Genomic DNA, 72,089 nt, shown 5'->3' with positions numbered 1-72,089 from the left:
CCAGAGCCACCTGGGTCCAGTGGCAAGATACAGGTCAGGATGACTGGAGATGGCCCTGAATATAATGGAGACAGTTGGAAGGGAAGACAAAAGAAGTTCACATGGACAGTATAGCCATAATATCTTGAATTCTTACTGTGGTTGGGGCCTGATTACTTCAGAGAAGAAGTAAAAGGTAGTGGCCATTGAAACCTAAGAAATTCCCAGCAGACCCAGAAGGCCCTGCATCCTCAGCACTTATTTATCACAGGAACCATGGATTGATAAATGACTGGAGAATCAAAGGGATTAAAGAGGATTTGATTATAAGTACTTCCTGAAGGAATAGGAAATTACTTCCATTTATGTGTGGAGCTTAAGAATTTCTACTTGATTCCCTTTCTGTTCTTTATGTTGCCTTTTCCATTTTATATGATTAGAAATAGAGATTGAATTGGATGAGGGCTCAATTCACAAGTTACAGAATTGGTTATCCAAACTCAGCCAGGGTTGGGGAGAGGTGAGAGTCACAGGAAGCTACTACATTGATGGGGAACGTAGAATTCTGAGGATTCAACCACAATGCCTGGATTTGCTTTCCACTCCTTTCTCATCATTTGCTTAATCTCTGGAGGTCCCACCTTTACATCCTCTCCACGCTCACAGCCCGGACCCTTGGACAAGCATTGTAGTTTAAACTTTTTAAGGGAATTCTATCAGAGGGATGTGCTCTCAATCAAAAACTGCATGGGAAATGGAGTCCTTAGAGCATGGCTTTATCTCAGTCTGAACAACTTCCATGTAATTGTTTGGGCTAAGGGAAACAGTTGTCTCTCTAGTTCCTTTAATTTGATCACCTCTTTATTTAGGAAGTTTTTCAAAACCCTAAGCATGAAGACAGGCAACCAATCTACAAAGAAGGTTCAGACTTTGGGAGCAGGAGGTGGAGCAGGATAGAATATCATTCTACTTTTTTAAACTAAGCAAAGAAAGAGACCCAAGACCTGCAGTCACCAACCTGAGAGCTGCAGCAGAAATCACAGTAAGATGTGTGTATATACTCATGGAGATATTAGCTATTTTATGAAATGATTCACTATAACAAATAACAAGTTTCTGTAAATTGAATAATATTTTGCACATGATACGTGTGACTGTGGCAAGTGAAATTTTCTCTTTCATCTGCCATATGACTGTTTTTCAAATGCATGCAAATGCTTTGGTTAGTAATCAAATATATTTAATAAATAGGTTAATAAAATAAATAATAGATTTAACTAAAAGTGTTGCTAAATCCAGACTGACTTTTTTCATCATATATTCCCTCAATCGATGGATACCAATGGCACATCTACCATCTTGTGTGAGTCTGGGAAAATATATTTGATTTTTAGAAGAGCTCTCTGACTTGGAAAGGGTTGGGAACTACTGTACTGATTATCAAGTTCATCCAGCTCAAAAGAAATTGAGTGATTCACTTAAGGCCTATCAGCTAATTAATTGCAGAGCAGGGGTAAGAACCCTAGACCCCCATTTTCTTGACTCTTATATCAGAGTACTTTCTATTCCATCACTTTTTCTATTTAAAATTCAGCAAACAAAACTATATACTACAATATGTTTGCTATCACTCCTTTTCCCCTCAGCAACCAATTTCTGAAGACGCAGAAAGGAGAAGAGATTAAGTGTTTACATAGCACAACTATATGCCAGGCACCATGTTAAGCACTTTTTATAAATATTATCTCATTTGATGCTCATAAAAACCCTGGGGGTTAGATGCTATTATTATCCCCATTTTATAATTGAGGAAATGGAGGCAGATTAAATGCTTGTCCAGGATTACACAGTTAGCAAATGTCTGAGGCTGGATTTGAGGTCAGGTCTTTCTGTCTAAAGAACCAAGGCTTTATACACTGTTCTACCAACTTGCCACCAAAGTCCTTTGCATTGTCAAATGATTCAAAATAAGAAAATTCAAAATAAGATGGGATTTTATCACTAGAAAGCATTACTGTCTGCTTTGTTCCTGTACCCTAAAGACCACAGAAGCTTTCCATCTGACTGGCAACTCAGATTTCTTTTATATTGTCATTTCACAAATACTATATAATCTTATTAACATTTATGAATTGGGAGATCCCTGGCAAGAAAATTGGCTCCTTCTCCATTTCCTCAACTATAAAATGGGAATAATAATAGCATCTAACCGCCAGGGTTTTTATATCAAAGGAAGTAATGTTTATAAAAAGTGCTTTGCCTGGTATATACTAGTTTAATCCAGTAAAGAAAAAATACCTGATTTGTACATGAGAGGTACAAAATGCTCCTTGAGATTCCGCAGGGGAAAGATTGTGTCTATTTGGAAGAAATCAAGAAAGTTTCCCAGAGGAAGTGCCATTTGAGTTGGGTCTGAAGAAAATGGGTACTATCTCCTAAAAAGTGGAGATAAAATGAGGACTTTTCAGATGTTAGGGGGATATGAGCCTTTTAAGGTCTGGGGGTGAGAAAACACCCTACATATAGGAGACCATGAGTAGTTGGATTAATTTATCTAAGATGGTATCTGGAGAAAAGTGGTATGAATTAGGCTGGAAAAATTGACTGGCATCAGATTTTGGAGGGCCTTGAAAGCAAGGTTAAAAAGCTTGGATTTTATTTAGTAAACATTATTGGCTTTTGAGGAGAGGGGAATCATGACCATATAAGTACATATAGACTCACCTATTTTCCCCTTCCAACCCCAAACTCATGGCTTATTACATTTTAATTGCTCCAAAATGTTTTCCCTACAAATCATTACAGGGCAGCTGGACAACACCAAAGTGCATAGAGAGTTCTGGGCCTGGAGTCAGAAAGAATCATCTTTTTAAATTCAAATCTAGACTCAGATACGTACTAGCTGTGTGACCCTGGACAAGTCATTTACCGCGGTCTGCCTCAGTTGACTCATCTGTAAAATTAGTTGGAAAAGGAAATGGCAGATCACTCCAGTATCTCTGTCAAGAAGAACTCAAATGAGGTCACAAAGAATTGGACACAACTGGAAAAAACCACCAAATGATGTAGTGGACGGCGCTGGACAAGAAAGCAGGAAGACCCTGAGGGTCCTGCCTCAGACATGCACTTAGCTCTGTGACAGTGGACAAATCATTCAATTTCTTATATCCCCAGACAACTAAAAGTATAAATTACAGACACAGTTGCACTGTGTGATTCCCTGTCTCTGACAGCAATGACAAAGTGAGTTTCCACCCATTAAAGTGCAGGTTTGGACTAAAAGAAGGTGTTTAATAAGGGTTCTTGTGAAGAGCAAACAAGATAGAACATGGAAAGTTGATTTGCCAGTTATTGTTATATTCTGTCTTCTCTTTTCTTCTCCTTTCTGGGGAACTTTGGAGAAAGGAAGAGTTGAGATTAGGGTTGGGTAAGGGAGGTAGAGACTTATTCCAGTGCTTTTTATTTCCCCCTGCTAAGCCTTAAATCGGGATTGACTTAATGGGGGAGGGAAGAGGAGTAGCTAAAGTTTCTCTCTCCCAGAAAGTTCAAACATCTTATACTCTAGTGATCATATCACATACAAACTTAAGTACAGGCCCCATTTTCAGAATTTCCAGCACAAGTAGTTAAGGGATATATATGTATTTGTTTTCTTTTTAAGTAATTTTCCTTTTATATTTTTTCCTCCCAAATTACTTCCCTTCCAATCTGAGATGTGTAAGTTCCCTTCCAACTGGCTGGAAAGAGTTGATGGTTAAATTTTTAGTGTGAGCATTTACACTTTGATAATTTGAAGATGCTATCAATGAGGGCATGATTTGTTGTTTTTGCTTATTATCTAGACTTAAAAATATGGAGAAAATATTAACAATGAAGATTCAACTTACAAGTGTATTAAACATGCATTCTTCCCACCCCAAGAACCAGTTGTTAAACATTTACCAGCATTATCATTTCTTCCAATTTTCTTTACGGTCTCTTTATTTAACAATCCTGTCCATAAATTCACTGTTTGCTCATCTTCTAGCTATATGACCCTGATCAGGTCACTTAATCTCATCTAAGCCTCAATTTTCTTATCTGTAAAATGGGGATAATAATATTAATAATAACAATACTACACGGGATGGGGGGTGAAGGATCAAATCCATGTATCAATCAAATAATCCACAAGCATTTATTCAACACCTACTAGGTGGCTAAGTGCCAAGATAAAAGCTAGAAATATAAAGAAAATGCCTTCAAGAAATTTATATAGGGGAGACAACATACAGATATTTAGGCATTTGCAGATTATAAAGTTAATATATAAATAATTTTGGACAGAAAGGCTGGGGTTCCAGAAAAGGCCCCAATCCTAAGGATGATGCTTCAGTTGAATCCTGAAGGAAAGTGAATTGGAGATGAAGAGAGAGCATTCCAGGAATAGGCAAAAGATAGGCAGATGGAAAGCGATGGAGCTCCGTTTGTGACAAACAAGAAACAGGCAATGAGATAGATTATAGGAGTCTGAAAAGGAATAATATGGAAGAAGACTTGACAGATAGAATCAGGCCAGGTCATGAAGGGCTTTAAATACTGAGTAGATGAGTTTGTGTTTGGTCTGAGAGGAGACAGGGAACCACTAGAATTTACTGACTGGGGATGGATGGGAATAGAAGGTGTAACCTCATCAGTCTATCACTCTGGCAGCTTTGTGGAGAATGCAGTTTAGAGAGGAAAGAGACAAGATGAGAACAAATGAGGTAAATGTGTATAAAATGCTTTGCATAATTTAATGGGAGCTGTTATTATCGTCATAAATCTTCCGATAGGAACTATATAAACATTTCTTCACAATTTGAGATCCCACAAGTCTGCAGCTAGGACTTCATGTATTTTAATAAGTACACATTTAGTCACTTGTGAAACTGGAACTGCCTTTTCTTGAGGATGAAAGCAAATTCCACAGGCCCTGTCGTACTTATGGAAATAAGATGGGATTCATGTCCCTGTTTATTTTGCTACTCACAGGGCATGGCCAGAACACAAATCCTTCAGGTGACCCTCTCTAAGGTCACCCATCCATCCCAGCAAACAGAGCAGTGGAAAAATAGAAAGAAGCAATTTCTTAGTAAACTCCTATTTTTCCCCAGGCAGAGGCTATAAATGTAATTTATCTGCAGAGTACCTAGTCTGCAATAAATTCTCCTCCTAAAACCTGAAGCTTTAATGAAATGTGTTAGCCCTGGACCCTGTGGGAATTTCAGAATAACAGAACACTGCTGTACAGCAAAACCTTTCATTCCTCTTTTTTTTTTCTATCTCATTCCCCCCGCCCCACTCCAGCAGCTGTTACAAACCTTCTTTTCTCTCCCCAAACCTGATCCTCCTCTCTTCCCTCACTAAGGGCACTTGTCTCTTGCTTTCCTGACAAGATTGAGGCCCTCAACCCTTCTTAACTTTCCAGTGGTTTACTCTTTCGAGCCTTCTTTCTTCCAGTCTCAGAGAGCTCCTCCTGCCTCCCCACCCCCCAACCAAACTAACCTCTACCCTCCTTACCCTAGAACCCTCCCCCTCTTTCCTTTGTGACCTTGCTCCATCAATCACGTCCTCTCTCTCAGTCATGCATGTTCAACATCCCTGGAGAAAAAAAAATACTGAATTTGTAGTCCAAAGATTTGCATTTGAATCTTGCTTCTGTGTGGCCTTGGATAAATCACTGAAACTCTGGACTTCCATAACCTTATTTTAAAAAATGACAAAGTGGGCCTAGATCAAGGATTTTAGTCTTTTTGTTTGTCATAAGTCCCCTTGAAGCCTTCAGAAGCCTGGCAAACCCTTCTGGGAACAATATTTTTAGATGCATTAAGCAAAATACATTGAATTACAATGAAAATTAATTATATTGAAAGATAGTTATTAATACAGATTTTTTAAAAAATCTGTTCATGTGTCCCAGGTTAAGAACCCTTGGCTTTCTCAGGATTCAGACATTAGATGTCTAAATAACTCTAATTTCTCATTCTCCTTCTCTTAAGCCTACAAACATACTTAATTCTTGTTTATATTAAGAGACAAGTGATCAAGCACCTTCCAGTTAGTGGTATGCTGGTAAATGTTTAACAACCAGCTTTGGTATGGAGAAAGAAATGTACACAGGATGACACACTTTTAAGCATCCTCTGCATTATTGACATTTTCATTATCACTTTCTTAAGCTCAGACAACCAATAAAACAATAAATCAAAGTCCTGATTTGTAGCCTTTGCTGATTTTCGAAGTGCAAATGCCCACACTGAAAACTGACCAGTCAGCTTTGCCAGCTGGTTTGAGCTGGCTCCAGCATAGCCCTATTTCAGGGATGATGTCACTCCTTCAAGCTGTGGTCCTTTCTCTTGTCTCCAAGGTGAAATATGTGGGTAGCTCTAATTAGAAATTTGGGTTACACATTACAGGCTTGTGTGTACAAAATAAATTAAGCGTCATTTGGCACTGTCCCCAACTAGCCAAGCAACCAAGAAAATACAGGGAGATATCTAGAGATCAATGTAAGGTGAAAAGAGTGGATAAATTTAATTAGAGAATTAGGGTTCTACTGGTGAATTAGACTCATTACTTCTGTGTGTCTTGCGGTTTCTTTGCTTGTATCCGATGTTTACTGACAGCTCAATAAATTAAGCCTTCTCCCCACTTTGGGGAGAGCCAGGGGAGTATGGTAAAGAAAATGAAGTCGGATAGATCTAATTACATAATGGGACTCTGCTTGTGGAATGGCTTGTTTTCTTCTGTCTGTATTAGGAATGCACTTACCTCTAAATAAAGGCAGCCGAGCATTGTGTCATGCTATTGTCCAAAGCATCACGAACATACTCTGAATAAATTAAGCCTTGATCAGGAGCCCCCAACAGCTGAGAATATAGCACAGAAAACAGGTGTGGTAAACAGGCAGTCTGTGGGAATCCAAGAGAACCACTACAAAGTCCAAAGATTACGGATCTTGTTTCAAGACTGGGGGTGGAGAGGAGAAGAGAAGGGGAGGATCGTAGATTTGCAGCTGGAAGTAACCCTAAAGGTCATCTTGTTTAACTCTCACTAAAGGCAAGGAAAAATTTGCAGTGACCTGCAGAGACTATGTTTATGCTTCTGTCAGTAATGTCTAAATATGCTTGAGTGCAAGATGCCCTAGAGAAGGAGCAAGACTGGAATGCATTTAGAGGAATGTGTCTATATTCTCGTAGACATGAAAGATAATAGTGGTTCTTAAATGAATGGGACAAAGGGGAAACAAAGAGGAAGAGGAAGGATGTGGAGGGATGGAAGGTAATTTTGTATGACATTAATAGGTTGGAAGGTAGAAAAATGTGACTATAGAAGAAAGAAAAGAAGGAACATTGAATATTTGAAGCTAAATTAGAAGATGGGGCTCTTCATGGAGTTGTTGTTCAGTCATTCCCAACTCTCTGTGGCCCGTTTTGGGGTTTTCTTGGCAAAGATATAGGATTGGTTCACTTTTTTTCCTTCTCCAGATCATTTGACAGATGAGAAACTGAGGCAAACAGGGGTAAGTGACTCGCACAGGATCACACAGCTGGTAGATGTCTAAGGCTGAATTTGACAAACACATGAAGATCAGTGCTTATGATTGCAAGCCCAGTACTTGCTCTATCCATGCACTGTCTGACTCTGTTATAGAGGAAGGAGTTACCTCCCCTTTGGAGAAGTGCCTTGTGCACCAAGGAATGATGGTGGATTCACAGATCATTTAATAATAATAATAACAATAATAATGTATATAATTATTTATTATATATGCCATAAATAATAAATGAATAAATAAAATAATGGCTAAAAAAAAAGAAGTAACAAGGAGTAATAATTGCTAGATTCCATGCTGAAGGATACCAAGCCAGCCATATATGGACTTGAAATAAATAAGACAAAGTTCTATCTTCCTGAAGTATATATCTGAGAAATGATGGAAAAGTTCTGATAATTACTACCCATTGTTTGTAATCTGTTTGTATATAAGGGATATTTGAAAAAAGAAATTAAAGAACATTGCTGGACAAAAATAAAATAACAAATAAAAATCCTGAAGACTTTAGGAGTACAGGTGGTGTTTTCACCATGACTGACAAATTGCAGTAGGGACTTAGAAGAGAAAGGCAGATTTGGGCGGACAGCTGGTTAAGTAAATGGAGGCTGAGAATAGTATTCAAGGTTCTGAACCCTAAGGCTTAAATTAGTCAAATGATGGTTTCTTAACAAGGATGGTGTGTACCTAATAAGAGCCTATGAAATAAATGTTTTCCTGAAGTCTTTATGCTGAAAAGGAAGGGAGAAATGGTTTACATGGGACTGCCAGAGAGAGCAACAAGTACGACATTGGAAAAATAGAAGACAGAATAAACTCCTAAAATATCACCTGGTGGTGTATTGGAGAGATTAGGCCCAGATATTCAAAGAGATCTATAACCTGATTGATTTTAATGTTTTAATGAGGGAGATTGAATTAATCCTGTATCATTTTCTTATTGATCCCATTTACACTGAATTGCTTTTGTTCTATAACTGCTTAAGGAACGGCTCTTTGTTTCTGAAGTGATTCATAATTCATCTGGTCTATAAGAGGTAAATTTTAGAAATCCAGATCTCCTGCTAATCATTCAACTACTCATGACTCAAGACATTTAACTGACCTTGGAGGGATGTGTGTGATCACAAAGGAATGGGTCCAGTGTCTTTACACCACCAAGCTATATTTCAAAGTCTGGTTTATTGTCCAAAAATTGTTTCTTGTCTGTTATCTCTAACCCTTGAAGCTGCACTCAGATAAGGAACACCTCTCAGTCTCTTGAGAGATGGTGTGGGGGAAGGGGTTGTTGCTAGTTCCTATTACCAAACTTCCAACCAATCATCTTTATAACAAATCATGTCCCCCATCCCACCTTCTTCTGCTCTTTGTTCCATACTCCTCTGAAGCTTACTGAGCCTTAGTCACTGATTGGGTGTTATCTCAAACAAACTTAGACCTGTTAAAAGGTCAAGGCTGGCTGCTGTATCTGGGGCCATCTCTAGTCATCCTGATCTACATCCGGCCACTGGACCCAGATGGGTCCGGAGGAGAACGTGAGGCTGGTGGTCTCGCACAGCCTCCCTTGTGTCAGGACAATTCATTTGTTTAACATGATTTCACCTCCCTGACATCATCATTCTCTTTGAGAACAAAGGATCAACAACAACTTTGCAAATCTATAAAAAAGGAACTGTCCTTTTGTTCAGGGTCGTTGTCATAAATGGAAGCAATCACTGACAGGCATCATGGTCCCTGTAAATAAACTTTATCTTCTTGAGAGGATTGCCTCAATTTACCTTTAAATTATTTGGTGATTATAATACTTCATGACTCAGAGTCATGCAAGATTAGAAGATTATGGATATTTAAAAAGATAGTTTTGTTTCTGGCCGAATTTGTGGATCACTTAAAGGAATTTTGCAACTCCCCAAAGGCAATTCAACCTGCTCTCCTTCTCCTATTTAATTGTGGGTCCAACCTTTTGTCCATTTGAGCAATTTGAAGAAGATAAAGAAATTGATGGACAAACTCTATAGATCACCCATCTAATTGCATGCACAATAGGGATAATGGATGTTCCTTCTCCACTTGGTTTTCCCTCTTTTGAATAGTTAGATTTCTTTCAGGAGGCCCAGCAGTGTTCTAGAGATTGAAGCGACTAACTCTACGGTGTCTATAGACAAGGTCAACTACAGTAGCTCAATAACAATAGAAAGTCCCTTTTCAAAGTGAACTTTGTCATAGTGACAAACATTTTTTGTGAGAGAACACAGAACACCAGAATCAGGAAGATCTGAATTCAAATCCAATCTCAGATACTTGGTAGTTATATGATCCTGGACAAGCCACTTAAAAATCTATTTGACTCAGTTTCCCCATCTGTAAAATGGAAATCATAATAGCACTAGGATTGTTGTGAAGAGCCACTGAGTTATTAATTGTAAAGTGCTTAGCACAGTGCCTAGCATCAAGTAAGTGCTATATAAATGTTAGCAACGGTTACTACTACTACTGCTACTACTAAATACGATTATTAAAATCACAATTCTGGATATGCTTATAAAGAATGTAGAAATGTCATGAAAGAGAACTAAATGCACAAAAATAGGTGAATTTTTATTTATTTATTATTTATTTTATTTATTTATTATTTATCTCTACGCTAAAGATGATACAGAGGTGAAAGTGATTCAGGGATTGATTCCCACATAAAGGGAAGGCAAAGCCAAAGACATGGGGGGAAATTCACAGACCTGATTAATATTTTAAAAGACTAGCCCATGGAGACTGAATGTAAATTAACAGATGCTATGTTTACTTTTTTCTTTTTCTTCTGTTTTTTTTTCTTTCATGTTTTTTCCCTTTTGTTCTGATTTTTCTCTCCCAACATGATTCATTAAAAATGTGTATTAAAAAATTAATGTATGTGTATAACCAGAAAAAATAAAATAATTAAAAATAATAGCCAAAAGAGAGCATCAATACCTACTGCCCAATGTGCCTATTTTTTCATTTACATAAAATTATGAGAATATTTAATATGTGCATCACAAACTACACTAAAAGCATCCTCGGTGAGTGTATTAGGAAGGAATCATTGGGAGTTCTCAAGCAATATGCCATAACACATCACATCTTTACCGCTGCAACTAACAATTGATACAGAGATCACAAGATCCCACTGTGTTTATTCTTTATTTATTATTTTTAAAGTATTTAATAGTAAAGCAAAATGTTATCAAGATGGCTTTCTTCCAGTGAGGGTGTCCCATCCATACTTCAAAATTGTTCAAGGTTTCTTGAAAGATATAATCATAGGGAATAATTTGTGATTTTAAATTCAGGTCTTCCTCTCTTTAGACCTGGAATTCTATTTACCGTGCCTTCTTGGTATCCATTATACAGTTCAAATATGATGGTTCTGCTATTCTTTATAGTTTAAAAAAGTTTGTTATAAAAATATTTACAGATCTTTTCCATTTTTCTTCTGATTGTTTTTCTCCTCCTATTTTCACCCATGAATTTTCCTGAGGATGAATTTTTTCAGTTAGGTCTCATCCATTTTTCTTTAAATTAATTTTATCCTCCAGTGCTTCTCTGTATTTTAATAATTATATTTTAAGTTTGTGTCCATAGACTCTATGTTTATTTGTGGGATAGTGTGCTCATAAATTTTGGGGGAATATTTTTGTACCTACTATTCTTACTATATTATCTCAGTAAAAACCCTTTCCTAAAAGCTTTTTGAGTACTGCCTGATAATCCATGGAGAGCGCATGGAATGGGTTCTTGATTGATGGTACTAGAAAAATGCAGCCCTTCAAGATCATGAGGGTGGCTTAAAGTCAGTTATCCTACAGGGACCCATCCAACAATGTGAAGAAATTAAGAAATTAGTCCAAAGTGTTGAATGGAATAGAGACCACTAGGAAAGAAGAAGGAATTCACAAAACAAATCATAAATCTGTCATGGGAGCACAATATTATAACGATGGAGGACTTCAACTCTCTAGACATTTGCTCTTTCTTTTCTGTTCTCTCACTCTCTTGTTTAATTTTTTCTATGTGTCTTGTTCTCTTTTTCAGTCTCTGAGTCTGTTTCTGTCTATCTATTTGTTGTCTGTCCGGATTTCTCTCTCTCTTTCTCTCTGTATCTGTCCATCTGTCTCTATGTCTTTGTCCCTTCTCCCCCATTTATAATATTTAATAAAGATGATCTGCCTTAATGACAATTTCATTCTTCAAAGATGAGAAATATCAGGGGTCACTTCTTTTATATCTACAAAAAGGAAATGGTTTCTAAAGCAGAAATAATGGGAATTGGGCCTTTTATATCAAGATGGTAGATGTTTTTGAAAAGAAAAGACAAATCTTAAGCTTCTTAAAAGCAATTTTTTAGATACCAACATAGGAAAATTGACTAAAAAGCCTTCCAACAAAACACAATTAACCAAAATAGAAAACAAGCAAGGGAAGACGAGCAAATACAATAAAAATTGATAATTAGAGTAACTAATTGATCAATAGCCACTTTTTAAGCACTTACTGTAAGTATTTGAGTTTACATTCTAAAAGGGAAGACAAGATGCAAATATTCAGGTATATCACAATGCACACAAAGCAGATTCCTTTGGGGAGAAAAGCCCTAGCAGCTGGGGGAATCAGGAATGGTTTCATGTGGGAGTTGATGCTTGAAGTGAATCTTGAAGGAACCTGGAGATTTCAAGAAGTGGACATGAAAAGGAAGAGCATCCCAGGTGAGGTGGGGGGGAGTGAGGCAGGCAGTACAAAGCATGGAAATAGGATAGTATGGGAGGAAATTCAAGGAAGCCATTATAACCAGGGCATAAATTGTGTGGAAAGGAGTAAATGTGTAAGAAGACTGGTAAGCTAGGATGTGGCCAAGTTGGGAAGAGATTAAAATGCCTAAGAGGTGTTTGTATTTGATTCTAGAGGTAATAGTGAGCCACTGGAATTTATTGGAAAGGGGAGATGACAATAGCAGATCCGCGTTGTGGGAAAATAACATTGCTAGCTATATGGGGGGCACTGGGATGAACCTAATAAGAAGACATTTCTAAAAATATAAATATTAAATCCTACATGGGTAAAGAAAACCTGACACAGAACTTCAAGCTGATTATCATGGCTCATGCTTATAACCTTGTTAACCAGGAGGATGACGCTGCTGGACTCCTTGAGTTGGGGAGTTTTGAGCATTAATATTGATAAAGCCAATTGAGTATCCAGATGAATTCCAACATGGGAATGGTCCCCACTAAGCTGCCTGAAGAGGAGGGAGGGGTCCAGGTTGGAAATTGAGCAGAACAAAGCTTCAATGTCAGTTAGTAATAGGATCAAGCTTTTAATGACCAGTATTTCCAGGTTGGGTGGGATGGGGAGATCCAATCTCAAAACAAACAAACAAACAAAAAAAAAAAACAAAAAAAAACTTCAAAAGTATAAGATGGAGTGTCTTGGGTAAGAACAGTTCCTCTTTAAAATATGAGGATTTTAGTGGGCAACAAGCTCAGTGGGAATCAATAGTGTAATATGGCAACCAGCAGCAGTAAGGAGGCATAGTGGCCAAAATGGGGAAGGTAATAGTTATGTTATACTCTGCCCTAGTCAGACCACAGCAGAGTACTACTTTCAGTTCTGGGTGTCAAGTTTTAGGAAGTATGTTGACAAGCTGGAACACATCTAGAAGCGGATGACCAGGATAATCAATAGTCTAGAAAACATGGCACGAAGATCAGTTTAAAAAACAAAAACTAGTGATGTTTTAATCGGGAAAAGACTTGGGGGTGGGGGAATGACAGCAAGTGTTCAAGTTTTGGAAGGGTCATCAGGCTTCATTTCTGTAAAAACTTCCTAACAATTTTGGAGTCCTCCCAAAGTGGAATGGACTGCTTCGGAAGGTAGTAAGTTCCTTGGTGTGAGGGGTCTTTAAGCAGTTGAATAAGAGAATACAGGGGATTCTTTTATAAGTGTGAATTGGATTAGGTAGCTTAGAATCATATAGTAAATAGCTAAGGAATGAGAAGGATCTTTAGAAATCAATAATCCCTTTTAAAAAAAAATCAGGAAATTGAGAATTCAAGATGTTAAATGATTTGCTCGGGATTACACTGTATTGAGTGTCTGAGGTAAATTTTAGGCCAGATCTATCTAACTTCAAGTCCAGTGTTTGGGCCACTATTTCACATTTTTTCTTTCAGATCTATTCTGGCTCAGAGTGTCTGTTGGAATCTCTTAATGCACCATGCTGATCACATCATTCCTCTATTCAAAAGTCATCAGTGGCTTCCCATTGCCATTCCTGTTTCTGTTTCTGGAAGATATCTATAATCTGATTCCAGTTTATCTTTTAAGCCTCATCTCATGCCCTCTCCCATTCCCCAAGACTCACAGTGTCAAGAGGAAAGGGAAAAAAATCCTTACACTCCATTTATGATTCCTGGCAGTTTCTCCACTACTCTATGTCAGACTTTTTTTTATTTTTGAGGTCTGGGAAAAGCAGTTGTACCGCTCATTCTCCATCAAGATAGTTGACTTCATATCATACCTCAGAAATTTATTGATAGTGACACCCCAAGGAAGTCACCAGACTTCATTCAATAATCTCATCTGTAAAATGGTGATAATAATAATATCCACTGAGCAAAAACTGTTGAAGGAATCAAATAAGATTAGGTTAGATTTTATATCACCCCACTCTATAAATGTTAACAATTAAGTGACGCAGTGGACAAAGTACTGGGCCTAGAGTAGGGAATTCCAGTGTTCAAATTCGGTCTTCTTACTGGCTGTGTGACCTTTATTTTCCTCATTTTCCTTAAGTGTAAAGTGGAGATAAGAATGCCTCTGCCTCCCAGGGCTGCTGTGAGAATCTAATGTCTGAAAAGCACCAGGGACATAGTAGGCACCAAATAAATGCTAGCTATTATTTGTAGAAGTCGTACTGTTATTGCTATTATTCACTGCTCTCATGTTCATTTTCCTAGCTTTTTCTTTGACTTGAGTTTCTGGATGGCTTCCTTCCTCTTCACCTAGACCCTGCTATAATACTTGGGGATGTCGACATTTATGTTGCCAGACTCTCTCATAATCCCATCCCACAATTCTTCAACCTCCTGAATTTCAAGGACCTTTTTCTTGACTCCACTTAAGTCACACTTAAGCTCTTGTTGTTGAGTCATTTCAATCATATCCAACTCTTTGCAACCCTGTATAGGGTTTTCTTGGTAGAGATATTGGAATTGTCTGCCTTTTATTTCTTCAATTTATTTTACAGATGAGGAAACTGAGACAAACAGGATCGAGTGACTTGTCCAAGGTCACACAGCTAGTAAGTGTTTGAGGCTGGGTTTGAACTCAGGAAGATGAGTCTTCCTTGGCTCCAGGGCCAGCACATTATCCATTATGGCACCACCTAGCTGACTCTTGAGTTGGATCATTGTTAAACTGAAGTTCTATTCTCAGACCACATTCTCCTATGCTCCTGCCTCTCACACTCATTCACTCATGATAAACCTACTTTATAGCCTTATCATGACTTTCTAATGATCTAGGGGTCCTCAAACTTTTTAAATAAGGGGCCAGTTCACTTCCCCTCAGACTGTTGGAGGGCCGGACTATAGTAAAAACAAAAACTGTTTTGTGGGCCTTTAAATAAAGAAACTTCATAGCCCTGGGTGAGGGGGATAATCATCTTCAGCTGCCGCATCTGGCCCGTGGGCCGTAGTTTGAGGACCCCTGTTAAATCTAATCCTTGACCAATCCTTGTTCTTACAGTTCATATTCCTCAGTCTGGGCTCCCTTGTTTCAATACCCAGTCTTAGCCCTATAAGTTATCTCCTCAGTGTTTAATCCTCTACCTTACCCTAGACCTTCTACCTTTCCTGGCTGAAGAATCCTTATTCCTAAACAACCCCCATCATTATTTCTCCAGTCCTGCTCCAATATTACCAAGAATTCCTGGAAGAAAATTCACAAAACCAGATGAATTTCACCGCTCCAATTTGATAACCATATATGAATGTCACACTACTTCAGCTGAGCCCTCAGGATTGCTGCTTTAATATTACTCTACCTTTATTGACTGGTCTCCCATTCAACAATATAATGGTTCTAAACTTTTTCTTCTCTTGCTCTTAACCCTGCCCTTAATCCTCTGCCCTTACAGCAGCGGACCTAGCCTTCAATGTCACTGAGAAGATTAAGGATATCCTGCCAGCGACTCATGAGTGACTTGAAATGTGAAGCATATAAATTTAGTGTAGTGGCCAGAGTTCTAGGTTTGGGTCCAAACTCTGGCTAACTATGGGGTGAGTCCTTCACTTTCTTTGAGCCTCAATTTTCTCATCTGTAAAATGAGGGAGAAGCACTAGAAGACCAATAAAGTGTTTTTTAAACTTTTATCTATGAAGTATAATCTCTCTCATCTAACATGAGCTTCCTGATCATCCTTCATTATCCCAAATTTTCTCAGATGCATCATCTTTTATCTCCTCCCTTTAAATTGCACTTCTATTTATAAAGGCTAATCTTTCCACCCACTCCTTCCAATGGTGTTCTCTCCTGACTCCAGTTCCCATTCTTCTTCTCTCATGCATCTTCAGTTTCTTCCTAAATGCTTTCAAATATGTTCAAGTGTCCTCCATCCAAAAAACGTTTCCCTGGACTTTTCTAGTCCCATTCAATTAACATTTTCCAATTCCTTTCTTCCCTTTCATTGTGAAATCTCTATTAAAAAGTTATCTTCTTAATTGTATAAATATGTATGCATTTATTGGATTTAACATATATTTTAACATGTTTAACATATGTTGGATTACTTGCCATCTAGAGGAAGGAGTGGGAGGAAAGAGGGGGAAATTTGGAACACAAGGTTTTACAGGGGTCAATGTTGAAAAATGATCCATGCATATACTTTGAAAATAAAAAGCTTTAACCAAAAAAAAAATTACCTACCCTTTCCCATGTCTTTACTTCATCCCTACTCATTCTCTCTGCAACTTCTTATAAGTGGATTCCTTTCTCTACAATGTTCTATCTAAAGTCACCAAAGGGACTTTTCACAAAATCCAGTGACCTTTTTTGCAAATCCCATCCTCCTTGACTTCTCAGCTTTTGGCAATGTAGAACACCGCATCTTACTGGATATTTTTTCCCCTTGGTTTCAAAGATAACATGCTCATCTGGTTTTTCTACTACCTCCCCAGGCATTCCTTCTCTGACTCCTTGCTGATTCTTCATCATCTTCCAAACCTCCAAAGGTGGATATTTTCAAAGGATCTTGTACCTAAGCTCTTTCCTGTAGTAATATCAGTTGTTCCCATGGCTTTAATTACCACCTCTCAGTGGATGACTCCTAAATACACATTTCCAGCCCTGCCATCTCCTCTGAGAGTCATCTGGCTAGCAGACATCAAGCATCAAGACATACCAGATAGGGATCTGCGTTTGGAGTCAGAAAGGCCTGGTAGGTTCAAATTCTACCTCATACCTTTGTCAGTTGTATGATCTTGGGCAAATGACTAAACTTTTTGTCCTCAGTTCTAAAAAATGAGAGAGTTGGACTTGAAGGTCCCTAAAATCCCTTCTAGCTCCCAGTCTATGATTTTATGGTCCACATTTTCTAAGGTTCAAAACCTTATTTGTGTTTTTTCCTCTACCACAGCCTTCCCCCTCCATTGCCGTATTTATCAATCAATGGCACTACCATCTATTGACCTTATTTTTTATGAGGTTTTCTTTGATTCTTTTCTCTTTCCTTTTAATTGAGGAAAATTAGTTAAGTCAAGGAAAGTTTATTAAATCCTTTTAAATGGAGCTTGCATCTATCCCCTTTTCTATTTCTACTCCCAACACAGAGACTTTCACATCCATCAATCCAGGTAGCTACAATAAGGAGGAACAAATACTCAGCACAATGGTGAGTGACTTGCTCATTCCTGTTCTTTAAGTTTAGGCTCTAAGTATGTGTGAAGGTCTTCCTCCACAGCCCACACTGCTTTAAAGGAATTCTAGGGATCAGCAGAGCAGAAAAGAGGAAATATTATAAGGACACGGAAATCATACCCTGCAGGTGGCTGCCTATTCTGTCTATGCTTAAAGTCGGCTTTGAGTGATGCTTTAAGCTTGGATTTATCTTTTTACTCAGCTCATGGTGGAATCTCCATACAGCATCCATAGTAATTATTGCCATTAACATCTAACATGAGTTCTCTTCCGTGGTCCATTTTTGATTCTCCTTGCTCTAACTAGCTGGAGTTAGGAATTATTTTGATATTCTCTCTTCTACATTTACCTTATGGCTACCAAGATATTTCACCACGTCTCCTTTACTTCTTAGTTCCCTTTGTGACAGTTTCTCCCTAGGGCTGCCATCTTGGTTTAGTACCTGGTACTGGGATAGTATACATGATCTGGGAAGGTTGATGGAGAGGGAAGAGTAGGACGTTCTGGTGACTTCTTAACCCTGTGGCTTCTTCACCCTCCACAGTGTTCTTCATAAGAGGGTGCAGTTTGGGTCACACTGGGTACTCAGCAGCTTTGTGGTGCTATGGGGTTTGTGCTTCCTCCCCTTTGCTTTCGGTTTAGCTCTTTCCTGTTAAGCAATGAGCAGTTCTATCTAACCGCAGGCCCAGCCAAGGCACAATTGCGTGCAAACTGGATCCATTAAGGGGGCAAATACAGGGCACCAGGAGGGGAAAAGGATTGATACTGAAGTAGCTTACTTGGATAAGAAAGGACAGCAATGAAAACTCAGCCAGGAATCTGCAGCCATAGCCAATTCAGTCTATTTTACAGAGACCCAAAGGAAATAGAGAAAAAACAAAGTTGAAACACCAGGATTAATAACAAGTACAAAGGCGTTCCAGTTCACGTTTCAAATCAATTCCAGTTTGCATTCAGCCGTGCTAAAACTTGGTGTCCATTGGTCCTTGTTTAAATCAACGATAGTTCAAGTTTTCACTGGGAATTAGCCTTAAAATTACTTTTTTTTTTTCAAGGCAATAGGAGGTGTTTACAATGGGAAAGGTTTGGACTCAAGAAAGAATTCAAAATGAATGAGTCAAGTTCAATTCTGGTTCAAGAGAAATAAAAATGGTCTTGGGGTATGTAGAGTTCAGGCTGGATACAGGCTTGAGGGCCAAAGATTACACAGGATTTAAAGCAAGGGAGGGATTGTAAAAATCATCTAGTCTGTTTTCTTCCCCTTCATTTTACAGAGAGATGATGAGGCCCAGAGAAATCAGATTATTTCCCCTGGCAGTCACAACACTTAAGACCTGAAGATATTAAAAGAGCATCAGCAGATGACCCGTGATTTCACGGCAGGCGGGTCTCAGAGGCCAGCAGCCTTGCTGGTTCCGGCAAGTCCACGAGGCAACTATGACAGGAACCTAGGAAGCCTGGGTGCTCCTGTTCCCCTCAGAAGGCCCGGACCCTCCTGAGCTCCTGTGCGGGGGTGTCGGGCTGTCTGCAGGGTGCCAGGCACATGATGCAATTTACAGAACAGGAAGAGGCTTTAGCTGAAGTGGGAAGGGAACTCTGACTCAAGAAAAACAGAGTGGGTTTTTTTCTTTGGGTTGTTTTTTGTTATTTTTTTTTTTTTTAAGAAAAGCAAACTCCAGAAAGGAATTGGTAGGGTTTTTTTGTTTTTTTGTTTTTTAAGAGGAGGAAAGGGGGACTTGAAACTGAACACTTTCCCATCCTAGCTTACAAAAGAGAAAATAAGCAATCTGGGAAGGAAAAGACAGAGAGATCTCTGGAATGGATACCTTGAGGCTCCAGAGGGAACTAGAGGAAAGGAGGAATTGTTCCTTCTGTGTTCTCATCTTAAATTCTTGCCCTGGGGGTCACAGACCTCCAAGAAGTCCATGGGTAGATTTCCAGGTCCATGAATTTGGGCAGGAAAAACTACATTTTTATTTTCAATAACCTCTGGCTGAAATTGAGCATTTCCTCCAATTATTTTAAAACATAATTATGTGAGGAGATGCACAGACTTCACTAGATAGTCAAAGGGGTTCATGATACATAAAATGGTTAAGAACTCCCAGCCTTGAGGCAAAAGGCAGTTAGTTATCCAGCCCTCAACTGTCTCAGGGAATGGGTGAAAAAGGCAACGTTATATATACCATGAAGGGCATAGCACCCTCCAAAATCTGTAAAGAAATAAGGGGGGAGAGATAGGTGTATGGGGAAGCAAAAGGTGAGGGAAGAAGACAAGGGAGGGATCCATGATGGGAGGAGGTTAAGTAATAGCAAGGCAAGTTAAAGAACAGAATTAAAGCAGAAGAGTTAACAGAGAGAGGAAAGAAGAAATATATACAAATACTATAGGGAGGATTAGGAATAGAATTTATTAGAAATAAAAATATATGACTAGTAATCATTGATCTTATACAAAATCAAACTTAAAGATTAAATCAAGAGAAATCTACAATATATGTCAGCCATACAAATATTGTTTTAGATGTGTGTTTACTTATGGGTAAATATGTTTTATATGTTGCTAAGTATATGTAGATATGTATACATGTGGTTCTATGTATATGTGTATATAGATATATGTATATCTGTGGATGTGAATATATGTATATGTATATATACATCTATATATGTATTTATAAATACAAATACTGAACTATAACCTGTTTGGGGGAAGGTGATGAAAAGAGGAAAAAAAGAATAAAGTAAAAAAAAAGTGTGCAGCAGAGAACAAAAGATCAACTTATAAGGAAGCAAAGAAAAGATGGACATTCATGAATATGATTTCTTCAACTATTATGTATTCTTTCTTGAACTGGTAACTTATTGTTCCATATTTTTAATCTTCCATGATGTTCTGCCGGGCACATGAAAATATTCTGTTTTTGTTTTATTTTCCTTTTCTGTTTTTCTTTTTTCTACTTTTTAAAATTAAAAAAATGTAGCACTATGAAAAAAAATTAGTCTAAGTAATAATTAAGATTTGTGCTGAGGATCTCAGAGAAAGGTATAAAAGCCTAGAAGCACATTTTCAAACAGGCCGGGGATCATGAGGAGGATAACTAGTGCTGTGCTAAGTGTTGCTAATACAGCCGATCTCAGACTTAATAGGGAGAGTCAGTCCATCAGTCAACAAGCATTTATTAGGTGCTTACTGTATACCAGTCACACACACACACACACACGCACATAGTGCTTTTTTTCTGGGGAAATCACCAGGGACAGACCCAGACCTCAGCTGGAGAAGTGGATGTGGGCGTACCTTTGCTGCCCTCTTCTGGGAAGTCACTATTTTACTGCCTGGATGGGATTTTAGCCTTGAGACAGCGACATGATCCCGAGAGGAGCGTCGTATGGAAAGAGAATTTATTTGCATTCTCATGTGAAACGGGCAGACCCGTAAGCCAGCACCTTTGTAACTGAACCAAAATAAGCCGATTATCACCAGCCCAGTTGGTTTTTAGACATTCATCTTGAACAGGAACCGGCCCGTGATGTCAGTGCTGAATTCATCACTATTGATGGAGTGTATTGACCAAGAGCTGGAAAGGAGGTCATAGTTTCATCTAGTTTTAGCCCCTTATTTGAGAGATGAGGAAAGGGAGTCCCAGAAAAATTATGACTTACGTAAAATCATGTAGATAGTTAAGTGGGAGAGCAGAGATTCAAAATCAGTTTCTCTGACTCCAAATCCAGTCTTTTTTAAAACATTTTTTTCAATTAATAATTATTTATTTTCTCTTTCCCATCTTTAAATCCCCAAATTTAAAAGATTTGACACAGTAAATTTTGTTCAGTTTTTCATTTTTATTCTGTCTGTCTTTGCTTTTTAAACATTTTCTTGTAAGCAATTGAAAGCAGAGTTTTGTTTTCTTATCCAGTCTCTTACTTTCTTTATTGAATTAATACGTTCACATTTAAGAACAAGTTTAAATTTTCTCCATTTATCTCTAATATTGCTTTTTTCCTAAATAAGAATTTTTGTTCCTTTTCCTCCTTAAACATAGTATTTTGTCTTTTCAGTTATTTTTGCTGAATACCAAAGACTCTTTTCCTCATTTGCAAACCCCATCCCTTCCTCCTATTTGTCACCCTTTTCCTTAGACTGGGAGTTTATGTATTTGTTCTTTTTTTCTTTTTATCTAATTACATAATTATTCACACTTTTTCTCAAGTAAGTAGTTAATTGAGCTCACCCTTCCTTCACCTTCAGTTTCTTTTGTTAGGAATTTTATTTTTAATTTTATGTACCTTCTGCTAGAAAGGATTTTTAAAACTTCATTCTTTTAATCAATTCTTTTACTTTCTCGCTATTCTTAACTCCCTACAATTAAATTTCTCATCTTATTGTGCTGAAATGGCTCTCTCCAAAGTTACTACAGACCTCTTAAGGACTAAAATCCAATTATCTTTTTCAGCCCTTCTCCTTGTCTCTCTGCAGCCTTTGATACTATGGAACATTCTTTCCTCCATGATATTCTATCTATACTCTTTACTGATTTTCTTCCTTTCTAATTGCTCCTTCTCTATCTCTTTTGCTGTATCTTCCTCCCTCTATGTGTCCCTAAGTGTTCTGTCCTGAGTCTGCTTATCTTCTCCCTCTATGAGACTTCACTTAGAGAGCTCATCAACTCCCATATGCTGATGGTTTTAAAATCTATCTTTCCTATGTCAATCTTTCTGCTGATCTCCATTCTTGCCACTCGAATTACCTTTCAGATATCTCAAACCAGAGATCCAGAAGACAGCTTAAACTCAATATTTCCAAAATGGAAGTCATTATCTTTCCCCTAAACACTTCCCCTCCTCCCCACAAACTTCAAGTCCCACTTAAATCCCACTTTCTACAAGAAAATTCTCCTATCCTCTCTTTAATTCCAGGCATTTTTCTGACTGTCTCCTTGACTGGATTCCTTTCCCGCCTCCATTTCAACTTCTGACTTCCCTGATTTTTTAAAAGATTTATATATATATATATTTATTTATATGTATATAGATATGTTTATGTGTGGGTGTTTGTTTGTGTTTGCATGTTGTCTCCCTATTTGAGGGCAAGAATTGCCTTTAGCTCTTTTTGTATTCCTGATGCTTAGTACAGTGGCTGGCACTGGGTAAGAGCTTATTAAACATTTCTTGATCGATTGATTATATGTATTTCTTTTTAAATGTCTCTGTTCTTTGTGGAATTACAGTTCTAAAGTATCAATTTTTAACTCTATTTCCTAAATTAGTTCTATGTTATTACCTTATAAATCTTGCTCTCTTTCCTTTTTTTGCCTTACTCTTAGAAGTAACAATTCCTACAGGACATAGAGAAAATCACTATTTTCCCTTGGTAGAAATTTTCAGGACCTAGATCTTGTGGTCCATTTCTACTCTTTTCTCTCCTCATGATCATTTTCATTTTTATTTGGCATGTAATCTCCCCTTTGGGTTCATGTCCTCTCATTATTCTGGATGTTAGCACAGGAGCTCTGATTTTCCTTCTCCTAAGGTAGGATGCTGTCCATGGAGGCAACATACTCTCTGAGAAATAGTGGTATATGTGAGCATCAAAGTCCTATGGATTGTAATGCCCTCACTTTTCATTACAGAATATGACTTCCTCTATGTGGAAGTGATCTTCAGTGGGATTTCTTCCAACCATGGAATCAAGATTTCTCCATGTCCTGTTTCAATTTTTCCCATTGCCACCTCATTCATTTTCCCATAGATCATCTTCTTTTTGAGAGATTATAGGAATTACTTTATCTTCACTGCTTACCATTAATTTAATTAAGAGGCATCATACATTCTCTTCTATCTTTTATCTCCCTTTTCTGCAACTCCTTCATTATGTAGTTTATTTCACACAACAAACAAAATTATTGATTCATCTGGAAGGGATTGTCAAGTTTAATCCAAAGGGTTTTAGGCTTGATTTTTCACTATCATTTCTCCAATTTCCTTAAGTTTTGTTTTCATTTTTATTATCATGTTTTTCCTAGAAAGAAATTTCATTATTCCCTTTGTCATTTTCTTTATTTTTATTGATGCTCCAGTTTTCCTTATTTTTTTTTCTCCTTTTAACAGTTTCTAGGGATGGGGTGATTTATTTGTCTATTTGTACTTTTCTTGGCAACTGTATTTATTGACCTTTCTTGTGTTTCTACTGTCTGAGGTGTTTGCGGATTACAAACATCTGGGTTTTTTTTATGATGATTTGTTTTACTTTGTTTTGTTTGGTAAGAATGCTTTAAATGTCTCTTTTATTTCATGTCCATTTTTTCCACTAATAACTAGACTCAGATTCAGATCTTGAAATCCTTTGCTTTTCAGAATATACTATTCCACTCCCTTCTGTGGTTTCCAGTGGGTGGAATATAGCTTTGTGTTGATTTTTCTTTCCTTTATATTTATCTTAGTCACTAGGAAGATTTGTTGTTGGTCAGTGAAATTGTTATATTTAGCCACAGTTTTAGGAATTTGCAACATAGATGTGTGTGTGTGTGTATGTGTGTGTGTGTGTGTGTGTGTGTGTGTGTTCCCTAGTGGCAATCTCTGGATTCTTTTTATTGGTACTTTGTACTCAGAAGTTCTGGGCCTATTTCTTGCATTATAGTGTTCCGGTTTTTTGACTTATATTCTTTTGCGAGGCCTATGATCATTAAAATTCGGCAATGAATCTTGTTCTTTTAACATTATTGCATTTTGCTTCTCTCCTTCCATACTGTTTTGCACTTCAGTATATTTGAATTCCCAACCAATTGTTCTCTCTTTTGCTTCTTTGGAAAGACTTCCCACCAAGAATCAAGTCATTCTTTCCTGCTGTGCAGGACATAAATTCTGCCATTTATCCTCTTTCAACTTCTGCTTTCAATATTTTTGTTTCTCTCTTGAACCAGATGGGAACATTCTACTTTGGGTCCATGTTGGGAATTCCCTGCTTCATCAGGTGTTGGTTCAATGTCTTTTGTCTTACAATATTTAATTAGAGACATCTGCACTCATTTAACTATCTTGGTGGCCATTTTCCTTTCTGTTTTAGTATCTTTTCTGTCAATTTATCTTGTTTTCTATATTTTAACTAAATTTTCTTACTGAGACCTTTGGGAACTTCATTTATTTCCACTGTTTAATTTAATTTAAGGACTATTAATTTCTCATTTTTTCCTCCTTGATAATAGATTTTTCAGGAGAGCTGCAATTTAAAGCTGTCTCCCCTTCCTCCAGTGTGAGGGAATTTATTTTTCACTGGCCTCAGTACCTGCTCCAAGTGACTTCTAGAGAAACAGATTTGGCCCCAGTTGGATGCTAGTCCCATTTCTTTCATACCTGATACAAAAGTACTTCCTCTCCCCAATACACACACACACACACACACACACACACAACACATACACATAGAAAGAGGTATTTGGGTAATACATGATCATTTAAAACTAAGTAGAATCATCAAACTGTTGATGATTAGTAAAGTCCCAGACACAAGCCCTTTGCCACCAGGACAAGCCCATGGCAGATCTGGATGTCAGAATGGGAACCACAAGGCCTCAGGCTATCACCCCCCACTAATATACTATTTACAACCAATGGAGGACTTCATGCATATGCAATGAGTCTGATAAGTTTGTCATCTAATCTAAACTGAATCCCCCATACTGCATGATGATTATTTAGTCTTTCTGATTGAATCTCTATTAGATTCTCCATGTGTGTAGATTGGACAACTACTGGCATCTTCTTTAGTTCTTAGGAGTCTTCAATCTCATGAATATTTCTTCTTTTGGAAGTGAATTTTCTGCTATTTGAGTATTTATTAAGCACAACTAGGCTTCTACTTTAGCCAAATAAAATGACACTCTTCAGCCCAATTTCCTTAGTTTTTGAAATGTCTAACTAATGATAATAAGAATATTAGCAAATCAAATTTACATGTTTTACAAAATTATTACAAAGTATTTTACATAAAGTAACTTATAGATACAACAAAATGTTTACTAAGGATCTGTTGTATTTAGAGCATTATGCTAGGCCCAGGAGAGATGGAACCAGGAGTACTTAGCACGGAGAAGATAAAACTTAGAGGAGACCTGGTAGCTCTTACATATTTAAAGACCTGCCAAATAGAGGAGGAATTAAACAAATTCGGTTTATGGTCAAAAGTAGCACTAGAAACAATTGTGAGAATTACATACAGAATAAGGATTGATGTCAAGAAAAATGTCCTAACAATGAAAACTGTTCAAAAGTAGATACGTTGCTTTGAGAAATAATGAGTTTAAAAATAAATAAGCAAACGAATGAATGAATGAATAAAAGAGAAATAGTGAGTTCCTCTCATTGAAGGTCTTTGAACAAAGATCAGTTCACATATGTCATAACAGGGATTCTTCTCTGCAATGTCTTGGGTTAGGTGGCCCTTAAGACTCTCCTTCTGAATCTAAAGTTTTATTTTTGTGAATTCCAGCTCTGATTGCTTATGAAGAAACTGTCTGTACCAAGTGCCTCCATTTCTTCTCCTCTCCCTTGCTTCCCAACCCTCTGCAATCTGGCTTCCAATCCCATCATTCACCTGGCCTCTTCAAAGTAATCACTCTTAATCTCTTGCTCTAATGGCTTTTCTCAAGTCCCATCCTTCTTGACCTCTCTGCAATCTTTGACAATGTCACACTGCTCTCTCCTGGATTTCTTCCTGCCTATCTGACAGCATCTTCATCCAGATCACACCCACGAAGTCCAGCTGTCCCCTGAGGCACAGTCCTGGATTCTCTTTTCTTTTTCTACCTCTCCTTACTAGTTGATCTTATCAGCTTCCATAGGTTGAATTACCTTCTCCGTTCAACTGATTCACACTTGTATTTTATGTATCCCTATTCTCTCTCACATTGCCAACTAACCATTGGACATCTAAATTGGATGTCCCATAGACATCTTGAACTCAACATATCTAAAACATAACTCGGTAGCTTTCATCCCGAGACTTGATTATACACACATTTTCCAAATGAGTCAGAAATGAACCACCATTCCCATACACTTATTAAAATCCCACCTTTGACACTAATACACACACACATAAGCAGTTCATCTGGGAAAGGCCTAGAGGGATTAATAACACTATGATGTTAGTCTGGATAGCTAATGACATTCTATTTTAATGACACAATGATTTTTAAGGGTATGTTCTTCAAGTCATCAAGTCTTGTTTCTTTGGTATTATCCTCTTTCTTATTTACCTCATATATCCAATGTTATCAAATTGCTATTTCTTCCTTCACATATTATACAGCTACCACTGATTACAGTTCCCCCCCCCCAAAAAAAAAAAACCTCCCACCTGGACTATAGTCATAGTAATAGACCCTCTAATTGATCTCTCTGCCTTATATTTTTCCCTACTCCAATCAGACATCAGAGACTTTCCTAAAGTACCAAACTGAATATATCATTCCACCCCTCCCATATCCAATATTGAATACTTATATTCAATAAATTGCAATAGCTCCTTATTATTATTATTATTATTATTCAGGGTTGAATATAAGATCCTTTGTCATTCAAAGCCCTTCACTAAATTGACTCATCCTCACCTTTGTAAGTCTTCATCTCTCAACTCCAGTGCACCATGTTGCAACATTCTTTTAGCTTCTCTGGCTCCTTCAAGATCTCGCTCAAATCCCACTTTATATAGAAGCCCAAACTCTTTCCTTAGTGTCCCTCGCCCACACCTCCATCCCCAGCTTTTTTATGCTTTCCTTGAGAGTACCTTCCATATGTCTTGTGTTTTTCTAAAGATTTACATATTGTCTTGCTTATTAGAATGTGAGATCTTGATGGCAGGAACTCAGTGCCTGGCCCATTGTTGTTGTAGAATCATTTTAGTTGTGTCTAACTTCATGACCTATTTGGGGGTTTTCTTGGCAAAATAGTTTACTATTTCCTTCTCCAACTCATTTTATAGATGAGGAAGCAAAGGCAAACATGTGACATGCTCAAAATCACATAACTAATAAGTGTCTGAGACTGGATTTGAACTTATGAAGACAAATCTTCCTGATTCTGAGACCAGTGCTCTATCCATTCACCAAACAGCTGTCCACCTGACCTATGGTGGCCATAATGCTTAATAAATGCTTGCTGATTCACTGAGAAGGACCAGTCTCGCAAACTTTATAGACTGGCAGAAATGTCCAGGGCTTTGGTTCCTCTTGGACAATCTTCAAAAATTTAATGTCACCTCCAAACCACAACAAGGCATCAAAGTAGGACTTTAAGGGAAGTGATAATTATATCTTCTACCTTGCAAGGAATACAGGGACCATTCTGAGTATATTTTTGGAAGACATTGACAATATTCTTAAACAAGGACAAATAGAGTAGTGAAATCCTTTCCATTCCATACATGAAAGATTTGATAACTGAAGAGGCTGTCTGGAGAGGAGAAAGGGGAGGGGAGGGGACAATGGGAAATATAATAGCTGCTTTTAAGTATTCATAGAGTTGTCTCATGAAAGGATTAGGTTTACTCTACTTACTGCTAAAGGGCAGAACTGGGACCAAAGGCGGCAGTCATAAGAACGCAGTTTTCATCTCAATGTTAGGAAAGATGTCCTAATCACAGAGTTGTAAAAAGTGAAGTAATCTTTCTTTGGAAGTAATGTTTCCATCACTCGAGGTCAAGTGCAGCCTGAAGTCTTGTTGGATATGTTAATATAAAACCCGAGTCATATTGTAATTTTGTTCTCCAAGGTCTTACTATGATTAGGATGACTATAACGGCAAGGACACGCCTTTGCTATTTCTAAGGCAGGAGTTCAGGGTAAGCATAAGTTCTTTTACGGTAAAAAACTTAGGACAAATGGACTTGCCTGAGGAAGGGGGGGGATGTAGACAAGGAGTGCCTGCCAGAGGTCTTAGACCCACATGGGGATACAAGGGTTAGGGAAACAAATTCCAGAAGGTCTGAGTCACCAGCAGCCAGACAAACAGAACCCATCAGCAGGAGAGGAGGAGCTGATTGGACATCTAGCCTCAACAGAAGGAGGCTAGACTAGAACCAGACTGGCTAGACCCAAGGAAGGACCTAAATAAATATCGAAGACTAGTTCTGTCGTGTTTAATCATTTAGCACAGTGCCTTGACACAGACAACACTTAATGTTTACTGAATTAAACTGAGGTAATTTACAATTTTCCCATCTTAAAATTGTTGTGGCCAAATCTGTGGTAGTAAGAAAGGCAGTGGGAGTTAGTGGTGAGGCAGCCAGGGGGAGCCCTCGTGCACAGAGGGCCAGGTAAGGAGTCAGGATCACTCATCTTCCAGAGTTCAAATCTGACTTCAGACATTAGTTGTGTGACTCTGGGCAACCACTTCACTCTGTTTGCCTCAGTTTCCTCATCACTAAAATGAGCTGAAGGAAATGGCCAACCACTCCAGTATCTTTGCCAAGAAAACCCCAAATGGGGTCACAACTAAACAACAGCAGCAGCACGATGAGTGTATAAAGATGGTCTTCAGCCAAGAAAATCTGGATTCAAACTTTATCTCTGACACTTGCTGGCTATCTAACCTTGGGCAAGTGACAAAATCTCTCAGGGAACTCTCTCAAATTATAAAGAGAAGGACAATGTACACTGGTGAGATTATACGAAGATCAATTATGACCGAGGCTCTTTCCAACAGCAAGGTGATTCAGTCCAATTCCAATGGAGTTGTAATGGAGGGAGCCATCTACACCCAGAGAAGACTGAGTGTGGATCACATCATATTTTGTTAATTTTTTTCTTTCTCATTTTTCTCCTTTTTGATCTCATTTTTCTTGTGCAGCATAATTGTGGAAATATGCTTAAAAGAACTGCACATGTTTAATATATGTTGGATTATTTGCCATCTAGGGGAGAAGATGGAGAGAAGGGAGAAAAAAATTGCAACACAAGGTTTTGCGAGGGGGAATGTTGAAAATTATCCATACATATGTTTTGAAAATAAAAAGCTTTAAAAAAATAAAAACAATGTGAATCAGTAAAGGGAGATTTGTTGTAGAGAGACATATTAACAAACAAAATCAGACTAAGGGTCAAAACCTTCATAAAATATGTAGGAATAAATCCTTTAAAAAAAAAAAAAAAAAAAGAAATGCTGTTTTCAGGAAGCCTGCTAAATTTAGGAAGGAAAAGTTCAGTATTTTCTACCCCAGGCTAAACTGGGTGACAGGGAACCCAGTAACAGCAAAACAAAACAAAAATCATTTCAAAACATCTGTAAGGAGCACAACAGCCAATTTGGCTGTAGGTTATATAGGGTCAAGGGTTGTCAGAGACTTGCATTATGCAGATTGTGTTAATGTTTAATGTTGTAGATCAACATTCAGAGCTTTGAAATCACTAATACAACTGTTCTCAAACTTTTTGATTTCAGGACACTTTATACTCTAAATTACTAAGGACCCCCTAACTCCCAAAGAATTTTTGTTAATGTGGGTTACATCTATTAATATTTATCAAATTAGAAATTAAAACAATTTGTATAATTATGAAAAGTTTTGATTTCATAGACATCTTGAAAGGGTCTCAGGGATTTCCAAGAGGTCCCTGAAGGAATGATTCAGCAGAACAGTAAACCTTGATTTAGAGAGGTAAATAAATGGGAAAAGGAAAAAGGAAGATCTGGATTCAGATTCCACCTCAGTAACTTACTGTGACATTAGTCATGTCGCTCAGGACCTCAGATTCCTGTAAAATGAATTAGGGGCAGATCATGAGTTCTAGCTCTAAATCTACAAACCTATGATCTGAGGGTTGCAATAGAAAGGAATAACAGAAGACTTCTTAGCCACCTAGCTCCTTGAAGGCAAGGTCAACCTCTTTTCATATCTTTAGGCATGGTGTAGCACATAGTAAATAGACACTTAGTAAACAGCACATAGTAGGCATGTAGACTGGCAGCTAATTTTGATTTTACCATAGACTCTATACTGCTTGGAAATATTGCTCTTGAACTGGTCTCCAAAGGAGGGAGTAGCATTTTAAAAACGATTTTCTGTTGAACTTAGAAAAATATCAAAATATTTGTCAAAGTAGAAATATTGGAATCTCAAAGTTATAAAACAATCTCCCACACCTTTCATAAGTAGATTGTGACCCTCTTAAGAAGTGGGAATACACATATTGTAGTACATATGTACCACACATATATATGAAAAGAGTTCTATATATCTTTGTATTCCTAACTGGCAATATATTTATACTTATATATGTGTGTATGTAGGAATACATATATGTATATATATATATAAATTGTGTGTATATATGCATGAATTCTATATATCTATGTGTATTATAGGAATATATTTTATGTTGTATGTATATATGTATATACATGGAAAGAGATCTATATATCCTTGTATTCATAACTGGGAATATAAATACATTATGTGTAGGAATATATATAATATATAGTATACATATATATTTACATTGTATATGTGTATATACAGACACACACACATACATACATACATATCCATACATACATACACATACATATATATGTAAATAAGATATCTATATATCTTTGTATTCATATATATATAGTGTACATATACACATGAAAAAAAGAGGGGTGCATGTGTATATGGAAACTATGCATCTTCATTATATTCCTAACTGGGAATATACACACATACACACATGAAGAGATCTATATGTATGTGTGTGTGTGTGTATATATATATGGAAATAGATATCTACATATCTTTATATTTCTAACTGGGAATATAAATATAAAAGTGTGTATATATACATATTAAAATAGAGATCTATATGTCTATATTGTGTGTGTGTGTGTATAAATAGAGAAATAGAGAGAGTGAGAGAGATCTATATATCTTTGTATTCCTAATGACTATTAAACCCTAGTAAGTAATCCAAATTATTGTGCTGGTCTACGGCAGTGATCTCTAAAATATTTGAGCATTTCTCCCAACATTTCTATATATCTATCTACACATATATGTCCTTATATTTATTTATAGATTATCACATATATATATATATACATATACTACTAATTATACTCATTACAAAGCATACAATATAGAAATTTTTTTTAAAAAGATAAAGGTGAAATATTTTATCTGAAAGGCAACAAGGATCCACCTATTTGTGTCTGGGGAGGAAATGACATGGTCAATCCTGAACTTTAGAAATATCAACTGGGAGACAGTTGTGTGGAGAACAGATTGGGGTAGGGGAACAGTTGAGGCAGGAAAATCAATAGGCACTCTATGGCCATAGATCAGGGGATAGGTCATGAGGGTCTGAAAGATGCCTAATGAGGGAAGTGGGGATGGATGAGAAATGTTCTCAAGATATCAACAAGATTACACATCTGATTGGATGATAGGATAGTAAGTGAATTTTGAAGCACAAAAGCAAGTCTGCAAACCTGGCAGCATTGTAGTGGAATGATGGTGGCTGACATAAATAAGAATGTTTGGGGAAAAGATGGGTTTTTAAAGAAAAAAAGTAACTATTTTTGATGTAGATTAAAACCTATTCATACTTCTTCAACCTGTATAACTCATGTTCTACCAAAACTGAAAAAGATGCAGATTGGGGGTGGTTGAGGCTGTTGGGTGCATAATTGGCACAGGTGTCTAGGACACAGTTAGATTATAAATCACCTTGAGAGGGTGAGGTCCTGGAGAATTCTGGGGGATGAGTGAAAGAGGGAATGTGGTTTATAGAGAAAAACTCCATGAGTGACTACTAGAAGGGCTAAACGCAACTGATGTTCCAACCCTCTATTATCCCTAGTTAGTTCCTCCTAGTGAGGAAACTCCCTCCCAATTCATATCCACATCTGGGTTGCCTGAAGCATTAAAAAATTAACCGACCTGTCTAGGTCACACATTTTGGGTGAATTGGGACTTAGACCCAGGTTTGAAGTATGCACAATTTCATGCGGCTGCTCACATAATGGATATTTAGTATTTGTAGAATGACTAGACTCCATCTTTGTGTTGTCTCAGTTATATGTGCCGTTTATGTCTCCCTAAGGATACCCAATTCTTTAACAGTAGAAAACAAGCTTTTATTTCTTTTATATACAGTACACATGAGACAGTGTGTGGATAGAGGATTGGCCTTGGAGTCAGATCTGTCACTTATTAATGACTTATACTAGACATTACAACCTTATTAGTATCAAGAAAGGCAGTTGAGTTGATTTCTTTGTGGAAGAAATTAATTTCCTGCCCTAGGAGTATTACTATAATGCTTGAATTAATGTTCAACAGTGATGCTTTAAAAGAAACAATATTGTACAGCTATGCTTAACATGGTGCTCAATAAATGTGCTTGATTAAAAAATGTAAGACTTTACTGGACTTGTATTAGGAATCTCAGGTCCAAAATTTCTGGCTAATACCCAACTACAGGTGGGTGGGGATTATATAGTGTCTTGCCTACTTCACATGGCTAGAATGAAGATAAAATGATGTCACAGATGCAATGTTTAAGTGCTCTGTTAATTATTCATTGCAGTGTATTCTAATATTCCAGCTTAAAGTGTATTTAATCTTCAATTTTCTTTTATGTCACTCTTTTTGGGGGCCTGTCACCATTCATAAAAATGTTTTCTATATCTTAAATAATGTGATTAAAAACAAACAAAACAAACCTTTTTTTTTGCACTTCAGCAAGGGAATCTAAGCTCTGCCTTTATTGACATAAATTTAGGCATATAAATTGTGATATTTTAATCCTAATATACTAAGTTTCCAGCCAAAGACTAATCTTTTGAGGAAGTAAACTGGGACTATTTAACCTGCAAAAACTTTGGAGAAGGAGAGATGAGACCTAAGATAATAGAATTAGAGCTGTGAGGGATAACAGAGATTACCTAGTGCAATTCATTTTACAGATGAGAGAACTGAGGCCTAGGAAGATGACATGGCTTGTTGAAGGGGCTAAGAGTGCTAAATGGTAAGATCAAGATGGAACATAGGCAAGTATTAGGAGGGCTATGAAATACAAGAGGGATTATATTTCTTTGACCTGGCTCCAAAGAGCAGGAGGAGGATCAAGGAGGGCAAAGTGAAAAGAGGCAGATTTCAACTCAATTTAAGAGGCCAACTTCTGAAAAATGAATGGTTGTATAAATCCCAAACCAGTTACCTTGGGCAATGACTAAGGAGCTCTTCAAAGTGAAGGGAGAACGCCTGCTTGGTAAAGATAGTCTGGGGAAGAAGGCCTCTTGTTTAGATATATTGTTAGAGTATAGACCACTAGAAAAGGTGGCCCTTTAGAAATTTCTTGTTTAGAAATTTTCTGATTGTAACTGTGAGGAAGCAGCAGCAGCAAGGACTAGTTAAAAATCAGGGTTCTAGTCCTGATTTTTCTAAGAAAAATACTACCACTACACACCTATCAGATTGGCTAGAGTGACAGGGAAAGATAATGTGGAATGTTGGAGGGGATGTGGGAAAACAGGGACACTGATACATTGTTGGTGGAAATGTGAACATATCCAGCCATTCTGGAGAGCAATTTGGAACTATGCTCTTATCAAACTGTGCCTACCCTTTGATCCAGCAGTGTTTCTACTGGGCTTATACCCCAAAGAGATACTAAAGAAGGGAAAGGGACCTGTATGTGCCAAAATGTTTGTGGCAGCCTTGTTTGTAGTGGCTAGAAGCTGGAAAATGAATGGATGCCCATCAATTGGAGAATGGCTGAGTAAATTGTGGTATATGAACGTTATGGAATATTATTGTTCTGTAAGGAATGACCAGCAGGATGAATACAGAGAGGACTGGTGAGACTTACATGAACGGATGCTAAGTGAAATGAGCAGAACCAGGAGATCATTATATACCTCAACAACGATACTGTTTGAGGATGTATTCTGATGGAAGTAGATCTCTTCGATAAAGAGAGCTAATTCAGTTTCAATTGATCAAAGATGGTTAGAAGCAGCTACACCCAAAGAAAGAACACTGGGAGATGAATATAAACTGCTTGCATTTTTGTTTTTCTTCCCGGATTATTTATACCTTCTGAATCCAATTCTCCCTGTGCAACAAGAGAACTGTTTGGTTCTGCACACATATATTGTATCTAGGATATATTGTAACCTATTCAACATGTAAAGGATTGCTTGCCATCTGGGGGAGGGGGGGGAGGGGGAGGGAGGGGAAAAATTGGAACAGAAGTGAATGCAAGGGATAATGTTGTAAAAAATTACCCTGGCATGAATTCTATCAATAAAAAGTTCTTTTAAAAAAAAAAAAAATACTAATTTACCTTAGTGTCCCTTCTAACACCAATAATCTGATTCTTCAAACAATCCTTTCTGATGAACTGAGATCACAACCTGTCATTGTGGGAAGACTTGCAAATTCCCATCTATGCTAGTTTTAAGCTTTTTGGTTTTAGCATGTTAGCATTTAGCATTAAAAATTTAGCAATTTTTAATTCTATTTAGCCTTTTTTTAATCAGTGTTCTTTACCTAAAGACACTACTAAGAGTCCTCCAACTGAAAAATTGTGTTCTCTCATTTTTTATCTCCCCAGATGCTCATTTCCATTAAAAAAAAAATTTTTTTAAATTCTTTTCTCACTCCTTTTATCCATTCAACAACTTTTTTCCTCTGACTTTTGAAACAAAAACATACCCAGGTCAGTTAACAATATATATGGTAAATATATGGATATGGATTATGAATAAACCAGACAACAGGAAACTCCACAAAGGAAGGGGATGTTCTTAGAAGAAATTTATTTCATTGCTGACCCTTAAGTAGCAGCATTCGATTTTCATCAAGCTGCCACATTCTTCTCTCCTAAATGGCACCAAATCTTAGGGAGCATACTGGGTTCAATCTTCAGTATTTCACAGACCTACATAGCAGGAACATTCAGCTGCATATAGAAAAAAGATTTGGGGAGACTATTTCTGTCTAAAAAGAACAACTTTGGACTACTCAAAAAAACCAATTACCAATTGTTTTGATTTGGGGCCAGTTTCTGGTGAACTATAATCCTAGTTAACTTCTCACAGGAAGAAAAAGACATTAAAATATGTACAGAAATCAGCCTTTACCTACCTGTGTGAGTGGCTTAGTTTCTGGGGAGATTTGAAGATTCCTATCCATGCTGGGACCATAATAGCTGCCACTATAGCAAGCTTTCTCAGAAGGTTCTATGTAATTCAGGAAACAATCAAATATTCTCTTTCCTTGTTTTCTTTATGGGAAACTGATTCCCTCCCAACTCCAAAACAGGAAACAGGGCTTGGACCTTGGATAACTCTTTTTAGATAGAAATTCACAGCTACCACACATAGTAAACTAAAGACATTTTTAAAGTGCTGAGGATTAAGTTGCTTAATCTCATCCTTTTCTCAAACTATGTTTGTCCTTTGGGAAGAAGATATTAAATAGACTGCATCAATTTTCTCTATTCCAAAAATCCCACCTCCAAAAGTAAAGGGAAACTTCTATCACTTTAGGGGTGAGAGAAACAAGAGAGCCAAGTGAGTAAGAAAGAGCACCGAGGTGGGAAAAATAGTGGATGTGAGGTCAGATTTCATTCTATTAGCTATAAAAAATACAATAAATGAGATTTCTATACTTAGAAAGATTACTTTCTTAGAAAGTATACACAAACAGGAGAAACACTGATAATTCTGACAGACTTCCTTGGTTTAAAATATTTGTAAAGAAACTCACAGAAAAACTAAAATCAAAAACTGATTCCTTACATACTTATATTCCTTATATGAATATTTTCTATTTTATAGTCTGGATTATACCTGAATATGCTGGTTATAAAGCTTGGGACTCTTGATCCAAGTAATCTTTTCTGCCCTTCCTCCCTCCATCCCCTATCATAGAAATATACAAGGGAAAAAACAAAAATGTAAAAATAGAAATAAAAATAAATGGAAGTGAGAAGAGCAAGAGTAGATGCTGAGCCTCTATCCAGTTAATAGTATTCAGATACTCTCTCTCCCCTGTGTTATATGAAGCAGGATGTTAAGGAAGGAAATCAAGAACTTCCCACAATAGTTTAAATTTTATGTTTAAGGATTACGTTATAGAAAACCTGTTACTTTCCTAATCAGGGAGGGGATACAGTGTAATTTCAAGGCATCTCAATTTAATATTCATTTAATCCCAAAGCAATTGTGCAATAAGCAAAATATCAGAAAAAGAAAACAACAAAGTTATCTTCTCACAGGAAGAAAAAGACATTTAAAATATGTACAGAAATCAGCCTTCACATACAGGAGTCTTGTTTGAATGGCTATTGAAGATTCAGATTCCAAAAAAAAAAAGTATTACCCACATCAGGAATGTTCACTGGCGCTCAACAGTTTCCATTAGGGCTGCCCTCTCTAAAAGAAGTAACGAAGTGGTGCCGGGATAGGTTGATTAGTGCAATTCCCACTGATGGATCTGTTCTAGAAAGGGAATGCCCTAGTCAATGCTGCCTAAGGTTTCAGAACACATGGAGAGAAGGGGAAGTCTACTGTTCCCTAACACATACAGTTTGCCACCCAGAGAAAGTCTGGAGTCCCCAACAAGACCTTCTGGAGGGGGTTAAGCTTCACTAAATGAGGGGTGGCCTATGGCATTCAGGACACTTCCTTTCTTTCTAGGTCTCCAAAGTCACAAGTCCCATTTGAATCCTAATGCACAGCCCTGTGCACTCAGCGTCCTGCAAACATACACGTGCCATGTTTCAGCTCTCCCCTGCCAAGGATGGCATTAACCTGCTCAAAGCCACCAGAATCGTACATACACTATCAACATGATAAAAAACACAGCAACTGCCGCAAGTTTGGCGTAGGTGGAACGCATGTTCAAATACTTCGCATCCTGACGGTATTTCTTGGACAAACTGGACAAATTGTTGGCTTTGGAATCCAATGCTGCCAAAAAGTAGAAAAGGAATAAGACAAATTAGCTGCTAACATTCTCTTAATTAAAATAAAAGCACCTTTTCCCACCTCCTGTTTTATTATGACATAAGGTAAGCGATATTTTCTATGAAAAGCACATACTTCACTGAAAATATCATAAGATTCATATAATTTAGGAGTAAGAGAAAAAGCTGGACCAAAACTGGACAACTCTTAAATTATAAACTGGCTCTATGGGAGGAATTCTTCAAGTCTGCAAATTTATTTTTAAATATTCTGATAACCTGCATTTTGATAGAATTAGTTGCCTTTGTCATCCTGTATGTTTATTTTATGCATTTAAAAACATTATTCTAAGAGAGGTTCAGAAGTTTCATCAGACTGTGATAGAAGTTCACGATATTTTTTTAAAAAAGTGTATAAATGTAACAAATGAATATCCCTTCAACAATGTTAATAGAAATAAACCCTGCAGGAAATGACAACCTAGGACAAAATTTTTTTGCATTTCAAGACTATGCTGAAATAAACCAGTGAAAATATAAGGAAGCTTTAGGATCCCTTTTTCATAATAAAAACATTATTAATAAGTTTCCATTAATCAAGTTCTAAACCGAACACTGAGAGGTAGAGAAAGGCTGTATAATGATCACTGATGATGATGGGTCAGCCCTAAGTCATTGTAAGATGCTCAAGAATCTTCTAAAACATCAAAGACTAAGTTATGTAATTGTAGGGGATCAATTTTAGAAGAAAAAGCTAACTGGAAATCAAGGAAGATGAAATCAGCAATTTATTCAGAGTTCTGGAGCAGTGCAGGCTTAGCCCAATCTCTTCCTCATGCTATATTTAGAGACTAGTGTGCAAACATTCACATTTAGAATGTAGAAAGAACCTGTCCTTCTACCGAAAGCAGGGAAATGAACTAGACATTTCTGAAAGATTCTCCACAAGAAGGGCAGAAATAAAAGGCATTATTGGTCATCTCTTAGTGAACTAAAAACAACAATTAATTTGAAACCTCCAAGCATTTTAATTCAGGTCTGACCACAAACTACTAATTCATGACAAAGAGTGCACTAGACTATGATCACCACTACCAAACCCCTCCTCTTTTGGGGTGTTTTAAGATTTACACAATGCTTTTCTTACAACTCTGGGAGGTAGACAATACAAGTCTTTTTAATTCCCATTTTAAAAATAAGGAAAATTGAGGCCCTAAGTAATTAAGTGACTTATCCATGGTCACACAACTAAGTGACGTGGGGCTGTCAACTGTGAGTCCAATATTCTGCCCATTATATCAACGATAAGCCTTTTTTCCAAGAAATGCTGATGTGCTCCAATCTGACACTATGAATCCCTCTGTGGCCTATAGGTCACCCTGCATTTTGGAAGGCCAGGCCAAAAGAATGAAGCAAACAAAAGAGCTATCAGGCTACAAAGATTCTTATGTTGGCTCTCTGAGGACCAGCCTAGCTGATCACCCAAGGCTCATCCTCAAAAGGCTGAATGTGGATAATGAACTAAAGCAATCTGTGTTACATAAAATGATCTTATGTACATATTATTCATCTAATTATATGTGTACATGTTATCTCCCCTTCTAGAATACAAACTGAGGAGTCAGACAGCATTTTGTCTTTTTTTATACTCCCAACATTTAGCATAGTGCCTGGCACACAGTAAACACTAAATAAAAGTCTGACTGATGACTTTGTGGAAGGATTATTCATCCCTATAACTAGATTTTGAATCAACTAAGCCACAAGCATTTGTTAAATACTTAAAGATGGCTATTTTATGTATTTTTAAAATCATATTCAAATTCTTTGAAAACTGACTCCATGTATATTTTTATGTTTCTTTGTTGCTCACATGCTAAGTCTTATGGAAATAGACTCCAATTTTTAAACCTAATTCTACCATTGACTTAACTAATATTCTTTAGCAATTTATTAAATTTCTTTTTTTAACAAAACTGTCATGAAGGTGAACATGAAATTATTTCAGAAAACATAATGTGATGGAAATTCCTATATCTCACTGTAAATCTAAATAATAACTACAACAACATATGCTTATCTATCACCAATATTCCATTTACTAAACTCTGTTGTGCCCTTCCCCACTAACAAGGGTCTCTCTTACAGAAGAAATAATAGGAATACTTCCTCAACATCTCCAGGAATTTTTATAATTAATGACTGAAAGGTTAGGAAAATAATACTAAGTTAGACACAAGATTAGAATCTAGGTTTCTGTCCCAATATTTGAATAACACAAATATTCCTACAGCTAAAGTGGAAATAGCTTTAAGAGTGTAATCTTTGGGGCAGCTAATTGGTGTAGTGGATAGAGCACTAGCCTTGAAGTCAGGAGGACCTGAGTTCAAATTTGACCTCAGACACTTAGCACTTCCTAGCTGTGTGACCTTGGGCAAGACACTTAACCCCAATTGCCTCAACAACAACAAAAAAAGAGTGCAACCATTTTCCCTCCTTAAGTTTTATAAAACTTTCTTCTTAAGCTGATTCTGCAAGAGTACTCCTTAGAGAATGTAGTGGATTTGTTTGTTTTTGCAATATTAAACTAAATGTGGACATTGTAATTACTTTTAAGTTACCCATTAGCTCTATGAGATAAAGTAAAAAAAAAAAAAATGCAAAAATGTGGCAAATTAGGCAGGGAAATGAATAAAAAAATGGCAGATAATGGTACAAAGAACCTTACTAGTTGTTTATCACTAAAGGGGGTAAGAAAAATTGCAAAAAGAGACTTTTGGCATGGAAAATGCACTCCAGTGCCTTCTGAACACCTGAAATGATAAAAGCCAGAGAAGCAGCAAGCTGATAGCCAGGTCTTTTTGAAAGCAACTAAAGAAATTTTTCTAGACCTTGGTAAGCCTTGAAGTAATAATAATCCATAAACTTTGAGGCTGAGGAAGAATAGTGTCAAAAAGACATTATCCTATTATGAAAAGGCTCAACACAAAGTACCTGCCACCAACCAGAATGGTTTAAAATTATTCTCTTGAATAAGCCCGATTTCTTTTTGCTTCTTAGGAGGCAACAGGAGTTAAGCCAAACCTTGAAGAATAGATAAAATTTGAAATAAGGGGGGGGGGGGGGGGGGGAAGGAGGGTGTGTGACAGTATTCATTATGGTACAGAAGTAAGGATGAAGGAAAGTTAAGGAAATTGATCTGGTTGTACCAATAGGCAAGTGCAGGAAAATAATGGGTGATATGTTTTGAAAGGGAAATCAGAACCAAAAATGTGGAGGACTTGAACATTCAACTAAGAAATTTGGATTTCATCCAAACAAAACTAGGACAGGACAAGATAAGACAGGAGAACAATATGATTCAAATAGCATTTGAAAAGACTAGAGAAACCTGAGAAACACTGGATTAGAAGGGGTAAAAAACTAGAGTAAGAGAAATCAAGTGAGAGCCAAATTTCAATAAGTACTCAAAAGCTTTTTTTTATTTCCCTTAACTTGTGCATGTTTTTTAGATGATAAAATACTTAGAACCTTGAGAAACTGGCCCCGAGATGTATGAGCTCAATACATTGCAGGTACTAAAGAAATACTAATCATTCTGGTAGCTTCATTCTACTATTAATCAGGTGAATTCTTGATAAAATATGATATGAATCAAGTACCTCTTAATCCATCTACTCATCTTTCTGGAATGTTCTTTAGAACCCTATTACACTTAGGAGAGAGGTACCTGAGAGTGCTTCCCCTCGCTGTAAGACTTCTTCAATATTAGCCACCATGATTCTCTGTACATCCTGTAGTTCAGTGTTGATGGAGCCCAGGTTCCTCCGTGCACGGCTGTCAATGTACAGTTTTTTGGTTTTCTGAATGTAAGTATCTGGAAAGATGAAGCAAGTGGTCACTAACAAACAGTTTCATGCGGGCTCAAAAGTACCCTAAGGCCCATATCCAGGGGACACAGAACATCACAAAATAATTCATTTTAGGGCATTTAGGGCATGAAAGGGTGTTCATGAAAACATCAAATATATTTTGGAAGAAACTTTCCCCTTGTTAGAGCACCTAAAAAATGTTGGATAATGAACTGCTCTTTTTCTAAGAGGGAAAACATTATCGGGACAAGGGTCCTCATGCAACACTTGCCAATCTAAAAGAATTCAAATAGGCTGACGGACCAATCTCCTCACTAAGACAGCAAGAAAATTTACAAGATTTAGTTTAAACTAAAAATCCTACTAAAAATAGCTATCTTATCAGCCACTATTATCACCTATTCTCAGAGATCACTGCATGCAATGTGGTGCAACATAAAAAAAACTACAATAAAACAAAAAAGAGGGGCAGGTAGAGGCAAAAACACATAGTAGCATGAATTGCTTCAAAGTGGAACTTCTAAAATTATATTGCAAAAACTTTTAGTGGTCAAGAATAACAAGTCAGGTAACAATGAGAACTTAATTTTTGGCTGCATCATGACATTCCGAACCTGATCTTTTAAGAAAAAAAGGCCGTACTATATCTGCATTTGTCATTTCAACTTTTAGAAGTTGAAAACTACCTGTTTAAAGTATTCTCCAGCTATCTTCCAGTAACTATCACCTTCTCTAATGTACATGTTTAACTTCAGAACTCTTACATTTACAGATAAATCACGTTTTAAAAATCAAGTCTTACAAAAACTCTTACTGCTTACTGCTCTTATTATTACCACCCTACTTACACATTCCTACTCCTTACAGTCCTCAACAATAATGATAGCTTTAATTTTCTTCCACTTTTATTAAGATGTCACTCATGGACTAATTTTCTTTAAACTGAGGCTAACTTGTTCCTTATTCAATTAGAGCTGTATATTTGTGAACAGATCACAACCTAATCTTTTAAAAATATAGCATAAATTAGCCCATGCTAAAACTTTCTCAAGTTATACAATATATTCTTTTCCATATTCACCATTTCTGAAAAGTCATGCTAACCCAAATCCCATTTAAATCTCCAGAATACAAGACAATAGGTACCTCAAACTTTAAGCATTTTTTTCCTTACTTATATTTTCAAAGACACACAATGATGTAGACAGGCAGGTTCACAGATGGATGGATGCTTAACCCAATTTCATGTACCACCCTGGGAAATGTTCCACTTTGCTGCTTAAAGTAGGTATTTCCCTCATTATCTAAAAGATATGACTTTCCACAACCCGAAGCTGATGCTGACATGCTTGTCCTATTCATTCCTTCACATGTGGTGAATATTTTCCTATCTTTCAAAAGATGAAAAGACAATAGATATTACATCATATACGAGGACAGCTTCTGACACAGACACTGATCTGAAACCACTTCTGGGACTCTGGATAAGTCCACAAATCTTACTGTAGATAAAAGAAAAACCCATTGTGACTAATTTGTAACTTGAGATCTTCAGCACCACCGTTAGCTATGTTCCATGATGCTTGTGCTGTATGTAATAAGAGGAGATCAGGAGCCTTTTTAAAAAGGACTAACATTTCTAAGGGAATGAGACCAAGACACTGAATTACATTGTTTAGGCTTTTGTCCAAAAAAGAATGCTGATTTTTTTTCTGAGAAACATAATGAACAAAAATAATAAAGTTCTAAGCTTTAAAATGATAGCACAATTCTTTACTAAGGCAAAGAATTTCCTGTGGTTTGACTCATCAATAGTACAGTAAAAGTTAAAGGCTCACCAAATTCAATGAAGGAGTAAGGTCTGGAGACAGTGGGCACCTTCTTTCCATGTTGTTCATCAAATTCAGAATGCAAATCCTCAAGGTAGGCAAATGCCAACTTTTTGGGGAAACCAGCTTCACACAAAACCAGGTAACATACTCCTTGCTCGATAATGTAACTAGAAAGATAAATCAAAAAAGTAACCATAGATTCAATGTAGTTTCTAGCATGCAAGTGCTCTCAAGTTCTCATGTCCACTCTTGATACCACAAGAGGGCTCCTATCTATTCTTTCTTCAGGCTAGAAAACCAAAAGACATTATAAACCACATGCTCTTTAGGCCAAAAAATAGTAATTTTTCCATTAACTGAAGAATATTCCAAAAGCAGGAGTAATTTATCTATATAGTACTTTATTACTTTAAAAGTTTTACATACGATCTATTAAAATTGCTCTTAGTGAATTTTGTGTTACTGATAAGAGCAATTTTAATAGATCGTATGTAAAATAAAATTCACTTAAAACATCTTATATACATCTAAAATTATTATTTGAAAATTCTTACTTGCAAATCCATTCATCCTAAGATTATATTTATTATCCCTCCCTATTACACCTTGAAATAGCAAAGTGAATTTTTAAAAATGTACTTAAAAACTGGATGCCAACCCTAGAATGGAAGTGACTTGAGATAATTTGGTCCAAATCATACTACTGTCTCAGTTTTAAATAAATTCAGTTCAACAATCACATCTTATATGCCAACTATGTGATAAGGGGTGTACGAGGTGCTGGGGATACAAACACGCAAAAAAAAAAAAATTCCTTCCTTTCAGGTCACATAATCTAGAAGATTGAGTTATACAAACAAATGTTAGACTGGTACAATTTCATAGGAAAGGCCAGAGTTTCATGGATGAGATGACACTTGAACTTGGCCTTGAAGGAAGAAAAACACTTCAATAAGTGAAGACATGGGTGCAATCCATTTTAAATCCAGGTATAGTAGGCACAACACAAGTAGAAGGCTTAACGAGAAGGATGGAACCAAAATGAAAGGACGTTCAACTTGCAGGCAATGAGGAGTCAAACAGTGATGGAATAAATGCCTTAGGAAGACCACACATATTGGGATGAGAAATCTATACTGGAAAAGTAAAGAGACTAGTGGCTGGGAGGCCAGTTAGAAAACTACTCTCACAGCCTATCCCTACTAGCACTCATCCTATACAAACACTCCCTTTGCTGGCCTTGACAAGGCCGCTTTCAATAGGTTCCCACACTCATCTTAATTTTCTGCTGACTTCACATACCTCATCTTTCACTTGAAACTGCTTTTTTCAAATTTACTAATGATTTCTCTTTATGAAAAAAAAAATTTTTTTAAGACTATCTTTTCTTTTTTTACAGACATCTTCAATTTTCAATGTTCCCAGGGAAGGAACATCTTCAATTTTCCCCAGTGTTTCCCTTCCTAGGAAAACAAAAGAAAGGAGAGAGGGAAGGAAGGAAAGAAAAACACAGAAAGGAAAAGAATGGTACATTGGAAAAAGTTCAAAAATATGTGCAATACCTGTGGACTTCCCTCCATGTGTCTGCTTTCAGGTAATTCTTGATCCTTAAAATTTTGCTACATTCACATTTGATTTGTGTGTGATTGTTCTTTCCATTTACACCATTGTAAGCATTGGCTATAATATTTTCTTGCAATTCATGTAGATCTTATCATGCTTCTTGCTATTAATTTTATTTATCATTTCTTATAGAATAGTAATATTCCATTACTTTCACAGACTACAATTTGTTTATCCATTATTCAATCAATGGGCATCAATTTTGTCTCCAAATGTTTGCTATCACAAAAAATGCTGCTATAAATATTTATATAAATATAAATGTACGAGGATTGTCTTCTTCTTAAGATCCATCTCCTAATGTTTTCTCTTTTTAAAATTTATGGAATTAAAAAACATCTCCCTCCACCAACGATCTCCTAAATGACAACTTTAATGGCCTCTTCTCAATACTTCCTGACCTCTCTATAGCTTTTGAGATTATTGACCAACTGCTTCGATTTGATACTCTGTTTTCCCTCTGTTTTCATGACATTATTCTCTGATTCTTCTCCTATCTGTATGACCATTCCTTCTCACTGTCCTTAGTTGGATCTTCAGCAACATAACAACTATAGAAGTCTCCCTGCAGCTCTTTCTATATCTTCTTCTTTCCTCTTCCTCTATTATTTTTTTTTGGAATTTCAATTTCCCAAAGTATTATTATATCTATGCAGATGACTCTTAGATTTACCAGTCTAGTTTTAACTTTTGTCCCAAATTCATCTCATATGTCCTCTTAAGTCCAGTGTATGACTGTCAAATTTTCTAATTAATTCTGGTCTTTTCATGAGGAATGTTTAAAAGTCCTCTTTCATTAAAGGTCCATACCCCACACCCACACCCACATACACCATTCTACCTCCTCAATAATATTATACTCATTTTTGCAGAATGAGTTATTCTTGGTTTTAAGCTTATATTCTCTGCCTTCTGGAATATCACATTTCAAGCCCTCTTTTCCATTACTTTGCTGGCTGCCAGATCTTGTATGTTTTTGACTGTGACTCAAGGGTACTTAAATTCTTTCTATTTGCAGTATTTTTTCCTTGATTTAAGAGCTTAAGAGTTATAATATTCTCGGGAGTTTCTTTCAGAAGGTGAAAAAAGATTCTTTTAATTTCTACTTTACCTTCTGGTTCTAAGATTGCTATGAGTTTTTCCTTCACAATTTCCTGAAATGAGCTGTTCAGGTTCTTTGTTATTGTTGTCAATGTGTTTCAAGTAGCTTGATGATTCTCAAATTATCACTCCTTTGATCTATTTTCCAGGTCAATTGCTTTTCTTATGACAGAATTTATATTTTCTTCTTTTTTGTTTTCAGTCTTGACTTTATTGTTTCTTCATGTCTCCAAAAGTTATTAGCTTCTGTTTGGCCAATTTTAATTTTCAAGGAGTTTTCTCCATTAAGATTTTGTACCTCTTTTATTAAGCTGTTAATTTTCTTTTTATATTTTTATACCATAGTTCTCAACTGGTTTTTAAGATCATTTTTTAGTTCCTTCTTTAATTCTTCTAGGAATTCTTTTGGGGACTTGTGTTCAATCTGCATTTTTCTTTAAGGTTTTGCTTGTAAGTATTTTGAAACTGTCTTCTATGTTTGAATTTTGAGTTTCTCCATTTCCAGAGTATTCTTAACATTGGATTTTTTGCATGCTCATTCTCTCAGCCTCCTTTCTTGACCTGGACTTTAGTGCTGGACTCTGTTTACATCTGGTGGGAGCATGGGAAGTACATAGAGGACCAGTCTAGCATTTTAGTCCTTTCATATTGTCCTGCTGCTTTCACAGTTGGGTCTAAGAACCTGAGAGTTTTCAATGTTTCCAAAGTAGTAATGATCCAGAGAAAAGTTCACAGTTCTCCTGGTCTGACCTCTCCAAGTGGGCCTACTGACTTGTGCATGATTAAATTTCCTTTTTTTTTTTAATTATTATTATTATTAACTCTTCATTTACAAGATATATGCATGGGTAACTTTTCGGCATTGACAATTTCAAAACCTTCTGTTCCAACTTTTCCCCACCTTTCCCCCACCCCCTTCTCCACCTGGAAGGTAGACCAATACATGTTAAATATGTTAAAGTATATGTTAAATACAATGTATGTATATATATATATATATCCTTAAAGTTGTTTGGCTGCACAAGAAAAATCGGACTTAGAAATAAGGCAAAATTAACCTGAGAAGGAAATCAAAAATGCAAGCGGATAAAAACAGAAAGACTGGAAATGCTATGTTATGGTTCACATACATTTCCTAGAGTTCTTTCGCTGGATGTAGCTATTTCAATTCATTACTGTTCTTTTGGAACTGATTTGTTTCATCTCATTGTTGAAGAGAGCCATGTCTATCAGACTTGATCATCATATAGTATTGTTGTTGAAGTATATAATGATCTCCTGGTCCTGCTCATTTCACTTAGCATCAGTTCATGTAGGTCTCTCCAAGCCTCTCTGTATTCATCCTGCTGGTCATTTCTTACAGAACAGTAATATTCCATAACATTCATATACCACAATTTACCCAACCATTCTCCAATTGATGGGCATCCATTCAGTTTCCAGTTTCTGGACACTACAAAAAGGGCTGCCACAAACATTTTTGCACATATGCGTCCTTTTCTCTCCTTTAAGAATTCTTTGGGATATAAGCCCAGTAGTAACACTGCTGGATCAAAGGATATGCATAATTTGATAATTTTTTGAGTATAGTTCCAAACTGTTCTCCAGAATGGCTGGATGTATTCACAATTCCGTATGGTTGAATTTCTATAGACTGATGCTAAGCACAATCACTGTTATAATACTGCCAGGCTCTGCTAGATTCAGAACCAAACAATCACTGGCTCTCTGGTGGTCTGGGCTCCTGTTTTAGTTACTCTTAAGTCTGGCTTATGTTAGAACCGAGTTACGCTTTGTTTCTGGGTTCACAATTCAGTTCTTGTTTGGTGCTAAGGACAGCTAAGGCTCCTGGGACTTGCTCCTTACTGTTCCTCTCTCTCCTGTATCTATAACCCAGAAATAGGTAATGGACCAAAAAAATCCCCAGACAGTACCTGTTCTTGTACCCAATGCTAGTTCAGGGATCCCTTGGGTTCTCTTTCTACCCAAACTACTCCAGTGTTCCCCTTAGTCTCTAGATCCTAGAACATGCCTGCTCTAGTTGCTACCCATTCCTGAGCAACCCCTACCCCAGTGCTGGTAGAACTCTCTCCTTTCCTAAACTATCCTGGACTGGAAAAATAAGACACTGTGACTTTTTCCTGGCTGTCCCATACAGAATTTGTTCTGGTACATTTTCTAGGTTGTTGTGGAGGAAGTTTGCTGGGGAGCTAGACCAAAAATGACATTTCTCACTCCATCATTTTGACTCCATCTAGTGCCTATTGGACAGCTTGAACTGGATGTCCAGTAGACATCTTAAACTTAACACATTCAAAATTAAATCCCAATATCTTTCTTCCCCAAATCCTACCCTCTTATGGCTGAAGGCACTACCACTCTCTCAGTTACTGAGACTCCCAATCTAGACTTTACATTCATTCCCACACCCACCATCCAATAGCTATCAAGGCCTGTCATTTCAGTCTTTGCAACATCTTTTATGTACGCTGCTTCTCTTCACTGACATTGCTACCACCCTCATCACCTTACCAATGGACTTTTACAAAAGGTTTCTGGATATTAAGACTCCCTGCCCTCATTCCAGTATATCTTCCAACTGTCAAGTCAGTCTTCCAAAAGCTTCCCTGACTACATCACCCTCTATTTAATAAACTTCAGCTGCCTATAAAAATGTGTTTGGCTTTTAAAGCTCTTCATAAACTGGCTCCTTCCTACCCTTCCAGTGGAAAATAGCAAAAAGGACTTTACTTTAACCAGGCTGGTGGTAGTAGGAATTGAAAAGGGGATTAGTAAGATATACAAAGGTAAAATTCATAAATCCTGGCAATCAAACTGGATGTGGGGGATAAGTGAGAGTTAACAGTTAAAGAAAACAATAGAGGACAATTAAAGACTAACTACAATTTGCCTCCTATCTACTTTCTAACCTGATTTCAAGGTACCAACCCATTCAATCTTTGCAGTTCTCCCACTTTATATGAATGACTCTCAAATCTTTTATCTCCAGCTTGACTCTTCTATTCACTTTTCAACAAAGTAAACTCATATTTTTCACCTTTCTCCAACATCAGTGGTTCTTTTCCTTGGTCTCTTAGGCTAGAAATCTTCTGAGTTACTTTTAATCTGTTTTTTCATCCTCCAAATTGTAGCTGTTATTAAGTTCTCTTTTGAGAACTAATCTGAATCCACACCAATGCAGGCATAAGGCTGTGAATAAGCATAGAAATGCTAGGTAATGTTTGAACTCCCATGTTGGCTCAGTCAGGACTAGCCTGGCCTCATGTGGTGAGGATAGAATGGAATTTTGGTGCATATTTAACAGGGACCCCTAAGAAGTTGACCAAGAAAACAATATATGTGACTGGAATAATGAATATAAAGGATACTAAAAAAGCAATTGAACTCTAAGTAATTATAATAATTTGTTTTGGTCCCAAAGAACAGATGATCAAGGCCCTTTCATCTGTTCAATAAAGAGATAGGGGACTAATAGGGCAGAATACGGCATTCACTGGCTTTCCTTAATTATTTTTCTTTGTTACATAGGAAGGCCAGATGGAAAAAGGAAGGTCAGGAAATATGAAAAGAAGACCAAAAAAAGCATATAAGATATACATGCACCATGGTGCATGATGTGAAAGAGGGCACATCAAAGGTCACAGAGATGAAACAGAGAAATATGAAGAAGATCAAGAAAGTGCAGCGACATATAAGCTAAGGAAAGTAAGTAGGTTAAGTGTATTATGGATATAAAAAGAAAGAAAAACTAATTTGTGGCTGCCCTTAAAGAGTACTTGGAGGATCTCAACTACAATCTGTCCCAGCACTAAGTGCTTATTTATGATCTTCTAAATTATTCAGTTTAAAATACTGTTAGCATTCCTTATTTATTCATCCCTCTTACCCTTCAATCTTCCTATTATATTTCATTTAATAGATAGATAAAGGGATAAGTGTGGAGGTGAAACAGATCAATGAGTCAGCAGTTCCAAGATCTTGTATCTGGTACGGGGAAGAGTTTAAAACTGTATTTGTGAATATATTATGCATTTCCTAATTCTTATTACTATGGATAATTTTAAAGTTAGCTGTATATGTAAATCTACTTTGTTTACACTCCCTCTGGTATGGGACTAGGTTAGTTTATGCAAGAGGTTCTCATCCTTGGATCAAAGATGTATCAAACTGATAACACTTAAGCAAACACCTTTCTGTTCCAGTGCTCCTTATACTGTTACCAGTCCAGACACTCACTAGCAGTGACCAACACAAATTATGCAACTGTTTGCTATCACAGCTTGGATTTCTTTTTTGTTTTTTTATCCCTTTTCTTGGCCTCTATACATCAATTCTCTTGCCTTTGGTACTGATCTGCATGCTTGCCATCTACTGCCAGGCGTCCTGCAACAGCACCTTACTAGACTGGCCCCTTCAAACACGTTCTCTCTATTCAGTATTGTCTGCCAAATTACTATTTTCACAGGTGTGTGATCATGTGACTCTCCTGGTCAAAAATCTGCCAAGATTCCTTATAAGCTCCTCAACTTGACATTTAAAATCTCCACAATCTGGCTCTTGACAGACTAATCTTGAGTTAGCCCTCTTCATGCACTCTTATGTCCCAGGTGAAGGGAACTACTAGCCATTCTACCTTCCATCTCTCCACCTTTGCACAAGTCTGCTGGACATTTCCCCCTTAGGACGGTAGGGCAGAGGGGACTTCCTCCTCCTCGGCCTCTCAGAATTCTGATCTTTCTTTAAGAATTGGCTTGTGTGCCATTTCCTCCTGGGAGGCTTTTCTGATCTTTCTCAAATTCTTCCAAGTATGTACTCATCCTTGCACATGTTTCCCCAACTGTAACACTAGCTCTTGGAGGGGGAGGCCTGTTTCATTTGTCTTTGTATATCCACTTCCCTACATGTGACAAAGGTGTAAATGTTTGTTGAAACTAATTACCTTTCTCTTCTCCCAAATATCTGTGAAGCTCTTCACTTCCTTACCTGTGTTTGTAACATTCAATAAAATCTGGCAAATGTGGGTCAAATTCACCTAAGGTCTCTAAATGAAGGTAACAAGAATCAAGTTTTCAAAAGAGGTAGAGATGTTTCCACAGTTGTCTTAGAAATTATTTTCTTTTTTCCTTTGACTACAAATGTGTCATTCATAGTAAGCTATTCTTAAAAGCCCCATTTACAAGTGTCATGGAACAATGCAAACCCTTTTTTTCTTTTTTTGATAAAACATATTCTATTTAGGTGATATCTGCTACACTTAATATACTTATCTGATTAAGTTTTAATAAATGAAAGATTCCTGAATAGTTAAATGTTGCAAGAGGTGAATTTGATTGGAGGTGGGGAGCAGGGAAGGGAGGACAGTTACTATTTTCTTCTTTGGAATGAGGTGCTCTTGCTTAACTTTTCTCACAGTACATTCTATTCCCTTAAGTCTGGACCTTCCAATTAGTTTCCACCATTCTGGTCAATTATCCCCACGTTGCTATACTTTACTCAAATGATAATAAATAGATGCATCAGTCATACTCACTGAAAAGTCATGGCTCCTGCTTCCAAGGTACATCTTGTAGGGGACTGTTCATTCAACTTGCGAAAAAGTTGCTTGGCCTGACTCTGGTACTGTTGAAGATCCCGGCCAGACTGAAAGAGAAATTAAAAATTCATGTAAGAACAACCCACCACAAAGTTAAGTTATCAATGAACTGTACCACGAACCTGCTTCTGCAAAGACACTCTGAATGGGACCCTTCACTTCAAAAAACAATTAGAACTTACTTCTGTAGAGGGTTTTAATATTTGTAGAATGCTTTGAATTCATTATGCTTTTATGGGAATTGGAAACCATGTTTCAATAGCACAACTTAAAGTCACTGAAGAAAATTTACATTAGCTATCTATCAAAGTCAAATGAGAATATTCTAACTATACATAATTTAGTAGCCAGATACATAGCTTATTGGACATGAAGACCAAAATGCAATTTCCAAACTGGTTTGCTCTATGGCCCATGTTCTCATAACCTGAATTCATTCATTTATAAGATGAGAAAAATAATCCTTTCTAGTATACAACTATAAACATTGTGGTTGCTCAATATACCACAATTTAATCTACCTATTATAGATTACAGATGGTATAACCTAGAGCTAGGAGGCCCTTAAAGTTCATTAATCCAGCCTTTTCATTTCATAGATGAGAAAATGGGAAAGAAAACACTTTGCCTAAGAATAGCAAATATAGCCTGGAGAGAATACAGGTCACTTTAAGCCAAACCTCTTGCTCTATGATACATGCTACATATGGGCTCATTCAAGATAATGCTATTTATAAATACTAATAAACTAGAAATAGCAAAGGAGGTTCTGCATTATGACAGGAACATCCCAATACCATATCATCTTATCAAATAAGTTCCAGGGGACATTCTGAGAACTGGAGATTGGTGAGTCTGAATTTCAGATCTGGGGGGAAAAAAAAGCTTTGACTATTAATATTTAAGAAAATGGGGAAAGTCAATGTAAGGGAAATTACATCTCACTAAGCTATTAGGATATATTTGAGTAAAATAACTAATAATATAGTTAGGTAAATAAATAATAGTTGGGCAAGTGACTAGGTAGAACTAGTGTATATAATTGTTATATTTTCAAAAGGCCTTTGCTATGGTTCACATGATTAAAAATTTTATCATGTGATTGAACTGATGTTTTGTCACAGATAATGACCTTTAAGACAGTAAACAGGCTAAGCTAAAATATCCACCTGTTTTGTCAAATCTAAAGTCAAATCTCTTGGCAAAAAGTAACATCATTAGGCTTTCCTTTAGGAGTGACCTCCAAAGTGGAGCCTACACCCTGACTCCCAGGGGAGTAGGAAACAGCTAACTATGGCACGGTGAGACACTTCACATAGCAACTGCCCAGCACCTCCAATCGACAATGATGAGGCTTCTGACACAGATCTCAAGTCCTCCAAACTTCCCTGCACATCAATCACTACTCTTCCAGTCAGACAGGTTCTCAGTCTCAATGTCATCCTCACATAGCTGACACCTGTGTCCAACCATGACTGATTGACCTACCTATAAACACCTGTCACCTTTTCTCTACTTTCACAATCACCATCTTACTTCAAGTCCTCATCACCTTTCACCTGGACTATTGCAACAGCCTTCCATAAATGGCATTTCTGATTAAAGTCTATTCTCATCCAACTGATTCTTTACACAGCTGCCATTATGATTTTCTAAAACAAGCTTCTTAAACTGTGGATTGAAACCCCTTTTGGGGTCACAAAATTATGATTTATTATCAGTAAATGTTTGATTTGTATGTCTATTTTGTATACTTATATAGCTGGGTCATGTAAAAATTTCTCTGGCCAAAAGGGGTTATGAGTGGAAAAAGCTTAAAAAGCCCTGTTCTAAAGCACTTCGATATTCACAATGATGACCTCCCCCCCAAAAAAAAATTATATCCTATATATTCTATTTAAGAGGATACATAAGTATGAAATGCAATTTAATGACATCTATACTCAAAAATGGTCAATATACAAATTTTAGTGTTTCTTCCAGAGCCACATTTTGAAACAAAAACAAACATTTGGCTAGTCAGAGTGACCTACTGCCTAAGGTTTTACCATATATTGCTGTGCACTAAGTATGAAACAAAGTCACTAGTTAGTCCAAGAAATAGCAAAGACTGAAAATATAAATAAATTCCAATAGGGTTTAGATAAATTCAGGACTAAAACAAACTAGGAAATTTCAGGGTATATTTTAGGTGGATATCATGAGGGGTACTTTGCTTTACCATAAATAATATTCCTTAGTGATGCTAGAGAATACCAATCAAACCTCATCTGGCATATACTGAACTTATAAAATTTTTTCCAGGATTTAAATTATAAACAATTTTGCTATCCAAAAGGAAATTTTTATTTTCTACTTATTCTTACTCCTCTCTTATTTCTATAACTTCCACTGACCTATCTTTAAAAGGGGTTTCATTTTGGTACCAAACATTCCCATAAGTCCAAAACCATTTTTAGCAGCTTGTGAACAATGAGGAAAGTCCAATTAATAGGCTGTAAAAGGTTTGGAATAAAAAATGAATGCCTTTAAAATAGTAACATGGCTCTCAAGTGACAAATTTACATATAGAGGAGAGCAAGGCAAGATTTTAAGATTTAGGCCCCAAATGGACCTTCTCCATCCAAATAATTATTTAGTGCAACTTCCTAATTTTTGCAGACCACATTAAATCCCATCTAACTCAAAAATCTTGAGGAAATAACAGTAACATATTTTTAAAGCATTTTCTTCAAAAATAACTAATAAGGTAAGTTAAGAGGAGTCCAGAGAGGACTATGCTTGGATTTAAAGTTGCAACGGGTATCTGAAATCTCATAATTTGATATTATCTCTTAAGATACATCTACTTAAAACAAACCAAAAAAATTGTTATTAATTTGACAATTGATATTATTTGTCAATTTCTGTACAATCTCATTTGAAACTATGCTTTAATAGACTTTGATTCTATCTTCTCTGCTTGTATCTGAGCCTACTGCCTGCTAACAGCTAATCCTATGCTAGAGCATAACATCAATGAGGCTTTCGTGTCCCTCATTCCACCTTTGTGCATCTTTGGTTTACTGAAAAATGGGATGAAATTTGGAAATGGAGAATAGAATAATATTAACAAACTTTAGTACATGGCTTCATTTTTCTATAATTTTATCAAATAAAAGTCCCTCCTCACTCCAAATTATCTTAGCAGAACTACTTTACTATTTAAAATAGATCTTGCAATGAGTCTTGTTGTGAAGCAATATTTTCACGGGTATATTAAAACATGCCATGAGTAGAGATATCAGGTGCTCACTTGGAAGGCCAAGTGAAACTAAAAACATCAATGTAAATTAAACGTCAAATTCTTGTTTTACAATAAGCAGATGCAAAAATCTCATTAAATTGCACTGCCTTCTTCACATATTAAAAAAATAAATGTGTTTAAAGGAATTTTTTTTTTTTGCTTTACTTCTGTATATATGCATCACAGAGTAACTAAAATCTCTTTTTCATGTTGCACAAATAATTTGCACCGTTATCCTCATTTTTAGAATAACTTTTGGTCTTCTGATCAATTAAATATTTTATTAAGTACCTACTATGTGCCAAGCATTGTGCTGTGTTGCAGATACAATGAATGAGAATCTTTACTCACGTGAATATACTTATGACCTCTCTTGTAGGACCTTGTTTTTGAGGATCTCATGTATTACTTAATATTATGGTTCATAGTTTTAAGCTCAAGAAGCCAGATTTGACAGCTTTGATAGGTCCCAATCTCCCAAGATAAAACATAAATATTGCTTTATAGATTTTGCTTATTTTCAAACTAGTTCACATAGTACTCCACTATGCCAGTCCCTTTTAGAACATGTTCTTTATCCTACTTTCTATTCACCGAACTGAAGAAAAAAAAAGGTGACTGCAAGCAGTATAATGAGATAGAATGGGATAAAATCTCCAGACAAATTCTAAAACAAAAGCCAGAGGCTTTTGAAAAGCAAATTAAGAGACTGTTCTAGGCAGTACAAGTTTTTACTGCCTTAGACTGAACATGGAGCACTATCGTATGCCATCTGCTGGCCCTATAAAAGTGATGAGCTTGGTTTTCATCTTCAGTTTCTGTTTACCTCAAACGATGGCAAAGGTCAGAGGTACCAAGAACCTTCCTCCAAAGCAATGAGGGTAGATGTTCAATAATTGGCTTTTAAAAATTCAGCTGTACTAGGGATGAACTGCTGATTTGAAACTCCCTTTGGCTTCCCCTGGGGTAGATTTACCTGCTGCTCCACTCTTGCTTGTCTCTACCCCTGTCAAGCTAATTTAAGAAGGAGGAATATAGGTCAATTAGGGAGGGCAGGCCAGAAAAGGAGGAGGATCTAAGGAGAGCCTGAATAAAAACAAGGGGGATGAGGTGCAGAGCAACACCACCCGCGTGAAGAGCCAGCATTGACTTGTGTCCACACACTCCAGCTAAGCATCGAGGAGGACGCAGCTTGCAAATCACTGTTCATCCCTGTGTGAAGATTTCCTGCTGCTTCAGGTTACAGTCCTGTACTGATACTGCCTGGAGAGGAAGTTTAAGAAGGAAATTCTTGATTATGTGATCCATACTGTTTTCCCAAACAGGGAGCATGTATCACAAGGCTTGGTCTCAGGTCTTCTTTTGTTGCCTCTTGATCTTCTCTCAGAGCCCTTATGGGTTTAATGATCACTTTACTGCTGATGACTTCCAGATCCATCCACCAGCCCTGGCCTGGCTCCCAGATAACTGCCTCCTGGACATTTCTATTTGAATTTCCCGTAGGCATCTCTCCCACACAGAATTCACGATCTTTCCTCAGACGCTCCTGTCCCTCTCTCCTTTGCAAACCTTTCTCCTTCTGTCAAGGGCACTGCCAACCTGAGACCTTCTGCTCCTCACCCATGTATCTACTCCTTTGCCAAGTTTTACAATTTTATCTCCACATTTCTCATATTCGTGACCTTTTCTCTATTCACACACAGAATCCAGTGCTCAAATCCTCAACATTTCTCACCTGGACTTCTACAATAGTCCCCTTCAACAGACTTCTTCCAATCCATCGTGCACAAAGCTACCAAAATGGCACTCCTAAATCACAGGTTTTCACCCTTAGCTCAATAAACTCCAGTGGCTCCCTATTATCTCTAGGGTCAAAATCAAATTCCGCTATATGGTCTTTAAGACACCGCACATCTTAGATCTAACAAACTTTTCTTTCCAGCCTTATCACACATGATCCTCATTCACAAACTTTAGTTCAAACAAAGTAGTTTCACACACACTGCTGAGCCATTTCTGGGCCTGAATGAGCTGACCAAGACTTGGAAAACCTTTTCTCTTGCTTTCTTAGAATCTAGCTCAAAAGTTAGCTTTTTTCTCCACCAAGTCTTTCCTGTTGTTCCCAGCTCCTAACATCTCCCTTCCCCATTACCTTAGGTTTCTTCTGCAGACCTTACACATGTATCTTGCCTTTGTATGCTCGGTATTTAGCATCCTTGCATATGGCAAATTAGCTGCAAAATGGATTGAAATGTCTATTTCCTATTTATAAAGCTTTGTTCTAACTTCAAACAGGAAATAATTTTATGGATATATACATTTGCTCCAAGAAAAAGTGCTCATACCCACCTCTGATTTCATTAAATTGGTCTGAGAAAAGTCCTAATAAGATGTATTGTTTTAACTGGCTCACCTAAATTCATTCATATCAAACAATATTTAAGTGCTTAGGCACTGGAGATACTAAGATGAGATATAAGATATAAGCTCTACTCTTGAAGACATTCCAGTGAGAAAAAGAAAGCATATCTACCAAAAACCAAAACAAAACCAAAAAAACTTTACAATAAACTGTCTCTAAGTAAAATAAAGCAAAACAAAAAACAAACAAAAACAATATGATCCTTCTATCTAAGAGGCTCTGGAAAGACTTCATAAATGAAGTAGCATTTGAGATATGTCCAAAAGGAAAGATTTTAACAGCTGGATGTAAATAGGAAAGGATGTCTATTACAAGCACAGGGGACAATGTCAACAAAGGCCCAGATGTATGTAACAAAAGAAGATAAGAGGATGAGATAGGCAGACCAGGAAGGGTTTAACACTTACACTAAGCTGAACAGAAAATACTTTGAATTTATTACATGGCTGGGGATCAATATGAATCAGCTTAATTCTCAAATATTACATTCTGATTAGAATTTTTTTTTACACTGAAATGAACTACAGTAATGGCAAATTTTACAATTTTTTTTTTTTTTTTTACAAATTTTACATTTGTACAATGTACATTTTACAAATTTTAAAATAAACCCAGAAAAAGTATCTATCTTGTACAAAATTAGTCTCCAAATCAGCAAAGCTAGGTCTCATGACTAAGCAGTGATCTTTCCACTATTTCTTGACTTCAGAGATTAGAAAGGACAAATATCTATTCTATTATTTCAGAGCTGGAAAAGCATACCTATTATTAACTGATTTTTACTTCTCTTACGTCAACTTAACTCTGGATTCTGTGGCCCTTTCCAACATCGTTTTCACTTCTGTTAAGAAATAGTTTCAATCCTTTTAAGTTTCTTCTTAAATTTTGGTTGCTTTAATTTATCTAAAAAAAGATGCACGAAATTTCATTTGTGTTGTCCTTTCCTAAACTTTAATTTACGTAAAAACTAAATGGCCAATTTTAACAATAAGATTATCAAATATTATGCTAACCCTTTAGATTAGTTAAAACTTTTCCTAGTATGTCTTTGGATGCTTTTGATTCCAATAAAAGCAGCTATTTTGGAACTGCCATATAGTTTCTACTCCTTTTTCCTTAAGTTGTCATTTCAAACCTTTAAAGTTATTCACCTGTACGTCAGTTTTCAAATGTAAAATCTGAAAGTCCTGTTTGAGAAATGTTTCCTTAAGTGCTAATAGACCAAAGATGCTATTTCTGATGGTAACTGAAAACATAATCTCCTATAGGTTTCATCTTTAGCTATGTAGGACAATAGACTACAGCTCATTAAGGACTTCAGGCTTTGTAGGAGATACAGAAAGGAGCAAATCTTTAGTCATTTAATCCTTTGATACTTGATAAAAGTCTTTAGTTAAGAGGTAGGGCATAAAGTGGTTAGTAAAATTAAAGAAAAATTAAGTTACAACTCTAGAAGTTCCTAACTGTACGATTGCCCTCGACAAATCACAGTTTGAGCTTCAGTTACCTCATCTATAAATACACTTTTGTCCTTTTCTTCCCACCATGCATACTATGAATATGGGAGAAAAAAAAAATCTAAGATGGCACTGAATCCTATTTCATCAATCTCAATAGTATACCTCACATTTACATAAAATTTTATGTTTTGCAAAACCCTTTCTACATAACAATCATAGGAGGTAGGCACTAAAAAACAAGTGTCATTATCCATAATTTATAGCTTCAAAAAATGAAGTGGTGTGTCCTATATTAAACAATTAATCAGGATCAGCCAGGATTAGAACTCGAGTCTCCAAGCTTTTCACTCCAATGATACTTTACTATAGTATATTGTCTTTTGTGTAGGCCTTAGCATAGGTACTTGCTTAAGTGGTGCAGTGCACAATTTTACCTGGAATTAGAAAATCTCATTTTCCCAAGTTCAAATCTGGCTTCCCACACTTGCTACCTGTGAATCCCGGACAAGTATCTGTTTGCATCAGTTTCCTCATCTGGACAAGGAAATGGCAAACCACTTCAGTACCTGTCAAGAAAACCCCCAAATAGGGTCACAGAAAGTTGGACTCGACTGAAAAAAACATACATAAGTACCTGAGATATGTTTTTTTCTCAAGATTTCACTTGTGCATAGGGCCTTGAACATTATGAGGGTATCCATGCTGAGGAGATCATGGTAATTTCAACCACAATACTTCCCTTAGGTCTTCATAGGCTGCTAGAATCAGAAGAATTCATCCTGTGCTAACCAAATGTGGGGTAATCACCTTCTCTGAAGTTACCTAGGCCGAGTTTTAGATGTTATCATTTGACATGAAAAGCTTTGTGGCTCATAAGAAAAAGCTAGGAGTTTACTGGACTGTGACTTCAAGGGGTCAAGAATATGACACCATGGCAGCCAAAGATGCTAGTGCGATCCTGGGCTGCCCTAGAGTGCAGAACAGAAGAAATGATAGTTCTGCTGGCTCTGTCCCGGTCCATTCCCTGTATCGTAGTCAATTCCAGGCACCACATTTTAAGAAGGGTAATGACAAAGGATCACCTTCAGGGTGGCCAATGACATAGAACTTGCAAGAACTGCAGTTACCTCAGCAAAGGGAAGAGGAAAGGGGCCCAGATGAGATATGTCTTCCTGTATCTGAAGAGTTCCCTGCTAAAGAGATCTATTCTGTTTGAACTGTTGAAAGTTCTGCAGGGCAGAACTTTAAGAACAAAGCAATTTCAAGAATGGGAGGAGGGGGGAGAGCAGATTTATACTCAATATAAGGAAAATTAGAGGTGTCCATGAATCATCTTGTAAAATAAGGGGTTCTCTCTCAATGGTTTTCAGAGAGGTTAAAGAACCTGCTCCGATGAAGGGTGTAATCAATGACCTCTGACACCATTCCTAACTCTTGAGATTTCCAATCTTTAATGGCTGATAGAACCTACCAGGGCTTCGTTTGGTACAAATCTGAGAAAACCAAGTAAGGTCACTGTAACGGGACTTTAAAAGTAGTCCATGACTATGGCAGGCAGTTAATATTCAAGTGTCTTCTTAACTCGGCTTAAATCATAAGAAAAATGTTACTTCCCTCATTTTAATTTTTTTTCAAGATTTAAACAAGGCAAGAATTTAAATCTTCTCATCCTTTTTTATTAACCTCTAACTTTAATCCGCATATAAATATCTTCCTCCCAAGAAACTTAAAACAATTCAGCCATATTTCCTCATCAGCGCTAACGATTCCAGAGAGCTGGGTCAAAGATTAGCGGCAGGCCCTACTTTCCTGATAAGAGAAGGGAGGCACAGAGAAAACGTAACTCGTCCCGGGGTCAGACGCGTGTCAGGGTGATTTCCAGCGTCTTTCACCAGAGCAAAGTTATGGCTTCCAGTTAAATTCAATGAACTCGGACCGCGGGCCCAGCCACGCCCCTCCCCCGAAGGACCCGAGTGCCCCGGGATGTAACAACTTTCTCCAAAGCCCGGGGCAACACGTGCTTTCCTCCCCGAGGCAGGACCTCCTCACCCTGGCCGTGGGCTACCGTGAATGCACTCGTCTCAACCCGGGCAAACTCGGGAAAGGGAGGAACCGAGGTTGGGGTTCTCTAGCGGAGTAGGGGGCGGGTCGCACCACCTCCCCTCACCTGCTCGTCTTCCTGCATAGAGGCCGCCAGTGGGAGCCCGTCCGCCACTCGGGCGATCATCGTCAGCAACACCATTTCCTCTGCTTACAGGGGAGCCGATACCCCCCGACGATGGCAGCCGCGATAGTCTCCGCTTATTCTACTCCCGACGGCAGCTCAGCCCTTCGCTCCGGTAGTTCCCTCCGCCTGCGTCTCCTCTTCCCCGCTGAGGTGGCCGGAAACCGAAGCGCTGGAGGCTTTTTTTCCACTTCCGGTCCCTCCCTTATCGTAGTCCGGTCAGAAACAGGCAGTTCTGACGCGAGAGTTCCTACCTTTCTCTCCTATCCGTTTCAACTGAACCTGACAGGCCCCGCCCACTTTCCCCACCCCCTCCTGCTGGACTTGTGGAATGGGCTAGAGGATCGGAGCTCAGTCTAAGCCCCGCCTCCTGAGAGATAAGGATGGGGCGAGGGAGAAAGGGAAAGGGAGGGAGAGGATGCTTAGAACATCCACGCCTGGTTATCTGGTGTGGATGAAATCAATGGAGGACCTGGGAGGAGAGCAGTGACAAAAGATCATAAAATCTCAGAAATGGAAGAGACCGCAGAAATCATTTTGTCCAGCCTCCTCTCCAATGCTCCTGATAGATCCCTGAACAATTCTAGTAATGAGGAAGAACTCCCTCCCCTTGTTTATTTTTTTGCGGAAGAGGAGAACTTCGTGCATTATCTTACCAAAAAAAAAAAAAAAAAAAAAAATCTTCCATTGTCGTTGCTTTTTGACAGCTCAAATTGTTAGAAAATTCTTCCTTATTTGGAACTTTATCCTTGCAACTTTTAAAAACTGGTTCTATTTTTATCCTTCATTGAACAATGCCACTTTATCTCTTTCACTTATTGAAGACAGTTGTTTTATCTTCATAATTCCAGAATAAATATCCTTTTTTTTTTTTTTACCAATCCTCATTGTCTTAAAATTCTTTTTTGTTTTGATGAAGCAGTTAGGGTTAATTTAAGTGACTTGCCTAGGGCCACACAGCTAGGAAGTGTCTGAGGCCATATTTGAACTCAGGTCCTCCTGATTTCAGGGCCGTACTCCATTTAGCTGCCCCTGTCTTAAAACTCTTTATCCCAGTGATTTTCTTGCTCCAGTTTGACATCCTTCCTCATTTAAAGTGTGAAGGTGTGTGTATCTCATATAGGTTACATGTGTCCACATGAGTCTGTCTAGCTGTAACTTGCAAGGAAGCATACATAGAAATCTCTAGAATCTCCTCTACCCACCATTCTCTCAGGAAGATTTTTGATTCTTATCAAGGGGAGAACAGGAGATTAGGACTTCAAGGCTGGCCACTGTTCTTCTCAAAGAAAGAGTAAAGGTCTAGAATCATATCAGTTTGACACCTTAAATATTGTTAGTTTTAGAGGAAATAACCTTTAGGCTCAAGTAAAAATCCTAATTGATATTGTTGGGATAGGATCGCCCCAAGTTATATGTCTGTCTTGATTTCCTTCCCCACCCCCATGCAAGTTATACAAAAACCCCACATGGCAAATAACGGAAGTCTATCCAAATCAATAGCAAACAGAAATCAGAAAATTTATACAAATGAAAATACACCAAAAAATATAAAAAGGAATGATCTTTTCCACTAGATGTGAGATATTTAATCAAGAGAGAAAGTCCCAGATCTCTTATGGAGGAAGAAATTCCTTGAAATCTCTACTGTGGTAAATTGGGAATAAGAGCGTGATCAAAGTAAGAGCTCTTCTACATGTTAGTTTCTATCCAGAGTCTTTTGTTCCTTTTAGGGACTTTTTCCTAAAAAGAATCTTGAAAACCATGTCTTCTTTCTAGAAGACAGAAACCAGAGCACCCAAAAATCTTTTTTCTGTCAAGTTCTCACCAACTCTACCTCTTCATGGAGGCATGGAAAATTAGTAACCAATCTCTGTTTTTTTGTTTTACAAAGGAAAATTTGGTTTACAAAGGAATGAGAATGGTGCTTTTGGAAAGAGCACTTGATTTGGCATCAGTATCTGAATTCAGGCTTGTATGGGGTCTTCAAGGAAGACTAGTATCTCTGATATAAGGGATTGCTGAGCCCTTTTTATGAGTGCTCATCCACTTTTGTGTCTCTCTAGCACCCAACTCTCATCTATTTATTCAAGAAGCTATAGCATGTGTCTCAATAAACTGTCTCAGCCAAACTAGGTTGAAGATAATTGAATTGGTGAATTAAGGGGTTTTCTACCCAAGCATGTAAAGATTTCCTCACTGGAACAGACAGATAACAATTTATTCCAATGGCCATGAACACAGCACTTAGAACTTGGTTAAGACATCAAAAATACCAAGGTTATCCTCTGCATCCTGGACCATCATCAGTCATCCGAACTGTTATCCTACCACTGGCTTCAATGACTCAGCTAAGACAACTTTGTACAACTCTGCCTCACTTAAATCCAATTCACTCACTAGTCAAGACATCACTCCAAAACTGATCTTCAAAAACGAAGGCCAAACAACAGCCATCTAGATTCAAACCCTTACTCTGCTATTAATTTTTTGTGTGTCCTGAAGGAAGTCACTTGGAAACCGTTGAGCAAAACCATTGAGGTTGGACCACATGAGATCTAAGGCTCCATCCAACTGTAAATCTACGATGCTATGGAAGCACTTGCCCCTCAACAACTCTATGAGGTGAGTATGTGCCAAAATGTTTGTAGCAGCCCTGTTTGTAGTGGCTAGAAACTGGAAAATGAATGGATGCCCATCAATTGGAGAATGGCTGGGTAAATTGTGGTATATGAATGTTATGGAATATTATTGTTCTGTAAGAAATGACCAGCAGGATGAATACAGAGAGGACTGGCGAGACTTACATGAACTGATGCTAAGTGAAATGAGCAGAACCAGGAGATCATTATACACTTCGACAACGATATTGTATGAGGACATATTTTGATGGAAGTGGATTTCTTTGACAAAGAGACCTGAGGTTCAATTGATAAATGACGGACAAAAGCAGCTACACCCAAAGAAAGAACACTGGGAAATGAATGTGAACTATCTGCATTTTTGTTTTTCTTCCCGGGTAACTTATACCTTCTGAATCCAATTCTCCCTATGCAACAAGAGAACTGTTCAGTTCTGCAAACATATATTGTATCTAGGATATACTGCAACATATCCAACATATAAAGGACTGCTTGCCATCTAGGGGAGGGGGCAGAGGGAGGGAGGGAGGGAAAAAAAATCGGAACAGAAACGAATGTCAATATAAAGTAATTATTAAATAAAAATTAAATTAAAAAAAAACTCTATGAGGTGAGCTGTGCAGCATGATTATTCCCATTTTATAAAAGAGAAAACAGAATGAGGTTAAATGACTTTTCCACTTTCTCACATGCCAGTAAATAAATTATGGAACTAGGACTCACCGATTATAGATTTAGAACTAAAATAAACCTTAAACTCCAATTCCTTTTACAACTTCAATCCATTTTACAAATGATGAAACTGAGGCTCAAAGAGCTGACTTACAGTAATACAGCTAGTAAATATCAGCAGTAAGATTTGAACTCAGATTTTAGCTGTCTCTAGGCTTATTACTCTATTCACTATCCATTCTGCTTCCTAGATCCAAGGTTTTTCCACTCCCATTTTCCATTTCCAGATTCAATATTCTTCAATGCTTCTCTGATTTTCTTCAAGTCTCACCTAAATTCTCACTTTTTCCCCATCTTCCTTAATTAGTATCTTTCTTATATGACTACTCATAGTTTAACCTATCTCTTATTTGCACATAGTTGCCTGAATATTATATGCTTCAAACTTTGAGAGAAGGCATTGTTTTGTCTTTCTTTGTATTCCCAATACTTAGCACAGTACCTGGCACATAGTTGGTTCTATTTCTATAACATGCAATATAAGAAAATAAATACCTACTTAACAGAGAGAACATACTTTCTGGCATTTTAACTATTTGCTTTTATAAAAATGACTATTAAAAATGTCTCGAACTCAATTTGAGTTGAACTCTTAGAAGAATTATGCCTAATATATTAATTTAACTTGTCTGTTAAGGAATGTTAAAGAGTCCCTTGAACTTGTCTTTTTGAGTTACCATATTTTCCAGAAACACTGGGCCCAGAACACATAGAAAGCCCTGAATATATTAAGGATAAAGCCCATATCCAAGCTTGTTTGTATCCCAAACTGTACCCTCTGTGTATCCTTGAGAGTCAAGACAGATATCAATCAGTCTGTACCAGACCAAGAAAGTGCTTGTGCATCTGGAACCCTTGTGGATTAGTAGATGAGCATGTCTTCATGACATTCTCCCAAGGGAAAAGGATGCAGCTTTTGCCATCACCTTGTTCCTCCCTTTCTGGAGGGATTTTTGTCCTTCCTGATCTTTACTGCACTTTGCCCCTTTTCATGAAACAGCATTTTAGGAAGAGATTCATATTTTTTTGCCTCCCCTTATTATACTGTCATAAATACGTAAACTTCTGTATGGATTGCGAACTCTATGTTCTTTCTTAGGGTTTCATGTGCATGTTCATTTGCCTTGTGATAAATCAGTTTTCACAAAAGTTTCATAAAGTTGTGATCTCCATTTGACTCCTCTTTAAGTTATTAGAAGAGAGGAAGAGTGAGAACTTCAGATAAATATTTTCCCCTATGTTTCTATGCCATAAAAACCAATTTGAATTAATTTACAATGTCATGAGATCCTATATGCTACTAAAATGAAGTTATTTTAACTTTATTATTTTATTTTTTTGAGGATTAGGTGTAAGATTCTGATTCTGTGGCAAAGCCAGATATTTGTAGAGATTTGATGACTTGTGTAAGAGATTCCTTTCCTTTCCTATCACTATGTTATAGGCTTATATGACACAGGCTAGGGATCTTCTCAAACCCATCAGATAATCTGGCCTTTAGTAATATCACTTAAACTCTGAACTGCCTGCAGTTGATGCCCTATGACCTCTTAAATTTTATTTCCTATTAGAAAGCCATAAGATTTTTTCAATACAAGTTATTGTTTCAGGGAAAACTTCAATTTACCTAAGTTTGTTATTGCATTTCCTGTTAAGTATTTGGCTTTCTTTTTCTTCATATGCTTTCTATTATTACCTGTAAGACATATTAAATTTATTTTATAAATTTTGTTGAAAATAAATAAGTTTTAATGAAATAAGTTACAACTTAGAAGAGCCTTAACATAACAATAAATATATTATATATAACTTACTATGACTCATGCAGATAATAGTAAGCATATGAGAACTTGCTGAATAGCTTCTTTTAATTCTTATAAAATGTTATATATAAAACTTTCATAATTATTTTATAATTAGAGCTTTTTGCATTATTTGGCTTGATACTGGACAAATAGTTTTACATTTCACCCTGCATTAAATTTATTTCTGTATTTTTATTTTAAATAAGAATAAAATGAAAATGCTTACCCACCCAAATATGTGGTGGAAAATGATAAAGAACTTTTACATACTCTTTTTCTGAAAGATGGAAATTTATTTTTAATTTTTAGCCACTTAACCAATTGATATAAATGAAGAGCTAGTAATAAAATAGTTAATTTTCTATCAACTTATAACGAGTATTCTATTACATAATAAATGTATGTAAGTTCAATGGTATATATTGCTTCATTTTTAACACTTTACATATAAACTAATCATACAAGGAAAAAAAATCTCATTAGAATACAACTATGCTCTAAGAAATTCTGTTGAAATAATGGTCAATATTGCCAATCATGTTATTTGAAAATCTGCTAGATAACAAGTAATAAAGCTAGAGGATAAGTTTAAATTTGAAAAGAATCTTAATGCTTCAGTGAGAGACAATATAACGTTTGTTTCTGCAGAATACTTGTGATTGTAATAGTTTCAACATGACAAAATATATGTACCCAATGATCATGATATTTAGTCTGATAGTTACTCTGCAAAAACTTTAATGTTAATATCTTTAGCATATGATTACATAGATTAAAGGTATGATAATTACATGCTAACAGAGAGGAACATCAGAGTTACATTAGAGCAATGTACAAACTATAAATGAGTATATAACCTCTGACCATCCACTGGGAATTGTTTTGTGCTTGAATGTCAGATCCTAGTAGCAGTTTGTAAACAATTTAATAACAGGTAGAGAAATCACAAGAACATGTTCTTTTAGCCAGAAGCAGTCAGAATTTGATGTAATTGCTGCATGAATATCAAAATTGTGTACATGATCTTGATGGTTTTAGATTGATGCAGAAACATACCTATCACCCTTCAAATATGCACATGCTTGTTGTCACAGAGGAAAAATATATTTGTAAACATAATTGGGCAATTATTTTCTGTTTAAGATGCCATTAAATCATTTTTAGAGCAAACCTTTTGGGCCATAATCATGAACCCTTAAATAGGAGCCACTCTAATAGAAGACAACCTATATGGGGAATTGGTAGCCAAGGAGTAGTATTTTGTCAGTAAAGTCAGATGAATGGAGTTAGCATGTAATTGATTGACATATTCTTTCTAGGAATAGTAGTGTTGACTTGATTAGTGTTCTCAGAGTACAGTTAGGCACTATTTATAGAGAATAGAGTTAGGCAACCTGTTTAGGCCCGAGTGTCACTACTGATGTTGAGCAATGCACATTTGAGAAAGTATAGTGTAATGTAATTACTTTAAATGTGACTTGGGAGTTTCAAGTTCTGACATTTCTATTTGCTATTTATGTGACTTTGGGCAAATCATTTTATACCCCAACATTATTATAAAAGCTTCAGAAAACTTAGAAAGGATGAAGAGTTTTTAAAAAGTCAGCATTTGAGAACTCTCTTTTAGGTATGAAGAGAACAGTTTTAAGTTAGGAAGTTAGGTTGTAAGGGATTGAAAAGTCATGTGTTATTAGGCAGTGAGAGTAAATGAGTCTTTCTAGTCACTTAGTAATAAAAAGTCAAAATAATATTGGACAATAGCTTGAGTGAATGGCAGGGACAAGCTAAGGTTTTCCTAATGATGTGGCAGACTTGAACACATTTGTTAACCAATGGAGAAAGATTCAGTAGATAGGGAAAGAGTGAAGATGAAAGAAAGAGAATGATTTACTCAGCAAGTTCCTGGAGGACACTTAAAAGGATAAGTTGAAGGACACAATTTAATCTAAGCAAGGAGAAAAGCCATCCTTTCCACATATAGAGGAATAAAGTTTATCAACCAGCCCTCACCCACAAAGGATTTTTTATCCAACATAACCAGTAATTGATCATCTGGCCTGTGTTTGAAATCCTCCAATGATGGAAAACTCTTTATACTTCCTAAGGCAATCCCATTTTGTTTCAAAAAAGTTCTAATTGTCAGAAAGTGAATTTTCTCTTCATCATCTATTTGGTCCTCTTTCTGCTTTCTGGAGAAAAGAAAAAATATAAATAAAAAAATAAATAAAAATCCCTGTTTTACATAACAGTTCCTCAAATATTTTAGTCAGTTAATAAGCATTTATTAAGTGTCTACTGTGTACGGGGCACTTTACTAAGCCCTGGGGTTACAGAGAATGGCAAAAGCAATCTCTGTCTTAGAAGACAGCTAAAAAACTCTTAGAAAAGCTTACAATATAATGAGGAATTTGAAGACTATTGGTCAATCATTTCCTAAGTTTTCTCTTTTTCAAGATTAAACTGATCGAGCTCCTTTGAGCAATATTCATGTGCTCTCATCTCTAGGCATCTTACCATTCTGTAAAAACATGAAAAAAATCAGTCAGTCAAAAAATATTCATTAAATGCCTACTATGTGCACTGTGCTAAGCAAATACAAATACAAAAAGAATTAAAAACCATTAATTAAATTAAAAATCTGCCTTCAAGGCGCTCATAATCTAATGTAGAAGATAATAAGTCAACAACTGGCTCTTCTCTTCTCCTTTTTCCCCAGTTATAATGTGTTTTTATTTATTGTCAAATATTTCTCAATTACATTTTAATCTAATTCTGGCTGCTTTTAATCTGACAGCTGTTTTGGGCCCAGGAGCCAGGTGTAGAGCACTGTAAAGTGTATCATTCACCCCCACTTGTTTATGCCTTAGTATCCTGCACACTTCACTACTGTGCTTTTAGATTACTTTTCTCTTTTAGCATTTCCATGTGCTCATAGCTTCTTTGTAACATTGATTGATTAATTGAATGAATGAAAACTCAGTCTTTCTGCTTACTTTACTCTGTTCTATTTCCTTTCTAGAGCTTGAAGGATACATTAAGGAAGTCAGCTATGTCAGTTGTTCCCCATAGCTGTAATGTTCTCCTTCCTCATCTGTAGAGGGCAGTAGGAAGAGTTTCAGGAGGAGTCACCTATATTGCTCCTTCACTCCTAAAAATTAATAATAAGCATTTATTAAGCACCTACTATATGCCAAGTACTATGTGCTAAGCATTATGGATGCACAGAAAGATAAAAAACAGTTCCTGCTCCTAATCTAATAGAAAAATGACAAACAAACCAAATACAGGATAAATTGGAAATAATTATAAGAGGAAAGGCACTAGAATCAAGAAAAGTTGGGAAATGTTTCCTGTAGATCATATTTTAGTGGAGACTTCAAGGAAGCCAGAAGATAGAGATGAGGACCAAGAGCATTCCAGTTATGGAGAAAACCAATGAAAGTCTCCAGAATGAGAGACAGAGCTGTTTTATTTGTGGAACAGCAGGAGATCAGTGAAACTGGATCAAAGAGTACAGAGTGAAAAGCAAAATTTAAGAAGTCAACATGGTTAACTGAGGAATGGAAGTGGGACTAGGGTTATGAAGGATTCTGAATGCCAGAGGATTTAGTATTTGATTCCTGAAGTGACAGGGAGCCACTGGAGTTTATTAAGTGGGTGAGGTGACATGATCAGACCTTTGCTTTAGGTAAATAACTTTGGGGGCTGAATAAGGGAGGCATTGAAGTGGGAAGAGGGGGAAGATAGACCAACCAGTTGAGGTCCTGTACCAAGATAGTAGCAGTGACTGAGAAGAGGAGGTAAATTCAAAAGATGTTGCAATGATGAAAATGACATCCCTAACAGCAGGTTGAATATGAATTGTGAAAGATAATGAGAAGTCAAGGATAACACTTAGGTTGCAAGCCTGGTGGATTGGGAAGATGGTGGTGCCCTGAACAGTAATAGGGAAGATTGTGCAGAAAAGTAATGAATTCAATTTTGGATATGTTGACTTTAAGAAACCTACTAGAACTACCTAAACTAATCTATTTATTTAGCACTATACCAATCAGACTCTCAAAAAACTATTCTAATGACCTAGAAAAAATAACAACAAAGTTCATATGGAAAAACAAAGATCAAGAATTTCAAGAGAATTAATGAAAAAATCGAATGAAGGTGGCCTAGCTGTACCAGATTTAAAATTATAATTTAAAGCAGCAGTCACCAAAACCATTTGGTATTGGCTAAGAAATAAGACTAGTTGATCAGTGGAATAGGTTAAGTTCAAAGGACAAAATAGTCAATAACTTTAACAATCTAGTGTTTGACAAACCCAAAGATCCCAGCTTTTGGGATAAGAATTCCCTGTTTAACAAAAACTGCTGGGAAAATAGGAAATTAGTATGGCAGAAACTAGGCATTGACCCACACTTAACACCATACGCCAAGATAAAGTCAAAATGAGTTCATGATGTAGGTATAAAGAATGAGATTATAAATAAATTAGAACATAAGGTAGTTTACCTCTCAGACCTGTGGAGGAGGAAGGACTTTATGACCAAAGAAAATGTTGATTATATCAAATTGAAAAGTTTTTGTACAAACAAAATTAATGCAGACAAGATTAGAAGGGAAGCAACAAACTGGGAAAACATTTTTACAGTCAAAGGTTCTGATAAAGGCCTCATTTCCAAAATATATAGAGAATTGATTCTAATTTATAAGAAATCAAGCCATTCTCCAATTGATAAATGGTCAAAGGATATGAACAGACAATTCTCAGACGAAGAAATTGAAACTATTTCTAGCCATATGAAAAGATGCTCCAAGTCATTATTAATCAGAGAAATGCAAATTAAGACAACTCTGAGATACCCCTACACATCTGTCAGATTGGCTAAAATGACAGGGAAAGATAATGTGCAATGTTGGAGGGGATGTGGGAAAACGGGGACACTGATACATTGTTGGTGGAATTATGAATACATCCAGCCATTCTGGAGAGCAATTTGGAATTATGCTCAAAAAGTTATCAAAGTGTGCATACCCTTTGACCCAGCAGTGTTACTATTGGGCCTCTATCCCAAAGAGATCTTAAAGAAGGGAAAGGGACCCAGTATGTGCAAGAATGTTTGTGGCAGCCCTCTTTGTAGTGGCCAGAAACTGGAAACTGAGTAGATGCCCATCAATTGGAGAATGGCTGAATAAATTGTGGTATATGAATGTTATGGAATATTATTGTTCTGTAAGAAATGACAGCAGGATGATTTCAGAGAGGCCTGGAAAGACTTATATGAACTGATGCTGAGTGAAATGAGCAGGACCAGGAGATCATTATATATTTCAACAACAATACTATATGATGATCAATTCTGATGGACATGGCCCTCCTCAACAATGAGATGAACCAAATCAGTTCCAATAGAGCAATAATGAATTGAACCAGCTACACCCAGTGAAAGATCTCTAGGAAATGAGTATGAACCACTACATAGAATTCCCAATCCCTATATTTTTGTCTGCCTGCATTTTTGATTTCTTTCACAGGTTAATTCCTTATTTCTAAATCCAATTCTTTTTGTGCAGCAAAAGAACTGTATGGACATGTATACATATATTGTATTTAACATATACTTTAACATATTTAACATGTATTGGTCAACCTGCCATCTAGGAGTAGGGATAGAGGGAAGGAGGGGAAAAATTGGAACAAAAGGTTTTGCAAGTGTCAATGCTGAAAAATTACCCATGCATAGATCTTGTAAATAAAAAGCTATAATAAAAAAAGAAGCCTACTAGACATCCAGTTTGAGATGTCTGAAAGACATTTAGAGATGCAAAATTGGAAGTTAGCAGAGAGAGTAGGGCTGGATAAATAAATCTGAGAAACATCTGCATAGAGATGGTAATTGGATCCATTTGGAAACTGATGATACCATCAAGTGAAATATTAAATGGAGAGAAGAGAAGGCCAAGAAGAGAACTCTGTGGCACACACAAAATAATAATAATAAGTGGATGCTGTGATGTCAT

The 72,089-nt window shown here is 36.8% G+C and overlaps 1 protein-coding gene across 1 annotated transcript; it reads right to left on the bottom strand.

Annotated features, from left to right (window-relative positions):
• Positions 1–35,288: 35,288 nt before the first annotated feature.
• SEC22B (SEC22 homolog B, vesicle trafficking protein) lies at positions 35,289–61,224 on the bottom strand. Its single transcript, XM_051992872.1, has 5 exons — positions 60,836–61,224; positions 51,438–51,547; positions 43,169–43,329; positions 41,189–41,335; positions 35,289–37,462 (listed from the first exon to the last, which is right to left on the bottom strand). The coding sequence occupies exons 1-5, from the start codon at positions 60,908–60,910 to the stop codon at positions 37,308–37,310; spliced, it is 648 nt and encodes a 215-aa protein (XP_051848832.1). The 5' UTR covers positions 60,911–61,224; the 3' UTR covers positions 35,289–37,307.
• Positions 61,225–72,089: the final 10,865 nt, after the last annotated feature.

Source organism: Antechinus flavipes, chromosome 4, assembly GCF_016432865.1.
Source record: "Antechinus flavipes isolate AdamAnt ecotype Samford, QLD, Australia chromosome 4, AdamAnt_v2, whole genome shotgun sequence".
Taxonomy (NCBI): Eukaryota; Metazoa; Chordata; class Mammalia; order Dasyuromorphia; family Dasyuridae; genus Antechinus; species Antechinus flavipes.
The sequence above is the reverse complement of the archived record's forward strand: the minus strand, read 5'-3'. Positions and strand labels throughout refer to the sequence as shown.

What these genes read in the sequence shown, in the direction of transcription:
- SEC22B (XM_051992872.1), bottom strand. Translation starts at nt 60,910, where the DNA reads ATGGTGTTGCTGACGATGATCGCCCGAGTGGCGGACGGGCTCCCACTG. An exon ending in CTATGCAGGAAGACGAGCAG is followed by an intron (nt 51,548 to 60,835) that starts GTGAGGGGAGGT and finishes TTTCTCTTTCAG; the next exon opens with TCTGGCCGGGATCTTCAACA. An exon ending in TTACTCCTTCATTGAATTTG is followed by an intron (nt 41,336 to 43,168) that starts GTGAGCCTTTAA and finishes TCATCTTTCCAG; the next exon opens with ATACTTACATTCAGAAAACC.